General features: G+C 36.8%; 2 protein-coding genes across 2 annotated transcripts; both read right to left on the bottom strand.

Moving 5' to 3' along the window:
* Positions 1–8,576: 8,576 nt before the first annotated feature.
* Positions 8,577–10,748, bottom strand: LOC100783386 (pentatricopeptide repeat-containing protein At5g13770, chloroplastic). The gene has a single exon (XM_003529195.5). It carries the CDS (start codon positions 10,746–10,748, stop codon positions 8,853–8,855), a length of 1,896 nt encoding a protein of 631 aa, XP_003529243.2. The 3' UTR covers positions 8,577–8,852.
* A 1,202-nt stretch (positions 10,749–11,950) lies between these two features.
* LOC100782852 (tobamovirus multiplication protein 3) lies at positions 11,951–20,766 on the bottom strand. Its single transcript, XM_003529194.4, has 11 exons — positions 20,346–20,766; positions 20,164–20,254; positions 19,999–20,051; positions 19,773–19,865; positions 19,568–19,639; positions 18,768–18,840; positions 18,631–18,676; positions 15,619–15,682; positions 13,479–13,532; positions 13,317–13,394; positions 11,951–12,295 (listed from the first exon to the last, which is right to left on the bottom strand). Exons 1-11 carry the CDS (start codon positions 20,517–20,519, stop codon positions 12,203–12,205), a joined length of 891 nt encoding a protein of 296 aa, XP_003529242.2. The 5' UTR covers positions 20,520–20,766; the 3' UTR covers positions 11,951–12,202.
* Between the last annotated feature and the right edge of the window lie 40,182 nt (positions 20,767–60,948).

Raw genomic sequence — 60,948 nt, 5'->3', positions numbered from 1 at the left:
AATAAATGGCTTAAGCACGTCAAAAGGAGGTATAAAAAGCAAATGAAAACGAGAATAAAAATACATGAAACAAAATGTGGACCACCACGGGTACATAGAATGAATTGAAAAGCTCGGTTTGAGGTACTTACCCGTTGAAGACTGAAGAAAACGAAGAACGAACGATGAATCTTGAAGAACGGTCGAGAATCTTCGCGTAATTACTCACGGAAACATTACGGAAGCACCTCGGCTTGGATTTTCTTCACGAAAACAATTTTCCTCAGCAATTTCGAGAGAGGGAGAAGTGCCAAGAAGGCTGACCCATTTTCTTCTTCACTCCACCCCCTATTTATAGCAAAATAGGGGAGGAGCTTGCCACCCAGCTCGCCCAGGCGAGCAAGGTTGCTTCCTCCAGCAGCAACAGCCTTCTGGAGAAAGGATCTGGAAGGCCCAAGTGGGCCAGATTGCTATTTGTACCCCCTTTTTTACTAAATGCACCCCCCTTCTATTTTTTTTGGTAATTCTTTTTTTGTAACGTTACGAAACTTTACGAATTTCGTAACGATACTTATTTTCCTTCCGCAAGGTTACGAGTCCTTACAGAATATATACTTACTCTTTTTTAGCTTTCGAAGAAGTTACGAAAACTCACGGATTACGCAAAAACACCTCTTTTCGATTTCCGCCACATCACGGAATTTCACGGATTGCGCTAGCCTGCTTCCTTTTGATTTCTGACACGTCTCGGGACTTCATTTATTGTGCAACAAAGGTGCCCAAGTATCTCAAAGCGGCTAACCAAAGGTTGCATGTCAACAAGTAATAATCCCCGGACGAAATTAGGGTATGACAACATATTACATCAAAAATCATGCATAATTATTTTAAAAATATATATTATCAAAATAATCAACATAACTTTTTAAATATAAAAAAAATCATAATAACTCTTAAACACAATCAATCATCAAACATTTCAAATTTAATTAAATTTAATTAATAATCAACTAACTATGCACAATACTTTTAAAAAAAATTCAAATTTTAAATTTCAAATTTCAACTCCCAGTAACTTCCTTTTTCAACTTCCAACTTCCAATAACTTCCACTTTCATTTTCAACTTTCAACTTCCAATAACTTCCAAATTTTAATTTTGAAACTTCCAATAACTTCCAAATTTTAATTTTCAAACTTCTAAAAAGTTAGACACAATTACCAAGGACAAAAAATCAATCATGTATATTGAAATTCTTTTAAACTAAATTTAGTTATTTAAACATTGTAAACACAATCAACCAATTTCAACAATTATTTTCTATTAGCTACAAAAGTAACTTATTTGAAAATACAAATCATACCTTAATTCATAGAGATGGCTTAGATGTTACCTCTTTTGAGATTTTACTGATATTGTTGTCACTGTATGTACCATGTCCACTTATCTTAGGGGAAATGGTTGCGAATTTGGATACATCTCCCGTCATATGCTTGGAACATCCACTGTCAATGTACCATTTCTTCCTTACATAATCTTCTTTGTTATTCTCATCAGATTTTGTCATGAGACACAAGTTGACTTAGTCTTCATCATGATCTTGAAATAACATGTTCCTGAAAATACTTTTAAAAACAAAGAATCTAAAGAGGCCATTAATCTTGAAGTTGTTAGACTTTCTATAAGAAACCTGCTCTAATACCACTTGTTGGATCGAGTGGCCTCAGAATAATTAAGAAGGGGGGGTTGAATTAATTATTCCTAAACCTTTACTAATTAAAAAATTACTCTTTTAAGGCTTTTACTAAATTGTTAAGAGAATGAGGAGTAGAAGAGAAAACTTAATAGAAAGTAAAAGCGGAAATTAAATGCACAGCGGAAAGTAAAAGAGTAGGGAAGAAGGAAACAAACACACAAGAGTTTTTATACTGGTTCGGCAACAACCCGTGCCTACATCCAGTCCCCAAGCGACCTGCGGTCCTTGAGATTTCTTTCAACCTTGTAAAAATCCATTTACAAGAAAAGATCCATAAGGGATGTACCCTCCCTTGTTCTCTTTGAACCTAGTGGATGTACCCTCCACTAGAACTGATCCACAAGAGATGTACCCTCTCTTGTTCTCAGTCAAACCCAAGTAGATGTACCCTCTACTTGTACCACAAAGGATGTACCCTCCAATGTGTTAAGGCAAAGATCTCAGGCTGTTAAACCTTTGATACTTTGTGAATGGGGATACAAAAGAATTCTCAGGCGGTTAGTCCTTTGAACACTTTTGTATAAGGGAATGGGAAGAATCAAAATAATTCTCAGACTTTGTCGTTTTGAATTCTTTGACAAGGGAGAAGGGAGACACAAAAGAATTCAGGCGGTTAGTCATTCGTTCTTTTGGAAAAGGGAGAAGAGAGACACAAAAAGAATTCAGGCGGTTAGTCCTTGGCGAATTCTTTTTGGCAAAGGGAGAAGGGAATGAAAAAGATGAATAGCACAAGTTTTTTAACAAAGAACTTTTCTTGGAAGAGAAAGTTTTGAACAAAAACTTTTAGAAAGATGAAGAGAAGATGAAACTGAACAACTGTTGAAAGAGATGAAAGAAAATATTGAAAGATGATTGAAAGAAATGATTGAGATGAATTGATAGAAAGATTGATTGAAAATACAAAACAAAGCCTTGCTTTTATAGACTCTTCATGTCTGGTCAAGAGAACCATTTTGAAGAGTTATAACTTTTAGAAAAACTTAAAACCAATTTGAAAAAGTCAAAAACCATTTGAAGAGTTACATCTTTTGATTTATTCAGAAACAACCACTGGTGATCGATTACCAAATCAGTGTAATCGATTACACAAAGCTTTTAGTGAAAGGATGTGACTCTTCACATTTGAATTTGAATTTCAACGTTCAAAGGCACTCGTAATCGATTACCAAAACATTGTAATCGATTACAGCTTTTTTGAAATCAATTGGAACGTTGTAAATTCATTTGAAAACTTTTTCAAATCCATTTTGCTACTGGTAATCGATTACAACAATCTGGTAATCGATTACTAGAGAGTAAAAACTCTTTGGTAAACATGTTTTGAGAAAAATCCATGTGCTACTCAGTTTTTGAAAAAACCTTTTCATACTTATCTTGATTAAGTCTTCTCTTGATTCTTGAATCTTGTTCTTGATTATTCTTGATTCTTGATTCTTGGAAACTTGAAACTTGAAACTTCTCTTGAATCTTTCTCTTGATTCTTGAATTCTTTGGCATCATCAAAATCACCTTTGAAGGCATTGCTTCGACAAATACTTTATGTCAACAAACTTTTACATTGAATCCTTAATAATACAGCTAAGATATTGTCCCAATAAACACCCGATGACTATTTAATGTTGGTGACAACAGGCAAGTCAGTTACAATAATGTAGCAATCATAAATTCTAGTATGATGTCTCATAGCAAAATATTAACTCCACCAACACGATTAAATGTGGATCCTTATGTGGAGTGATTACTATTAAGACATTCTGAAAAAATTGAAGTCAGAATACCCAATGATCTCTAAACTTTTAGACTTTCGATACGAAAACATATAGTTTCTTGTTCTCTTCAATTAACGCATAATGCGTTTTACTACTTTTTAGTGATGCATACCAAGATTACTCATGTATCACCTTAGGAATCCCACAAAAAATTATTTCAGGACAATAAAAAATATACTTAAGCATACATGATAAATTGTAATATAATTGTTTTGCAACAATAAGTCGTATGATAATAGTAGGATGTCATCAACATATAATACCAAAATAATAAATTTACTCCCACTGAACTTTTAGCACACACAATCATCAACCAAATTTACCTCAACACCATAAGAGATAATCTTGATGAATTTTGTAATACCATAGACGAGAGACTTGCTTAAAAACATAAATAGATTTATTTAGTTTGCATGCCATAGACTTTAGATCATCTTTAACAAGGTTTTTTGGTTGCACCGTATAAATTGTTTTATCAATGTTTCTATGTAAAAACGTAATCTTTACATGCATCTATGCAAAACAATTATCAAAATGATCTACAATGACATTGTAGTCCTAAGAAAGTCTTTTAAAGCAACATAAAAGTTATCATAGCTTCAACTATTATTTTATGTCATTGCCCACATAGAAGAATCTTTCATTATCACTTGGCAAATGACTCCATATGTAGCATCGTATAGACATGCTTTTGTGAGTAGTAGAACCAAAATCTACCCCCTAACATCTTTCGGTACAAAACTAAATTAACTTTACATCAAACAAAAATGAGAAGTTTACCATTTTCACACACTAAATAGTGTAAATGGAACTTTTTTTATATGTCTCATCCTACAAAAACAAAAATGAAATTCCTTATCTTGACCTCTTGTTTCTTCTCTAAAAAAAATAAATTATGCAATATTTTCAACTCTAAACTGACTCCCCTCAAACTCTAAATTTTATACATGCAACTTTAGGATTTAAATAATATGAGTAATTTAAACCATAGTAAGAACAACAACAACAATTAAAGAAGAGAACAATAAACATACAATACACAAATAATCTTTATGGTAAATTTCAAGATCCAAACAAGATACCTAGAGTACCATTAATCCTTAATCTTTGGATTAAAAAAGCTTAACTGCAAGTGGTACTCTCAACGCATTGATCAAACATTAGTGATAAGTCCTGTCAAACAAAGGTTGTCTTTAGACACTCCATTGCTCACATGGAAAACTTATATGATGATTATTCCAGTCAAATAATGAATATCTTTGAACATTTCATTATTCACATGGAAAATCACACTATTTATAATCGCCACATGTTTACCATCACAAACATGTAATTATTCTATCAAATTGTGTCTTCCTTTAGGTCGAGCACAATTTGCATGAATAATTTCATGCAACATCCATGTAAATTCAATCAAATCAACTTACGCAACAGATGTTACTTTGGCAACATGTTGTTTCAATCAATTTAACCAAAAAATACAAGAAAATTTAATATAATAAATGGGAGGTCTTAAAATTACACAACTTTCACATATAATTTAGTTATATAAAAATATATATAACAGAACATGCAAATATTTTGTAAAAAAGACCCATCACAAGATACCTAGTACAACATTAATTCCTAGAGAAATTAATTTGTATGGTACTTTCAACGCAATAATCAAATATTGACATTAGATTTTGTCAAATAATAGTCTTTATTTGGACATACCTTTATAATTGTCACACATTTATCATCATAGGTACAAAATATTATTTGGCCAAATTGTGTCTTCCTTTGGGTCAAACACAATTCACATAAATAACTTCATACAAAATCTATGCAATTTTAATTAAATCAATTTTCACAATAGGAATTACTTTTACAATATATCGTGTCAATCAATTTAATTGAAAAAAATACTAGACATACAAATAAATGGGAACGATCTATTACTGTTAAATTTACACACAATCATGATAACAAAAAAATATAAAACATTAATTATGGCAAGTAAATATCATATCCTTAAATTATATTTAATGCTATCATTGATTTATACTTAAAATACCTCAAGTAAATATTGCATCCGTAAATAAGGTTATTATAAATTTATGAAAGGAATTAAAAAAAACATGTATAAATTCCTAAAAGAAATCTTTAAAAGATTTTATATAAATAAAATAATAATAAGATTATTCATAAAAAAAAATATTTTCTTAGTACTCATCTATGTTTATGATGTTTGTGCAATGCACTTTGGAGATCGGAGAAACTTCACTTCACCTTCAACTTTAATTTGCTCCCATGTTAGAAAATCAGAGTTATATAAATAAAATATATAATAATGTTTCTCCTTTAATTTATTAGCATTACAAGAAACGTGAAACACAAATTTTATTCAAAAGAAAGTGAAACAAACCAATACACGATTAGATGACCTTAAAAGTCAATCGTCAGAAACCATGATCAGGAAAATAGCAAATCAACATATTTTTTTTTTTTTACGAAACAAAGAAACAACACAATTCCTACAAACCAGTCTATTGCAAAAAAAAAAACTTTAATTCCCAATAATTTAACACTAATGGTGGCTTTGATACCACTTGTTGGAATTTTAGAGGATCCTTATAAAATATCAATATAACCACTAGTAACACATTTTATGTTAGATTATCAAGAAGAGTTTTAGGAATATCTAGATCCATAATGATTGATCAAACAAACGCAACAGAATTTGAATCCGTAGGTGATTTCTAATCTATGTACTCTTCTTAGGATCTATTACGGCATAACTGGTGGCTTCATGGTTCTTCCTCAACCGAAATCTCTTTATTTCACCTTCGTATATTGAGGAGAAGAGAAACTATATGTGAGGGCTCAGTATATCGGGGACCATAGCTTTCTTATAGCGTATTAACCCAATAGGATTCTCATTATCCCCTAATGGATCAACACTGACATCTGTTCATCTAAGTTCATATCCTCTTACTTAGTTGTCTAAAGACTCACATAAAATAAAACCCACTAATGATAAATAATTAATATAATTGTCTTATAATATTAGCCCACATTAATTATTGGAATAGAAAATTCCAACATCCTCTTCATACTTTAATTGAAATATAATTCAACATATTTTTATACTTCTCCAAACATCTAGGTTGTGTTTCGGATAATTAGTTTAAAAGTTTTGTTTTGGTGAATGAATTAGAAAAAGTTAATTAATAGTTGAAAACTTTTATGAAATTAAAAAGATTTAAAATTGAAAAATAAGAAATGGAAAGTTGAAAATAAATAAGCTAATTCATTAAATTAATAAAATCATCTCATCAAAGTTCAAAGACCAATTTAAAGATTTTGTTTTTTAAAAATTGACAGACTACTCAGCATGATTTATGACTACTTTAGTTTTTTTTTTTCACTTAAGAGAGAGAGAGCAATACAAGTGGTTTACTCATTCAAACGATCCTTGGATATTAGGACTTGGTAGGTGAAAAAAAGAAAGAAAAAAATCCAATATAATAGGGAACGAAACAGAGAAAAAATCCATAAAATATATAAGATATTAAAAGTTCGGCATTGGATACCACTGCACGCGTTCATACACCAATATACTTATAAATGTATATAGACTAGTAAGCTTTCACTTTTTCAGCTCCTAAGTTATAGTTTATATATAAGCTTTCATGTAGCTATAAGCAGTTTTACAAAACATATTAGTCAAACTAGCTTATAAGAGTTAAATTAGAACTTGTAAGCTCTCCAAGTGCTTTACCAAACACTTGAATCTGTATTATAATGTTGATGCAAAGAATATTAAGAAGTTATCAAAGGCCTTTGTAGGAAAGATGAACTACGTTGAAGGCGTGTTCTCTATCAAAGAAAAAATCCCACATGGAGGGATATTTTTCTATTAAGACATCTAGTTTTTTTGGAGGATGAGGATAATCAGGAGGATTTTTTTATCCATGGTATCAAATAGCATGGATAAAGTGTTTACGGAGTATGCATGGAAAGAAAGCTTCCTTCGGAGACTGGTTCTCTCCTCTAGTCCTATGGAGCGTTCATCAATTCTGATAATGATACCATGGAAAGGAGGTTAGATGTTGCCAAAATTTTAATTAAAACATCTCTTAAGGATTCTATTAAGAAAAAACTAATAGTTATTGAAGGGGTATTTAATAGAGTTTAATGGATATGCTCTTATTTAGCGTGAAAAATTCTACACTATCAACAAATCAAAGACAACTGCCAGTATGACTTGTAAGGTTATTATTGTAAAAGTGATCAAACTTATAATACATGATAGTTGTGATTGGATAACCGCGTAAAATTTTATACTTGCATGACCTATTTTTTTCTTTGGTATAATCATCTTGAGGAAGAATGTTCGGATAGCTACCACAATTGATTCTAGCCCCCAAAATAATAGTGGAAAATCAAAAAGGTGAAAGCAACTATTAGTTGCTTTGTCTTTCAACGTGAAATTTGAATTAATTCTGAAAAAATTGAATCTAATCCAAACACACTATACTTCTTCCACAAGACAACAGTGATTTTTACCTTCTGGGAAAGGCCTGCAGTGCAAGTGCAACAAGGTCTGAGACCCTATTATTATTCTGATTCTGTTTCAATTTCCATCTTGCATTTCCTGTTTTCTTTCTGCAAATTCTTAGTATGATCGTGAGTTTCTGAGGAGCTAGTCCCCATTATCCATTACTACTATAATATATCTCAGTTCTTAACATTGTTTTGCTACATTTCGCTTCTCTAAATGCTATTTTGTTATGTCATTGTGTATTCATGAGTTTGAACTACGTTTTATATCCTGCAAGTCTGCATTCTGCAACGTTATAGATTGGGCCACAAAATTACTATTGTGACGGTCACTAGAATCCTATTTTGCCACAATTTAAGTTTGTCAGAATTTGTTAGAAATTATTGCAATGAAGTCCAACAGAAAACAGAACCCCTGCATTGATGGATGCTATGCTATTATGCTGCACTGAAAATGAAATTCTAGGACTAAATGCTATGTGCATGTTTGTTTCAGAAAGACTCTACACTCTATGCAGTTCCATCTTGTGCTGCTACTAATGGCCTTTTACTTTGATTATGGAAGTCATAATTGAAAGACGTTTCTTGAGTACAATTTGGTTTTGGAAGCATACAATAGAAACGGCATAAAGCTAAAATGTACAAGCCAGAGCCTTTCATTTCAAAAACCTATACATGATATATATTATGATAGATCTTTTTGTACACCTCAAGTGCCTGAAAAAGCAACAAGCATCAAATTACTCACCGGTTTCGAATATTTCAGCTTCAGATTTTGCCACAATTTGTAAAATTGAAAGAACACTATGTCACAAGGAAGCTCTCTTTCATCCACCTTGCCTGAAGTTGCAACCCAGCATCTTTGAAAGCATTCCAAGCAGATTGGTACAGCCTCTGATCTAGTCTTGTTCCTTCTGTTTTCATGTCCTGTAAGAGTTTCACCAATTCATCAACCTGACCGACTTTAGAGAACACACCAACCATTATGCCTGCCAGGGCCCTATCAATAAGCCCCCCATTCATCCTATACTCATTGAAAAGCTTCACACAGGTTTCAAACTCTCCTGCTTTACTATAAGCACCAATAATGCTAGTGTAACTCACCTTATCCGGTGCTACCCTTCGTCTCTTCATTTCTTTCCACAGCTTCTCAAGTTGCTTCAAATTCTTGTCCCTCCCATGCATGTCTATCAAGGAGTTGTAGATCCACACATTTGGTTTGCACCCTCTTTCTTTCATCTTGGCCACCAACTTCATCGCGCTTCTCACCCTCCCCGTTCTTCCATACATCACAATCATGGTTGAATAAGCATAAACACATTTATCAAACCCCTTTTGCTCCATCTCTAAAAACACCTCTTCTGCTTTGCTATATTGCCCAAGACGCCAATATGCATTTATAACTGAAGCATAGGTGACTTGACCCGGTTCATTGCCCTTGGAAATCAGCTCCTCAAAAACCTTAACTGCGGCTGAAAACCCTCTTTTCTTGCTGAAGCCATTGACAACAGTACATAGTATACAATCAGAAACCTTGACATCTGCATCCTCCATTTCCTTGACAACTTCTAAAGTCTTCTCCAACAAACCCTCTTCAATATACATATGCACAAGCTTTAAATAGACCTCAGGGTCCTTTATCGTCGTTTTTCCTTTAGCTTCTCTTACAAGTTCCTCAGCCACATCAACCTCGCCCAAACTCGCAAAAGAGTATATCAATTTAGAGTAAATTGAGTATTCAGAAATCCCTTTCTTAGTCATCTCTCTAAAGTAATCAAGTGCTTCAGAAGCTCTTCCACACCTCGCTAATGACTCACACAGAATCTCATATATCTGAGCTAAACATGTTGGACCTCTTAACTTCCTACTCTCAAATTCACGAAACAACTGAACCACTTTCTCACACTCATTAAGTTTAGAGTAAGCTTCCATAATGTGTAAATAACCTCTCGAATCCAGAACAACATTACTCGACCTAATTCTTTCAAAGACCAAAACAGTGTTCCTAAACATATGCAGCTTGTTGTAACTTCTCATGGCAGAACTAAAAGCCATGAAAGCAACCTTACTATCAGACTTAAAAACATCAAGCAGGGCCTCAGCAACCCTGAATTTCCTATGCTCAATGCAAAACTTAACCAACCTAGAGCAAGTAGCCCTATCAGGCAACACATGGTAAACCTTAAAGTCATCTGAAACCGACAAAATGGAATCCCAACTCTTCAAACTCACCAAGTACCTGATCACATGCTTCAGTGTTGGCTTCTCGGGTCTAAACTCTGGCCTCTCTTTCAACCTTTGGTAGTAGTCAAAAGCAAGCTCCTTGGTCTTTGGATCCTCGAACAACCCACATAAAAACTCGTTCAAGTTCTCAGGTTCTGGCTTGGAATATTGCTGCTGAACATCAAAGTTAACATCCACAACATGGATGATGGGGGTGTTGGAAGAAGGTTCTTCTTCCAAGATGGGAGTGGGAGAAGCTGAGAAATTGGCATGAAAGAAGAAACGTGGGTGGGAGGGTGAGACAGTGTACAAGGAAGGGAAGTGGGAAGTGGGGATGATGGGTGCATGCACGTGATGGGGTGGTGTTCTGCAAAATTGAGTATTCATTCTGCAGGATAGGAAATGGCCATCACAGTGTTTGTTTGGAAGAGAAAAAACTTTAGATTGAGCATTGTTGTGGTTTAACTGGGTTCTCATAGATAGATGTTGTGGTATTATCTATCTTAGAAAGATGTGGATCTAGTTAGCCACTCAAAAAATGACGTGTGGTGTGGGACAATCGAAAACATGTTATTTTCAGATTCCCACCAATGCCACGTTAATCCTTTCTAGCCATAACCATTTTCTTCCATTTTATCTGTTCACAGTCAAATGAAATTTTATTTTGTGAGACATCAGTGTATTTATTAATGGTGGTGGCTTGTTTATCGATAGCCAAGTTATAATTAATAAATTCTAAACATTTAGAAAATAGTTAATATTTTTAAAAGTGCAAGTAGTCGTTGGAGAAAAAAATTAATTTGTCATTTTAAAATTACAAAAGATATTAATTTTTAAAAATGTCATCATTGTTTCTTAATGGTTCTTAACTAAAATAAAGTAATGAATAATTGCTCTTTGGCAAACTGATGTTATTTTCATAATATTAATTCAATCACTTTTTCATCTCGTTAAAAGAATTCAATTTTTCAACGAAAATTTTGTGTAAGGAATTAAATTAAACAATGTTGCATCACAAGCATCTTATTTTACTTTATTTCTTATTCGGCATTGGAAAGATTTTATGTCGTAAAAGACTCAGGGAACAAAAAACTAGGAGTGATATGATATGCATAACAATTATTTGATCTCATTGTATTCAACTAAAAATATTCTTGATGTTTGCATGTCGTGTATATCAATTCAAAACTACCATTCCACCAGGAAGTCAAACCAAACATTCAAATACTAAGTGGCTGATAGTTCACACTAACACCAATTGACGATTGAATAACTGTTTATGAAGATGTTCCCATTATCTCTTAGGATCCCACAACCAAGCAGAGCATCAGGGTTTCAATTAATCACTTCATCAAATCTAAGCAAATCAGACCCAGGTATGCATTATTTGTTCTTCAAAATGTCATTATATAGAAAACACGTACTGAAAATGCTTGTTTTTCTTTTTTCCTTTAACTTTCTTTTGGTTGTATCTTAGTAATCATGACAGTACTTAGTATTCAGACATGGTACTTTCAAGGGGAAACATTTCATCTAGTAAGACTCCGATTCCCAATGAATTTAAAGATCAAACAACTTAAGAATCAAATCTGCAAAAACAAAAACTAAAGCTCCACTAAACGATTGAAATTAGGGATATAGAGCAGAAATTAATGTAGTAAGTTAATACGAGTGAGAAATTAGGGACAATACATTTTTTGCACTCGTAGCAGTTCAAAACACTATTTATACAAGATATCACTATATCCCCTTTTACCAATTATCATCGTGTCAGAAATGCTGGGTCACAAAACTTACCATACTGTCCAAGAGACAAAGCATACAAGCTTTGCCACCGAACATAGAAGACTGACTTGTGTCTACTCTAGAAAATTACCCATGGAGAATGATAATCATTCAAGAAAATAGAGAACGATTGAGAAATCCCCTTTTCAGCGAATTGGGTGATATTGTGTGATACCACGCTTAGGTGGAAGCTTCCTCAAAATGAAAAGGACCAAAGAAGAAGGCAATATTTCCACCACCTGCAGCAAGAATGGGAAAACCAGTAAGAGGATTAGTGGGAGAGACACTTTCTACAAAGTAGAAGACATACAAACACCTTTCTTAAGTGCTTATCCTTGAGATGGAGGTTTTATCATTTTAAAGTTGAGATGGAAGTTCATAGAACAATTTATACGACATCCTTTCTTAGTGTCTATCTCTCGCCTCCCCATTATTTATTACATTTCAGACTTCTCTCTTTTCTCTCTTTCTATCTCTTGGTTGTACAACTTGAATAATTTGTTGTACAAGTGTTATTCCTCTTTAAAGTATTATAGAGTAAAGCATTTCAAAAAGCATGGTAAAATAAAGACAATTATTGATACCTCACAATAGCAATCCAATACCCTTCCAAATGGAAATCAGAATATCAATATCAGGGTATCAATTTCCATATTTTGAGAAACAACATTTCTGTGGTTGAAAATTTGTTCAAGAGATATCCTCACTATGAATTGGTGGATTTTGAAACGGATGATTTGTTATCCGATGTAGCTCAATTGCCATTTAGGTTGCAGGTAAAAAAAATCTTATCGGAACTAAAGGTTAACAGTAATGTCAAACACCAGAAAGAAAAGTTGAATTTAAGTAAAAAAAGGTTCTAACAGTTCAGGTTAGAAAAAAAAATATATAGGCAGAGGATATGTCAGAGCTTTCCTCACCTCACTCAGCTTAAAGAAAAAGTAACCAGACGAGTATAAAACAGACCCAAATATAGAAATGATTACTAGTATAGCATTGGCATAATAATTAGAAACAGTGAGGAGCCAATGGCCTCAGAGCCTAGTGGCATCTCTGTTAGTCAAGGGGGGCTTTGGTATTCAAAGTTGGCGTTTCAATCACCCCACACACCATTTACCCAATTTCCCACCTAGATTTCCCTAATTTCCCTCCTATATGCAAATGGAGGTCTTCTGCCTTACCAATAATTAAAAAGAAACAGTAAGTAGTATGGTAGTATAAGTACCAAAATAAAGGAAGTAAGGAACACAAACACCTTACCAGGTAATATATGAAGTTTAGAATAGGATGATCCAAGACATCAAGGTCCGCATTTTTATCAAATGCATTAAAACACATCTGATACAACAACATACAATCAAACTCAATTTTGAAATCAAGCAAACAGGAATCACTAAGAATTAAAAATAAAAAGGGGCTCACCATAATGCATCTGACAAGAAAACATAAAAAACATATGGTTGTCACATAGCCAACCTACAATAGAAACATGTAGATTGTAAGAATATATTTAAAATATTTTTAGATTATCTACAAAATATCCATCTAGCTATCATGTTATATTATTATTCAGAGGCTCTAATATCTCTTTAACCTTTTTTCTCTCCTTATTAACTATAAAAGCCCTATAATTTTAACATGATATCTAAGTAGTACCATCCAGCATGATATGGTTATGACACTAGTTGCCTGCTGAGTTTCCTAACATCTGAAACTCCAAATGTCTTTATTCCTACAAAGTATGATTCTCTTAGTCATGTTTATCCTTCCACCCACTATTGTTTCACCTCTTTCTGGCAACCAATTTTATTTTCCCAAAGTGTCTTTGCCCTGTTTGACAAACCCTAACTACAGCCGTAGCTGGGAGCAAAGTTTTGTCATGTCTCAATTCTGGCATTCTCTTTCCTCTCAATACCTCAGATTTGGCGACATCTCTTCCTACCAACAATCTTTCCAGTGGTGGCTTTTCTACTTACCGACACTCTGGTGACTTTTCTTATTATTGTGGGATGTGGATCACACAGATGGTGATTTTCCTATGCAACTGATGAACCATAGTTATTCTACAGAGTTATCTTTCCAGCGATGCTTATGTCTCGAGCATGAGTTACCTTTTCAACAAAGTTTTTTGGAGCCCACTTTATATTTATGTCATTTTCTTTTTGAAATTTTCATTTTTAATAAGCTTAAAGCTTGGTAAACTATATCTTGAGGGAGTGTTAGACTATACAAACAATATCTTTGAAATTTTCTGTGGAATCAGTGAGTCATCTCATCGAGGAAGCAATCTTAAAAGTTGTTTCTTGAGTTGTTAGATTTGTTAATAGTTTTCTTATTTTATCAGTAGTTATACTATTGACACTCCGAATTGCATATTCTCACTCCCCACCCCACTAACAACTCAATTATTAATTATAATTTTCTAAATTACATTCTCCTAATTAATATATTATTCAAGTGAATTTTAGTAATATAAATATATATGTATATATATGCACACACACTCACATATTAATATTTGTCTATCAATACTTATACTCCACAATGAGCTATTTATATTTACTTTTCGTTCATATGATTTAAATTTCCTTTCATCTTTTTCTTTTCTAGTTAGCTTGCTAGTCACACATTTATGTTTTAATAAGTTACTCAGTACTTTCTCTATACAGGAACATGACATAGCTAGAATTATTTGATGACCTTGTATTTCTAAACTTAGGTAATTTAATTATATTAAGACATTTTGTATATAAGCTATGAGCTTTTGTATTGTATTTGGATTCATTTTTTCAGAGAAAAGTGTTTTGGTGTATAAGAAAAATTAAGATTAACTAGGATGTGAAAAAGATAAAAGTAATAATTAATTAAGATAAAATGGAACAAAATTTTTTTAGATGCGTTGACAGAGAGGACTTCAGCTAAGGCAATAGGTGAACTCATTAGCCTCAACCCAAAATAGAGCTACAATTTTTATTATATTAGTGGGCTTCAACATGTATTAGTAATGCTACATTAGGCATTTGACCAGATTATTAGCAGAGATAGGATCTTTGTGGAAGTATCATGTATGATATTATCACACAACATATCAATATAAGCTTGTATTGAGCATTCCTTTTCTGTATCTTCCTTTTTGCTTAGTCAAGCCCTGTAATTCTAAAATAGATTAAGAGAGCATTTAGCTTGAGTTTTTTTAACTTTAAAGCTACTTTAAAGATAAATTTTGAAATTAAAGTTAAATCCATTTAGTAATTCCACAATTTTAGTTAAAATTTCTTGAGAGTGTCTTTGGATCTTGGGATTTGGAAGGAGAAGTAGAAGCCAAAAGCTCTTAAAACTAGCTTCATTGAAGAATCCTGTTTTTTCAGTTTTCTTCATTTAAAAAAAAAGCTACATTTCTAAAAGCTCCTTTTTAAAAATTTGTTTGATGCAGCTTCTCCTTTTAAAAAGAGAAGCCCAGAATAAGCTAAGCCACCACTACCTAATTCTGGGTCAAAGTGAAGGAGGGAAGAAGAGGAATAGCTGATGGAATTTAGAAATATTCCATCATCAAATTGCATACCTCTTGCAGCTTCTTACGTCGCCCTTTGGATTCAACAGGAAAGCGCTGTAGCATTAAGAATAGTCTGTAAAAAACAGCCAAAAACGCGACACGGAATCAGAAAAGTCAGAAGGTAATACAGATGAGTACACAAAGCATAAGTACATTGACAAAATTCAATTTTCAATTTAAAAATTCAAGTTGAAAGTATCTATCTGCCTTAAAATTCTCTAATTTTATAAAAGAGGAAATTTCATTTGGGAACAAGACAGAAAAGAAAAAAGGATACGTTACACTAGTAAACAGAGAAGAAAATTGACATAGAAAGGCACAAGCTTAAAAATATAAAATCAGGTATGCTCACTAAGTAGTTTGTAAAGGTAACTGTAATAATCTATTACCATTCAGTACAGAAATTCCATGACAACCCAAAATCCCTCTGTAGGCTTGTGATGCATCAACATAGCTCCCAAGTAAAATTATGATATATGATAACTTTACTGCTATCACATCTAAAACCAAATATAGTTCGCAATTTTAAAAATCTTTGAAGCCACTCACAGCAGTATCCAAATCAGGGTAATGAATAAGATCATGACTAACTAAAGACAATAAAAAAAACATCCTTTGACCTGTTAAGCTGGTTTGGTGTTTATTTTTGAAAGATTTACCAGTCCCAGTTTCAGTTTCAATAAATTTCTAGTTTGGATAAAATTTGTCCACATTGGTTGCCACATTTTCAATTTCAGATAATATTTGTTTCTCTATCTTCACATACAACTGAAAATATATTCTGAGTTCTTTCATTGGGGTTAGGAATAAAAAATTTGAAGGCCCAAAAAAAAAAAAACAAAAATTGTTTCTAACTTGATTCTGCTTAGTACATTTGATAAGTCTGAAAGGAAAGTGGATTCTTGACTCTTCCGGCATGGTTTCTTGTAAATTCCTTTCTCATTTGCCCAAAAGTCAATTCTTCCTCATCAACAAACCCATTTGGCAATCTAAAGCTCACCAAATATTTACTTTCAACTGTGGTGCTTAATAAGATGTCAACAAAAATGTTTTGCTACAAATTTGTTGGCCTCAAGGCATCTACTGTCCCTTGGAACAATCCTTTTGGGGTTCAATGAGCTATGGATAAGCCAGAATGCCACTAATTCCTGCCATTTTATTTTAAAGGTTTTGATAAAAGTAAAGAGGCCAATATTTAGTGGTAAAGCACATACAATTCTTTAGTGAACTTCATCAGTTCATTGGTCAGGAATGCATGCATTTTCATAGGTGTGTCATTGCCATTAAATCAGCTCTAGGACAATTAATTTTTTACCTTCTCTTTGGTTGCAGAATACATGTTTGTTGCACAGATGTTATAGCACTAGTATGAGAGTCAGCCAAGAGAGTAAATGGTAAAATAGAGTCATGGAGAGAAACTTTAGAATTTTTTAAACAAAAGTAAAATGGGTCCATGAAACGTCCATGTTTAACAATATATGTACTAAAACTGGCTTGGTGGGTAAAATTGAAGATCATAAGATATCACACAAGCCATAATTTAGGTATCTTGGATCTATCATACAAAGTGAAGGAGAAACAGAGAAGAATTATATCATAGGATTCAAGTTGGGTGGATAAAATGGAAGAATTCTTCAGGCATTGTTATGATCAAAAGGTGCTTCTCATGCTAGAAGAAAAATTCTTCCACACAACCACAAAACACCAATGTTATATCATACTGAATGTTGGGCTGTAAAGTTCCACCTAGATCATAATCCAAGTTTTGCAAAGATGAGATTGTTGAAAGCTCATAGAGAGAGGATCAAGAAGGAATGTAGTAGAAAGGAAGTAGAAAAGATCAAAGAATCACAACTAAGTTGGTTTTTTAGCAATATGAGAAAACCATTGGAAGCCCAAATAGTCAAATCTGATCAGATGGAGGATGGTCCAATAATTAGATAGAGTAACACAAGTAAAAATCTTGGTGAAACCATTAAAAAGGACAGATCTAAACAGTCTTTCGAAAGACTTGGTTTTTGATTGACCACAATGGCATCATTTAATGAATAAACCACACCTAGAGGAGAAAATGCTTAGTTGTTGTTGTTGTTAATTTGGGTTTTCTGGACATGAGTGTTTCAAGGGAATAGTCACATTTAATAAGATATTACACATTGCACTGCAAAATCAGAACACAGTAGTATATCATAGTGTTGATAAGACACTGTCTTTGATAAGACATCTGCTTAGCAGGGACTACATCAGATAGAAAAAATAATTCACAACTAGAAGTTATTATCCTAATATTCTAAGCACCATGTCAACCAAAATAACACATCATATGACAAACATTATGCCATTTCACAATTAAGACTCTCAAAGGCTACAATTGTTATCCCTTTTATGCTTCTTGATGGATATCCTGGTTACAATCATATATCCTACCACCTCACAAAACCAGGACTCTGCAACTAGTGTAAGAAATTTCAGAGAAGACCAGATCCCAAATATTGAAAGCAGTAATCAAGACACAAAGGAACTATCTTGGAAATGAAAATAATTCATTTCTAAAGAAGATTTCAAACATGGTAAAGATCAGTCTATACATCTGAGTTTGACTTAAAAGATCCAACAATACAACGAACTATTTAAATGGGATGAAGAGTCCTACCCACACCAATAGCCTATGAAGTTAAATTATAGCAGCTATTGAGGATTACAACAGAAACTTCAATACAAGATTGGACCCCGATCTCAATACAGATGGATACCAATCTACAAAGTATGCACCCCCCCGGTTCATGTTTTAGCACCATTTTATTTCATCAGTCCAGAAAGGAAGCACTGATCAACCAGTAGCAAAAACCAAGGCAAATAATTTTCATTTCTGCTAATTCAAGGAGTTGTTATTCTAGATTCTACTCCATTTTTCTCTACACAACCAAAATCCGCAACTCAATGGGTGGCATCTTGTAACTTAATGCAATAGTTTATGCCAAATTACATCAAAGGGAGTTGGATATGATTACAGACAATTACCTTCCACCATAGAGAAGAAAGCCAATGGCTGCAAACAAAGAGACCCCTATTGCAACATATCATTATATGCATTAGCAAAAACTGATAAAAGTCACAATCAATAAAAATAAGAAACCAAATCTCCAGCATAGACAAACCTGCAAAGAATATCTTAGACAAAATGAGCAGTCCACTGATAGGTTTCCACCACAATATTAACCATAAAGTAATCTGATATACATTAAACAAAAAACAAGATGGGTCATATTCAACAAACTCAAAACTAGTCAACGTGAAAGTAAAAGCCATCTAAAACTTGCAATGCATATTAAAATAAGAACTAATGACACAAGATAAATACATTGAATATTAAATGTTAATTGCCATCAAACTGATAGAACCCCTAATAAAATAACTAAGGTATTTGTAAGGAGAGAGAAAAGGTGCAATGCAACTGATCAGACTATGAGGTACGATGCACCTGATCAGAATTAGGAGAGAGATAACTAACTGCCTAGTTGGGCTATGCTTCAGCTAGGCCTAGCTTGACTCACTTCTACATAGAGAAGACAGAGGAATCAGAGGAAGCTATGAGAGTGGGAGTCACTTATCAATGGAAGGAGGCATGTTAACAAATCTAGGATGCCAGCATAGAGGAAGCAAAAGAATTCAGTTTGATGTTTCAAGGTAAAATAGAAAAATTTTGAATCTAGCTCGTTATTATTAAATGCTTGTACATTGCTCACTTAGAATTTAGAAACAAATATTATTCTCTTTTCCTTCATATCTCTACAACCATAACCTAGTTGCAATCAACTATAATACTATATCCTATTATTAGATATCACACAAAATTTTCCTTCCAGCCACCATGTAGTGAATCGCAACCAAAGTCAGACATCATTCAATAGTTGATCACATTCATATATACAAACTTTGTAAACAATAGAATTTCCACCTGAACAACGTAAACCACAATATTAATAGTATAGAAACTTGGTTTCAGCCCATCAGTTGATACAGCACGTGCCTGAAAAAGCATTTAACACCGAGGCAGTAATCAGCCCATCAAAACCAATCAGCAAAACACACTACCTGGAAGAAGAAAATCACAGGAGGCAAACCAACCATGTAGAAGCAAATGCACCACAAATCAAACTTGCCTGATAATAAATCTCAGCCCAGAACAGGACCAAAAGTGCATATGTTGTAAAGAAAGCAAGACTCGGCACGTCAAGCAAGATGTGTTGAACAATCTACAAACACAAGCAAATGCAGAGTGAGCATTAAGTGAGTCTAATCACATTCTAATTAGAAAATAACAAATTATTAATATTAGGTTCAAAAAATAACTCAAAAATAAATGCCACATTCCCTATACTCCAATACCTCTGGCTTCAACCTCTGCACATTCCGAAAGAAGATGAAAACTACACACCGAACTGCAAAACCAAAAAGAGTGCATAATCTCTTAACAAAACGTCACATTAATAAGCAATTACAAAATAAATAATTTTAAAAAGTGAAATAGCAAAAGGTTTGAACGATACAAACCCCCATTCACCAAAAAATTGAGAAAGTGAAAGACCTTCTGCGTGGTCCAACCGTACTCCGGCACTCTCAATTGTATCCGAGCCAGTTGAACCTAAAATTCAATCAAATAAAAAATTTATAAATAAAATCGAATAAACAAAAATAAAACCCTAATTTGGAATTAAAAGAGTGCGCGACGATACCAAAGCTACGGTGGCCACGATACCGTAGAGTACGGCGAGAGTGTAGAAGATACGATCCTGCCACGCCGGAGAGTCGTCGATGTCGTGCCACCAGCTGGAGGCGTCAGTGAGCTCAACGGCCACCACCGCCATGACCTCCGCCGCCGCCGTCGACGGCACACAGTCGTTGCCCATTCTCGAATCGATGGTTCCTAGCACGTGCGCGCGCCCAGAGTGAATGAATGAACGAACGATGGAGAGGGAAGATAAATCAGTGGTATGATATGAGGAGCTAGGCTTGTGTGGTGATAGCAATGAATTATGAATGTGTATGTGTCTACGTGTGTAAAAACGTGAGAGGGCGAGGGGTGAGAAGGAAGATGGTACAGAGTTTTAATTGCGAAACTTAAAGTTTGTTTAATTTTAAAATTAAGCAAATGGCAAGTAGAAACTCATTGATTAATAAATTTAAAGTTACAAAGATTTAAATATATTCTTTATATCTAAAAAATAGGTTATCTTTATTTTATTATATAAAATTCATTTTTTTATTTATGTATTCAATAATTTTTTATTTTTTATGTTTGACCTTAATACTTAGTGTTAGTCTCATTTTGTGAAGTGATGGTATAATAGACGGAGTGTTACCTCATCAACACCTATCCCTAACATGTATCCAAATTTTTTAATCATCAATGCTTAATCACTCCCTCTTCCCCTTCTCCTTCAACAAATGAGAGAGTGTGTTACTCGCAATTTTTATTGGGTAAAATATGATTTTCTTTCCCATAAATATGGAAATATTTGGAATTCGTTCCTATGAAATTTAGTGTTTTTTTACATTGGTTCCTACAATGATAATTTTTTGCATTAATTATGTATATAACATATCTAAATGTATTTTTTTATATTGGTTATATGCATAACCAATGTAAAATAGCAATACATATAGGTTTAGATATATGAACCTTGCTCTAGGCCCAAAAAATAACACATTTTAATTTTATGATAACGAGAAACATATTTTATTCTTAATTACTTTATCGTGAACATACGTGTGAATACAGGAAAACGGATGGACTGCATGACTTTTGGATGTGGTGACTTTCTCTTATTTTGGACCATTAGATTAGTCAAATGGGTCCAAATTTTCTCACTTCTTTTAAAAAATATTTTAATTTAATTATTTATTTACTTTTTATATTTTAAAATTATAAAATATCAATGAGTTTGTAGATTAATGGGTACAAATTAAGTTATTTTACTTTAACGTATTCAGTCTCAAGTATTGTTCATATTGTCATTTATTTTGGAAAAAAATAGGCACTCTAAAATTGTCTAAAAGTTTTTTTTTATAGATATTGAACTAATAGAAATTCTTTACTGTAAAACAAATTTTTAGTAGTTTAAGAACTACTACCGGTTAAAATGAAATGATATTTGGTACCAATTAATCTATATGTTCAATAATATTTCGTGTTATTTTAAAGAATAAAAAATATAAAAACTAAATAATTAAATTAAAAATATCTTTAAAAATAGGTGTAAAATTTTGGAGCACTAGATTAATCTAATGATTCAAAATGAAGAAAAGTCACCAAAGTCACCAAATCTCAAAGTCATAAATTTGTTCCGTGAATGTGTGGGATGTGCCAATTGCATCACACAATAACGATAGATGGGGGAAATGGTGAAGTGAGTGTATTTGGTTGAGGGGATATGAGAGACAAGAGAAAGTGCCAAGCTCGGGACAAAAATCCAAGCAGTTGTGGAAAAAAGGTTTTTATAGCTTAGAGCTTATTTTAAAAGATGTTTAGTTGAAAAGACTTTGATAAAAAAAAAAGTTCAATTTTAAGAGTATTTATCAAAGGAGTTTTTTGCCTTAGTGATAAACAAAAACCAATAAACAATGTACATATTAAAATCAATGCAAGGAAAGAGAGGGAGAGAGAGAGAGAGAGGAAGAAGATGATGCACAATGATTTTATATCAACTCATCCCAATCTTGGGATACATCCAATCCTCACCCTTCAAGATGAGATTTCACTACTGCACCAGCAAACCATTGGATTTTAACAACTTACCAATAACCACATTGGACTTAACACCTAGCCACATCTAGACCAGCTACACCACTGGTTACAACCTTTGCCAGCCACTTGTTGGACTTTCAACAACAAAAGGTCTTTGTGTGTTTGGTTGCATATATATAAATTTTTTCTTACAAGAGGGTTTCCACTTAGAAAATTAGAATATATCACTTCTATCTTAGATCCATATCCATTTACAAGTTTATACAGAAGTGGGTCAATCTCTATTGAGAGGGTTAAAGCAACAATGGAACATTTCTCACACAGAGAACTTAGCTTGAGTTTCTCTCACTTGGAAGGCTTCAACTTGAATTCATGATACTCCTTGATGACCTCTTAAAGCTCCAGAAAAGTTCATTGAAGTGGAGCCTACTCAACTGATAGACTTTTGGAGGATGTAGAAAAAGGTGATAGTTGTTGTCGCAACCTAACCTTCGGCGGGAGGGCGACGCGTGACTCGCGGGATGCGTGTCCCACGAAAGGAATACGCGCGGAGTCGCCACCAACGTTTATTTGAGGAAAACGTCGGAAAAACCGGAAAAGACGTGATCTACGAACTTTTAAGTGAAAGGTTCGGGAGTTGTATTTACGCACGGGGAAGGTATTAACACCCCACACGTCCGTCCCAAGGGACGGCAGCCTTTAATCGAATGTGCAAACATGACCTTGATTTTTATGTTCCCTTTTTATGTCTTTATATTCTTTATACCTTTTTTATATTTTTTCTCTTTTTGTGGTCGACAAGGGTGTTTCCCTTTGCTCCTACGTATTCCTCAATTGCGATGAGGAAATCAGACCTACGCAGTTCTTTCTTATCAAGTGATTCTTTTTTACTTAAAAGGTGATCATTTTAAGGCGTTGGACCTTGAAAATGATCCATTTTACTTAGTAAGAAATTGAAATGATAAACTTCAAAAACCCTTTTTTATGGACGAGCTTGACTAGGCGAGTTGATTTTAGCCTTAGTTTCACTTTAGTTATTAGTCAATTCAATTAAGAATGAGAAATCCCAAAGAGAAAACGTCCGATTGATTTTCCGCTTTATTTTACTAAAAGACGTTTTTTGATTATTATATTATTATTTTACCTCTTTTTTTATTTCCAACGTGGTTACGGCACAACCGAACGGTCGAAATTCATTTTAACCGAAGTTAACGGATAATACAATTCAAACGATCGGTGGAAATTTATTTTATTTTTAGGTTAAGCGAGAAATGACTTAAATAAAATGGCTTAAGCACGTCAAAAGGGGGTATAAAAAGTAAATGAAACGAGAATAAAAATACACGAAACACAATGTGGACCACCACGGGTATATAGAATGAATCGAAAAGCTAGGTTCGAGGTACTTACCCGTTGAAGATCGAAGAACGATGAAGAACGAATGAAGAACGTCGAAGAACGGTCGAAACCTTCGCGAAATTCCTCATGGAAACGTTACGGAAACGTTTCGGAAGCACCTCGGCTTGGATTTTCTTCACGGAAACAATTTTTCCAAGCAAATTCGAAAGAGAGAGAAGTGCCTAAGGTGGTGAACCCTTTTTCACTTCACTTCTCCCCCTATTTATAGAAAATTGGGGGATAAGCTTGCCACCCAGCTCGCCCAGGCAAGCTCAGCTCGCCCAGGCGAGCAGGGTTGCTTCCTCCAGAAGCAACAGCCTTCTGGAGGAATCTTCTGGAGGGCCCAAGTGGGCCTGGTTGCTATTTGCACCCCCATTTTTACTAAGTACACCCCCTGCCTTTTTTTGGTAATTCTTTTTTCGTAAAGTTACGGAAACTCACGAATTTCGTAACGATACTTGTTTTCTTTCCGTAATGTTACGGAACCTTGTGGATTACATAATCATCCCCTTTTTTACTTACGGAATGTTACGAAACCTCACTAATTGTGCAACGATGCTTCCATTTGATTTCCGGTGTGTCATGGAACCTTACGGATTGTGCATCAATATTTTCTTTTGTTTTCCGGCATGTCCCGGAATTTCATAAATTTCCTAATGATGGGTGCCAAGCACCTCACAAGGACCAAACAAAAGTTGCATGTCATCAAGCAAAGGTCCCCGGACGAAATTAGGGTATGACAGTTGCCCCTCTTTACTTGTCTTTTATTGGAGATAAAAGGAAAGTAAAGATAAGACACTAATTTCGTTCCTCTCGGTTGACGAGAGTCGCGGGTGACCATAAAATCTCCGCATGCAAATGACTTGTTGTTCCCGGGGGAACAAAAGGTGCAGAAGACGATGTCAGTCTCTGCATGCTATCAAGCGTTCTGTCTTACAGATAGCAAAAGAATGTTTATACGGATAACCACTCGGGTATTTCCGCCTGTCAGCGTGACTCAAAAGTCAGTATGACAGATCTTGTGAGCGCGGAAGATGATGTAAATCTCCGCGTGTCAACGGGTTTGTCGGCCGCGATTGACGAAGGGCGCAGAATGACCATAATTTGTCTCTGCGTGCCATCGGACACAACTGTGCCTGAATGGCAAAAAGGTGTGCGGAATGACTATAATTTGTCTCCGCATGTCACATGACCTCAGGGTCAGTGTGACAGAGATTGTGGGGCGGCCGACAAAAGCAAGGCTCTTGCTCCTACGTATCCTCAATGAGGAACTCAGACCTACGTAGTTCTAGATAACTTGTGAGACTTGAAAAAGTCTCCACCGGAAAAAGCTGACACCTCCGGAAAGGGCGCAGATGACCACATTGGTCTCCGCTCGTCAATCACACTTGGGGTCACTGAATGACGAGGTGCGGATAACCGTAAGGTGTCTCCGCGGGCTACCAGCTTTTGGGTCATGGTAACGAAAAGCGGTGCGGTCGACAAAAGTGAGGCTCCTGCTCCTACGTATCCTCCAATGAGGAACTCAGACCTAAGTAGTTCTGAATAACTTGTGAGACTTGAAAAAGTCTCCACCGGATCTCCACTAAAATGCAAACATGCTTTAGTAAAGAGACAAATATTCCAACTGATTAGAGCAGCATATGCTTTTTTGAGTGAAAAACAATGCGTCTACCGGGGAAGGAGAGTCTGCTGATGAAACCCCCCATAACCATAAATGAGATTTTGGATGTTAGCATTTCGTTTATAAATGACCATTTAGAGGAAACACTGGGTTTGACAAAAATAGAAGAAATCCACTCAAAGTGTATCAATCTCGCACAGGTAAGTGTTTCATCCTAATTCCGAACCATAGATATGTCACGACTTGACTTTGCGAATTATTTCCTATCAAATCAAAGATTACATGGGTGATCATGGATCAATAGGGCTCCCCTTGGAAATGGGTTCTTTTGGTGGGTTTTTTTTTTCGGCTTTTGATTTTTTTTGGCTTTTTACTTTTCTGTTTTTGTTTAGTGCGGGGCGAAGAAGTCGCTAGCACACAAGATTTTGGTCGGCAATTTAAAGGGAGAAGACCACTTTAGGTCGTGGTTTCCTTTCCTTCTTTTTGTTCATTTGGTGACAATTCTGTATGGTTCAGATATTGTCCGGTCCAAAGACCTTTCTGCACATTTCTTCTGTTTTCTTTCAATCCTTGATCAGGAGCTTTCTTTCCTTCTTCTTCTTCCTTTTCTTTTTTTTTTCTTTCTCCCATTCTTTGATTGGGAATTTTCTTTCTTTTCTTTTTGCTTTCTCCCACTCTTTGATTGGGAATCTCCTTTCTTTTCTTTTTTGCTTTCTCTTTGATTGGAAATTTTCCTTCTTTCCTTTTTTTGCTTTCTCTTTGATTGGAAATTTTCCTTCTTTCCTTTTTTTTGCTTCCGAGGGTAAGGATTGACATTCTCACCCTAGGTCAAGGTTTATGGTGAGTCAGGATTTTGGCTCAAGGCTTGTAGAATGGCTAGACATGATACATGTCAGGGTTTGGTTTGGCTCAAGGATAAAAGGGATGCCCCACATTATTTCCATGACACAAATGCAAAAATGATGATTTGGAAATTTTATGCAAAACTGGTCATGCATGCACCTATGCGGACACTCAAGTGTCAAATTTTTATGGTCATGTGATGCCAGGGCTCAGGATTCATTTCCTCTATTTTAAATCAACCCAATGTTTCCAAAATATGTTCTTTTATCAATTTGTGCATTCATCCGAGTCCATTTTGGGTACTCGGGAAAATTTCACAGCATTCACCCTTCAGGTGTACACACATTTTTTTTTCCAACAACTAGCTATGATCAGCGAATTTTTTTTCAAAGAAGAGTTAAAAGTCATCTCTTTTCGAAAGCATGTTGGTTTTTCAACTAGACAACTTTTTTTCTTTTTTTTCTTCCTTTTTTTATCATTATCATTTGTTTATTTCTTTTTCTTGTTTGTTTTTTTTTGTTTTTTTTTTCATGAGGTATTTTGCTACTTAAACATGTGTATATTTTTGTGAGGTATTTTTGCTATATACATGCATATCCAAGGTATCTTGCTACCTAAACATACATATATATGTTTTGTAAGGTATATTTGCTATATACATGCATATCCAAGGTATCTTTCTACCTAAACATACATATATATATTTTGTGAAGTATTTTTTGTTTACATACATGCATATCTAAGGTATCTTTCTACCTAAACATACATATATATATATATATATATATATATATTTTGTGAAGTGTTTTTTTTTGTTTACATACATGCATATCTAAGGTATTTTCACTACCTAAACATACATATATATATTTTGTGAGGTATGACTACCTTCCGAGCTTGCGCTTGTTTTATTTAAATTCCCATGATCATGAGCAACTAGGTGTGTCCTACTATAAAAAGTGATCAAATAACAAGCATAGATTCAAAAGGTACTAGGTTGCCTCCTAGTAGCGCTTCTTTAACGTCTTGAGCTGGATGCCTTATGACTTGTCGGTCACTGACCTAGTACTTTGCTTACCTTTGGCTTTGGACTTGGTCGTCTATTGGTCGGCCATGTGGTGTAGGCAATACTCAAACCTTTTTGTGGATGAGCAGAGGTGAACTCTAGAGGTGATGGCGGTGCGTCTGTTGCCCACTGCCGGCCATCCCCAGGCTGCTGTGGTGTTTCGCCCTGCGCCTGCCTGGAGACGCAGTACTTCTTGATGAAAGCTCGATTAGTAGGGGGCCTGATGCCCTTGCTGGAGGTGACAGGTACTCCGTAGAACTGACAGAGACCCGTAATTAGAGCTTGACAACTCCAAGACCCTGTTGGACTTCTTCGGGTCCACTGGGTGTCTTGCAGGCGCGATCCCTGCAAACAATAGATGAAATCAAAAATCAGTTGAGTGATGTGCATACTTACCTATGATGACGTGACCTTGCCGGGGGGGTACGGGTACCCTGTAGGACTGATAGAGGCCCGTAACCAGAGCTGGAAACCCCAGGGCCCTGTTGGACTTTTCCGGGTCCACTGGGTGTCTTGTGGGCGCGATCCCTGCAAATAGTAGATGGCATTAGAAATTAGTTGGAAATAATGCATACATACCTATGTCGGGACGGCACAGACCAACTGATACTTCCGCAGGGGGAGATCGACATTACGGTCGCTGGGCAGAATGTTGCAAAGTAACAACGTCATTTATATCTGTGTATGAGTGGTCATGTTGGTACGCATGATCCACACTCGTCTCTTTGCAGCGGCCCGGGTGAAATCTTGCCCCGGTATGCATAGTAGCTGCGTGATAGCCTCCCTCTCTGGTTGTGCTTACACAGTTGGTCGCCCTCCAATATTAGGGGGTGGCCCAGGAACTGTTAAAAGGAAACTACTGGTCCCTTAACCGGGAGTGCAAGTCTCGGTTAAGCATTTAAGGATAGAGGACCTTAAATTCTCTTAAGGTGCGGATGTGGAGCACACTGAAAATGAGGACACGTAGCCCTCTAAAGGTGAGGGCATGCAGCCCTCTCAAGGCGAGGATGTGTAGTCCTCTGGAGGTGAGGGTGTGTAGTCCTCTCAAGGTGAGGGCGTACAGCCCTCTGTTGGCGAGGACGTGTAGTCCTCTCAAGGTGAGAGCGTGCAGCCCTCTGTTGGCGAGGACGTGTAGTCCTCTAAAGGTGAGGGCGTGTAGCCCTACGAAGGTGAGGACATGCAGTCCTCTGATGGCGAGGGCGTGTAGCCCTCTGAAGGTGAGGACGTGTGGTCCTCTAAAGGTGAAGGCGTACAACCCTCTGTTGGCGAGGACGTGTAGTCCTCCAAAGGTGAGGGCGTGTAGCCCTACGAAGGTGAGGACATGCAGTCCTCTGATGGCGAGGGCGTGTAGCCCTCTGAAGGTGAGGACATGCAGTCCTCTAATGGCGAGGGCGTGTAGCCCTCTGAAGGTGAGGACGTGTGGTCCTCTAAAGGTGAGGGCGTGTAGCCCTACGAAGGTGAGGACATGCAGTCCTCTGATGGCGAGGGCGTGTAGCCCTCTGAAGGTGAGGACGTGTAGCCCTACGAAGGTAAGGACATGCAGTCCTCTGATGGCGAGGGCGTGTAGCCCTCTGAAGGTGAGGACGTGTGGTCCTCTAAAGGTGAGGGCGTGTAGCCCTACGAAGGTGAGGACATGCAGTCCTCTGATGGCGAGGACATGTAGTCCTCTGGAGGTGAGGGTACTAGTACCCAAGGGTTCACCCTTATGAGAAAGCAAGAGATCGACTCATCGAGAGGGTCGGTCATCCCAAATCCACACGACTGGACATTAGATGTAGGAAATCTATGCAGTTAACATGATTTTTTAGGGATGCAGATGCATGCAACTTTTGTCTTGAAATGCGGTAAATGCAGACTTCATATGAAACAATGCAATGTAATGGAAAGTTGTACAACGTTCATGACATTCTTTCCCTATTTTGTGATTTTGATTTAATTTTTTGGAAAACACAGATTGACTGTCCTTTTGAAAGAGGTGATAGTCCATGCAACCTTATCCTATCTTTTGCAAATCTCTCCAAGAACTCCCTCAGAGTGTGTGTTCTGTTTGATTTAGTCATTTGACCATTTTGGAGTGACGGCAATGGAGTCGTTTGATGTTTAATCAATCCATTGAAATTCCAGGGTTTGTCCCCTTTTTTATTATTATTTTTTTATTTTTTATTTTTTATTTTTAAAAAACATCGATGGGTGTGAACTTTTGATCGGCCCTTATATTCACTTGAGGCTCATGCACGGTGCCCCTCATTGCCCCAGTGTAAGGCTTTGAGGTACCAATCGTTGTCTTTCGTCATGACCTTGTAGGAGGGAACCTATTGGGTGAGAACTTCTAATCTGCCCTTAGGTTCACTTGAGGTTTATGCATGGTGCCTTTCATTGCCCCAGTGTAGGGCTATGAGGTAACCATCGTTGTCTTGTTTTCATAGCCTCGTAGTGAGGAAGAATGAAAGAAGCAGTTGATTCTTGCAAAAAGAATTTTTCCAAGGACGAGAAATAGTTGAAGGATTTTTTGATGGATTAAGTCAAATGACTCCTATGTAGAAGCAAGATGTTTTGATGTTTTGATGATGCCAAAGGATCAAGTGCTTCTAAGTTTTATTCGAGACAAGAAATCAAGATATATGATCAAGTTGATCTCTAGAATCTTAGGAAGAAGTCTCCAAATTGAAAAATGAGAGGTTTGACCAAAGAATTCTATAATTTCAAATTGAGATTTGCTCTCTGGTAATTGATTACCAGCAGCTGAAAATGTTTATAACAGTCACTCATCGTCTCTCTTTCAAGCTCTGCCTTTAGGGCTTGTACCTCATCACTTTCTTCCGAAGCTTTAACCTCATCGTCTCTCACAGTCTTTAGATTTGGGAGCCAATCCAATCCTTGTGTTCGGACTCTCAGCCACTTATGTTAGCCGCCGATGATCCCATTACTGCTTCCCCTAAGCTCTCTGTCCTTTCTTCACGCCGCATCCCATGCCTTGCGAACTCCTTGGAGTACCCTTGTGTTGTGGTCACTGAAACCCCGTGCGATGAAAGGCATGATGCTTTCGTCTGATGGCACTCCTCTCATGGGGTAGCCAAGCTGTCTTATGGCGAGGACGGGATTATAATTAATACAACCCCTTGTTCCCATCAAGAGAACATTTGGACATCCTTCGCATGAAGATAGAATCCTGATTCTTCCTTCCTTCTAGCGAGGGAACCAATTAACAGACGCCCCTCCATGCTAGCCAAGAGTTGGTCCCAATTCGCCTTTCCTTTTTCGACACACGAGCGGTGACCTTGTAGCGGATAGACGGGCCTACCTTCTTGGAGAAAAGGGTGTGAAACGAACCACACATAGAGAGCCAGTGCACAACAAAAAATTCTTGCGTCGCTCTTTTCACATCCCCGGTCGAACGTGTCATACATGGCCAAAATGGCGACGACCGGGCTTTCCTTCCCATGATGAAAGGCGAGGAAAGCGTCAATCACTGCTAGGTCCACTAACCCTTCCATATTCGGAAAGAGGACTGAAATTCTGATACCAGGGGACAGATGTCGTACCGGATGTCACGACATCACGCTTCAGAACATGCAGATTATATGTGTCCGTATGAACAGATTAAACAAGTAAATAACACAAGAGAATTGTTAACCCAGTTCGGTGCAACCTCACCTACATCTGGGGGCTACCAAGCCAGGGAGGAAATCCACTCTCAATAGTGTTAGTTCAAGGTCTAACAGCCCCTGTTTACAACCTTCTCACCTAACCACTACCCGTGCGATCTCTACCTAAGAGCCACTCTTAGATATGAGAACCTCTGCTCACTCCCTCTCACTCACACTCCCGTGTTTACAATTAAGTCAAAGACACACCAGAGATCAACTCTGAACAAAAGAGATCAACTCTACACACTAGAGATCAACTCTAGACACAAGAGATCAACTCTACACACATAGGTCCAACACTTGATGCTAGGGTACCATCAAGGTGGCTCACAAAAGACTCAAGTCCCAAAAACTCACAAACTAACTCTTCAATCCCGGACTTGGTGCAGAACTCGTGCAGCCTCCATGATTATATAGCAATTTGCGTTTCTGGGCTGCAACGGCTTGTGCTGGAGGAGATCTATCTTCTTCTGCAAAAAATCTGCAGTTAGAGAACTAAAAGATAACTTTTGATCTTTTAGTTTGAATCTTTAATCTTTAATCTTTAATCCCTGAACGAACTCTTCTACTTTGAAATTCGAACTTTAATGATCTTTTAATTCGTTCCTAAAGATAGATCTTCTAATCTCTTGCTAACTGCACAATAATCTGTTAAAGATATAACAGATTTATATGTCCAGTATTTTCGGGCCGGATGTCAGGACATCGTGTCCGACATCGTGGATCCTGCAGCTTCACTTCTGCACTTGACTTTTATCTTGCATTGTACAGCAATTCCAGTATTCTCGGGCAGGATGTCAGGACATTGTATCCGACATCGTGGATCCTGCAGCTTCACTTCTGCACTTGTCTTTTATCTTGCATTGTACAGCAACTCCAGTATTTTCGGGCAGGATGTCAGGACATTGTATCCGACATCGTGGATCCTGCAACTTCAATTCTTCATTTGACATTTTATCTTGCCTTGTGCATTGTGCAGCCCGATCTTATTCCTTGACATACCGTTGGACATCATGTGCAGCAACTCCAGCTTTCCTTCATTGTCTAAGTGCTTATGTTTTAACAAAATCTTAGCCAATCTTTTAAAGCTCAGTAGAGCCAAACACTAACAATCTCCCCCTTTGGCAAATTTTGTCTAAAACATACTTAGACACTTCCTGAGCAGGTACGAGCAGTTATGCAAGTGGGATCAGCAACTTCCATTATCAGAGTAATCAAGCACAGCGGAAATTCTTCAAGTTGCAAATCTACAAGTCTTCTCCAGGATGTCAAGACATCTCTCGTGACATCAGCTTTCTGCTTCTGCTCCCCCTGTCTTCATGCTTACTTCAGCATCTTCTATCAGCTACTAGTCTTTTCCAGGATGTCGAGACATCTCATGTGACATCCACTATCTGCTCCCCCTGTCTTCATGCTCTTACTGCAGCATCTTCTAGCAGCTTCTAGTAGCTTACATCAGTCGTCATCAGCAGCAGTCTCCCCCTCAAAATCGTGTACATACAACTCCCCCTCAAAATCATGAATCATGCATACATCGTTTCCTACTGCCATACATCGTATCATACATATTATCCTACTGCTTAAAATCATGCATAATAGCAAGCATAATACTATTACTCCCCCTTTTTAGACATAAATTTGGCAAAAGTAGGATGCATGAAATTAATGTGCGAATATTACAGAACAATAACAATCAATTGTTCAAAGGGACATGCCCCTTTAGCTAATAAAAGTGAAAAGCAAACATAAGGGTCTGATGATCATGGGGTGGCTTCAGAATCATCATCTGATTCTGTCTCTTCTGCTGCATCTTCCTCTTCCTCAGCAGCTTCTTCTTCTTCTTCAGCTGCTTCTTTGTCTTCCTCAGCTGCCTCTTCCTCTTCTTCAGCTGCTTCTTCATCATCAATGCCACTTTCTGAGAGCCTTGTGATCAGCCGTTCTAGCTCCATCTTCTTCTCTGTGTTGGCTTTGATGGTTGCTTCCAGCACCTTGCATGTGTCCTTGAGTTCAGCAATCAGAGCATCCTTGGACACAGCACCTGAAGCAGCAGCTTTCCCTGATGTCGAGACAATGTCTGGGACATGTGTCCCCTCAAACAGTTTGTAATGCAGGGATAGAGGAGATTCTCTCTTTATCACAGAGTCAGTGTAGTTTAACATATTGGGATGCTGACTCAACATAATGCCACACAATACAGTAGGGAAGGCAATGGGTAATTTGACAGCAAATGATTCTGAATGCTTAACAGTTTGATCAAAAATATAGTTTCCAAAATTAAATTTGGACTTGGTTCCAACAGCATACAGAAATTTACCCAAACCTGTGGCAACAGTGGAAGTATGATTGGTGGGAACCCAGTTTGCAGCTCCAATCCTGTGCAGAATTGCATACTTCACACTTAGCTTCCCTGCTGAAAGCTTCCCTTTCTTCGGCCAATGCTGGACTTGTTTGGCAGTGATTTCCTTGGCAATCTGATGCTCAGAAACATCAATATCTATTACTCCATCAGTAGGTCTGCCCAGATATTTGTTGATCACAGCAGGGGAGAATCTAACACACTTTCCTCTGACAAACACTCTTTGATAATCATCACTTTTTCTGTTTGATATGTCAGAGGGAATGTTGACAATGAATTCCCTGACTAACCCTTCATAGCAATCTCCCAACTTGCTGACAGTCTTCAGCAGTCCAGCAGCCTTGATGAGGTCCATGATCTCCTTGCAATCCATGGCAGTTCTTCCCAGTTCTCTTTCCAAGGCAAGTCTGCGTTGATACACGAATTTCCACCTTTCTGCATTGCCAATGGTGTGGAATGAGATGTTGTCCAATGGGGCATCAGGGACATTTTCAGGCACCTTCTTCCCTGATGTCTTGGCCCTCTTTGATGTCGAGACATCTAGTTCGACATCCTCATCAGAGTCAGATGAGGAAATTTCTTTCCTCTTCTTGGAAGGAATCGCGACTTTGCTTCGTCTGGATGAGGTAGGAGTGATTGGAGTGCTCTTCTTCTGGGCCATAGTTTTGATTCGTCCAGACCTCTTGATGGGAGTTTTCCCTTTTCGGCTTTGTAATCGTTCTGCAACGCCAGGTGCCAACCTGTTGGCAATGGGTTCCTCATCAGATTCTACTTCTTCCAGGTCAATGAGGTCACCTGGAGCAGGTTCTGGTGCCCTTGGTGCAGGGGTCTCCTTTGTCGCTTGATCATCTTCCTCTGTTGATCTCTCTTTGCTGGGGGAAGAGAGTACTTCAGCATTTGGCCCGGAAGATGTTGGAACATCTTTCTCAACATCCGGCACAGAAACATTCGGGGTGGAAGATGTTGGAACATCTTCACCAGCATCAGGAACAGAGGCGTCTTTCAAAATGCTACTCACGATACTGCGGATTTTCTTGTCCATCTCCTTGTCTACTTCCCTAGAACTTGTTGCAAGGCTAGGGTTTTCAGCAATCTTCACTCCCTGTTGTCTTCTGGGAACCAGTTTCTCAGGGACAGAAGCTTGACCAGGAATTATTTGTATAGGTTGAATGTTGAATTCTGGTTGTTCCTGGTGCGGAGATGATGGTACAGCGGGTGAACCAGAAGCTGCAGTTTCTTTTGGTGAGGTAGCCATGGAAAAGCAGAGCGTTTGGAATGATTTCGTAAATCTCAGAAGGCTATTGGGAAATGCTGGTAAAAACACGAATGCCAAGCAGATATAAATTTGAATGAAGAATGTAGAGGGGCGTGTGAAGCAACGGTCGAATTTGCTTTGTGGTGAACGTGCTATTAATGTTAAGTGATTCGTTTGGGCACGTTCAGATTGCAGTAGCTGCTATAATTCCTCTAGCAGACAAATGCCCAGCTTGCCCCTCAGTTTTTCAAACTGATTTGCATCCAAAGCCTTTGTGAAAATATCTGCTATTTGTTCCTCAGTGTCAACATGCTTCAGTGTGATCACTTTATCATCAACAAGATCTCTGATATAGTGATGTCTAATGTCAATGTGCTTGGTTCTGCTGTGTTGAACAGGATTTTTAGAAATATTAATAGCACTCATGTTGTCACAGTACAATGTCATGACATCTTGTTCGACATTGTACTCCTTCAGCATCTGCTTCATCCAAACTAGCTGTGAACAGCTGCTTCCTGCTGCAATATACTCGGCTTCTGCAGTAGATAGGGACACACAGTTCTGCTTCTTGCTGAACCATGAAATAAGGTTGTTGCCCAGATAGAAGCATCCACCAGAAGTGCTTTTTCTGTCATCTGCACTTCCAGCCCAATCAGCATCACAATACCCAACCAGCATTGAATCTGAACAATGACAGTACATAATCCCATAGTCACTGGTGCCATTTACATATTTCAGAATTCTCTTTACTTGAGTCAAGTGACTTATCTTGGGATTGGCTTGATATCTTGCACAAACACCTACTGCATAGGTGATGTCGGGTCTGCTAGCTGTTAAATATAGTAAGCTCCCAATCATGCTTCTGTAAAGACTTTGATCAACACTGGAGCCTGCTTCATCCTTTGACAGCTTCAAGTGAGTAGGTGCAGGTGTCCTTTTATGACTGGCATTCTCCATTCCAAACTTCTTGACAATGTTCTTTGCATACTTGCTTTGAGAGAGGAATATAGAGTCTTCCATCTGCTTCACTTGAAGTCCCAGAAAATAAGTCAGCTCTCCAACAAGACTCATCTCAAATTCAGATTGCATCTGTTGAACAAAATGTCGAAGCATCTCATTCGACATCCCTCCAAACACAATGTCATCAACATATATCTGTGCAATCATCAAGTTTTCAGCATCTTGTTTGACAAAGAGAGTCTTGTCAATTCCTCCCTTCCTATACCCTTGCTGAGTAAGGAATTCTGTTAGCCTTTCATACCAAGCTCTTGGAGCTTGCTTCAATCCATAGAGAGCCTTCTTGAGCCTGTATACATGATCTGGATGAGTTGGGTCTACAAATCCCTTTGGCTGCTCCACATAGACTTCTTCATTCAGGTATCCATTCAGAAATGCGCTCTTCACATCCATCTGGTACAGCTTGAATTTGAGGATGCAAGCTACACCAAGTAATAATCTGATGGACTCAAGTCTAGCAACTGGGGCAAAAGTCTCATCAAAGTCTACACCTTCAATCTGAGTGTAGCCTTGAGCAACCAGTCTGGCCTTGTTTCTGGTTATGACACCTTCTTCATTGGTTTTGTTCTTGAAGATCCACTTGGTGCCAATCACATTAGTTCCCTCGGGCCTAGGAACTAGCTCCCAAACTTCATTCCTTTTGAATTGCTCCAATTCTTCTTGCATAGCATTGATCCAGAACTCATCTGTCAGTGCCTCTTTCACATTCTTGGGCTCAATTTTGGAGACAAAGCACGAATTGGAGACGATCTCAATCTCCCTTGATCTTGTAGTGACTCCTCTGTTTGGATCTCCTATAATCAGCTCCTTGGGATGCATTTTCTGGATTCTAATGGAGGGTCTCTTGTCAGGTTGGTTGATGTTTGATTCATCTGTAGCAGAATCAGAGTTTTCTGCATTTTCTCCACTTTTAGCTGCATCTGCTACATTGTCTCCAGATGTTCTGACATCTTCTTCGACATCCTTCTTTCTTGCTGGAGATAGATCATCAACAACCACATTGATGGATTCCATCACAGTTCGGGTTCTGGAATTGAATACTCTATATGCTCTGCTGTTTGTAGAGTATCCCAGGAATATTCCTGCATCACTCTTGGGATCCATCTTTCTCCTTTGCTCTCTATCTGCCAAGATGTAACATGGACTTCCAAAGATGTGGAAGTGCTTGACAGTTGGCTTCCTCCCTTTCCAGATTTCATACAGTGTGGTTGGAGTGCCTCTTCTAAGTGTGACTCTGTTGTGGATGTAGCATGCTGTGTTCATGGCTTCAGCCCAGAGATTATAGGGAAGTTCTTTGGCATGAAGCATGACCCTAGCAGCCTCTTGCAAAGTCCTGTTTTTCCTCTCAACTATCCCATTCTGTTGTGGTGTAATGGCTGCAGAGAACTCATGAGTGATGCCTTCAGATGTGCAGAATTCAGTGAACCTGCTGTTTTCAAATTCTCTGCCATGGTCACTCCTGATTCTCTTGATGACACAGTCCGTTTCTCTTTGAAGTCTTAGACTCAATTCTTTGAATACTTCAAAGGTTTCTGATTTCTCTCTGATAAAGTTAACCCAGGTAAATCTGGAGAAATCATCCACAACAACATAGGCATACCTCTTTCCTCCAAGGCTTTCAACCTGCATAGGCCCCATCAAATCCATGTGAAGTAGTTCCAGCACCCTGGAAGTGGTCTGATGTTGAAGCTTCTGGTGGGACATCTTGACTTGCTTTCCAATCTGACATTCACCACAGATTCTGCCTTCTTCTATTTTCAGATTGGGAATGCCTCTCACAGCACCTTTGTCAATGATTTTCTTCATGCCTCTTAAGTGCAGATGTCCGAACCTTTGATGCCATAATTTGACTTCATCTTCTTTGGAGGATAGACATGTGGAGGAGTAGCTGGTTTCTTGGGGTGTCCATAGGTAACAATTGTCCTTTGATCTGCTGCCCTTCATTAGAACTTCACTCTTCTCATTTGTCACCAAGCATTCTGACTTAGTGAAGTTTACATTGAATCCTTCATCACACAGCTGACTGATGCTGATCAAGTTTGCAGTCAGTCCCTTCACCAGCAGTACTTTGTTCAGACTAGGAAGTCCATCATGAACTAGCTTTCCCATTCCAATGATCTTTCCTTTAGAGCCATCTCCAAATATCACATAACTAGTGGAGCAGGGCTCAATGTTCAGCAGGAATTCTTTGACTCCTGTCATGTGTCGGGAACAGCCGCTATCTAGGTACCAATCTTCCTTAGCTGATGCTCTAAGTGAAGTATGAACAACAAGACTGACAGCCTTGTGTTTTGGAACCCACATCATCTTCTTTCTGCTGTTGCTACTTTGAGTTCCATGATGTGGATGGCCATGTAGATGATAGCAAAAGGGCTTTATGTGACCATACTTGCCACAGTAGTGACACCTCCACTTCTTTCTTTTGCTTTTTTTCTGCTGCATTCCATGATGTCGAGACCGATGTTGTGACATCGTGGCTCCAGTCCTGTTTTTGGCAGGAACAAATTCTGTCATGGTCGTTCTGCCAGCAGACTTAGGATTAAATCCAAGTCCTTTCTGGTTTCCAGCATTCTTTCCAAGCAGCAGCACCTCATCAAGCGTATCTGAGCCTTTATTCAGCATCTTTATTGATTTGGTCATGTTTTCCAATTTAGAGTTCAGAAAACCGACTTCTCCTTTAAGCTCAGAGATCTCCTCTTTATGTGCCTCCTTATCAGCCTCCAGATCTGCAATGACCTTCTTCAGTTGTGCTTCTTGCTGAAGAATCTTCTCACTTTTGATGCATAGTTCTCTATAGGATGTAGCAAGCTCATCAAAAGTGATTTCACTGTCTGTATCACTTGAATCTTCAGCAGATTCAAATCTCCCAGTGAGTGCATTCACATCTCTGTCAGAGTCACTTTCTTGTTCACTCTCTGTATCAGATCGACATACAGAAAGTCCTTTCCTCTGCTTCTTGAGATGAGTGGGGCATTCAGCTATGATGTGTCCATAGCCTTCACACCCATGGCATTGAATTCCTTTGCTGTGACTGGGCTTTACATCTGATCTTTTCTGGTTTTTACTGCCTTTCCTGATGTCGAAAGGGATGTTCTGGACATGTGGTTTCTGCCTCTTGTCCATTCTGTTCAGCACTTTGTTGAACTGCTTTCCAAGGAGCACAACTGCCTTAGTCAGACCTTCATCAGTATCCGGGTCATACTCATCTTCATCTCCTTCATCATTGGACACGAAAGCCAGATTCTTGCTCTTCTTTTCAGCCCTATCCGAGAGTCCTAACTCAAAGGTTTGAAGGGAACCAATGAGTTCATCTACTCTCATGTTGCAAATGTCTTGGGCCTCCTCTATTGCAGTGACTTTCATGTCAAATCTCTTAGGCAAGGATCTGAGAATCTTTCTCACCAGCTTTTCATCTGTCATCTTCTCTCCCAAGGCAGTGCAAGCATTGGCAATTTCAAGAATGTTCATGTGGAAGTCATGAATGCATTCTTCCTCCTTCATCTTCAGATTTTCGAATTTTGTGGCCAATAGTTGCAATCTGGACATCTTCACTTTGGAGGTTCCTTCATGAGTGGTTTTTAGGATCTCCCAAGCATCCTTGGCCACTGTACATGTGTTGATCAGTCTGAAGATATTCTTGTCAACTCCATTGAATAGAGCATTCAAGGCTTTGGAGTTTCCAAGTGCCAATTCGTCTTCTTCTTTAGTCCAGTCTTCTTCTGGCTTCAATTCATCAGTGGGCTTTCCTTCTGTGTCCAGCATCTTGGGATGTTCCCAGCCTTTGATGACAGCTTTCCAGGTCCTGCTATCCAGTGATTTGAGGAAGGCCACCATCCTTGCTTTCCAGTATTCATAGTTGGTTCCATCTAGGATTGGTGGTCTGTTCACTGGTCCTCCTTCTTTCTCCATGTTCATCAGAATTTATCTCCCTAGATCTCACTCTGTGATTTCGAGTGTTGGCTCTGATACCAATTGAAATTCTGATACCAGGGGACAGATGTCGTACCGGATGTCACGACATCACGCTTCAGAACATGCAGATTATATGTGTCCGTATGAACAGATTAAACAAGTAAATAACACAAGAGAATTGTTAACCCAGTTCGGTGCAACCTCACCTACATCTGGGGGCTACCAAGCCAGGGAGGAAATCCACTCTCAATAGTGTTAGTTCAAGGTCTAACAGCCCCTGTTTACAACCTTCTCACCTAACCACTACCCGTGCGATCTCTACCTAAGAGCCACTCTTAGATATGAGAACCTCTGCTCACTCCCTCTCACTCACACTCCCGTGTTTACAATTAAGTCAAAGACACACCAGAGATCAACTCTGAACAAAAGAGATCAACTCTACACACAAGAGATCAACTCTACACACATAGGTCCAACACTTGATGCTAGGGTACCATCAAGGTGGCTCACAAAAGACTCAAGTCCCAAAAACTCACAAACTAACTCTTCAATCCCGGACTTGGTGCAGAACTCGTGCAGCCTCCATGATTATATAGCAATTTGCGTTTCTGGGCTGCAACGGCTTGTGCTGGAGGAGATCTATCTTCTTCTGCAAAAAATCTGCAGTTAGAGAACTAAAAGATAACTTTTGATCTTTTAGTTTGAATCTTTAATCTTTAATCTTTAATCCCTGAACGAACTCTTCTACTTTGAAATTCGAACTTTAATGATCTTTTAATTCGTTCCTAAAGATAGATCTTCTAATCTCTTGCTAACTGCACAATAATCTGTTAAAGATATAACAGATTTATATGTCCAGTATTTTCGGGCCGGATGTCAGGACATCGTGTCCGACATCGTGGATCCTGCAGCTTCACTTCTGCACTTGACTTTTATCTTGCATTGTACAGCAATTCCAGTATTCTCGGGCAGGATGTCAGGACATTGTATCCGACATCGTGGATCCTGCAGCTTCACTTCTGCACTTGTCTTTTATCTTGCATTGTACAGCAACTCCAGTATTTTCGGGCAGGATGTCAGGACATTGTATCCGACATCGTGGATCCTGCAACTTCAATTCTTCATTTGACATTTTATCTTGCCTTGTGCATTGTGCAGCCCGATCTTATTCCTTGACATACCGTTGGACATCATGTGCAGCAACTCCAGCTTTCCTTCATTGTCTAAGTGCTTATGTTTTAACAAAATCTTAGCCAATCTTTTAAAGCTTAGTAGAGCCAAACACTAACAAGGACAACTCCAAAGATCAAAATCGCCAAGATGTCAATAAAAGAAAGCCCATTTGCCTTGATTTTCCAAGGCCTTTGCCCTTTCCTCCAAACACTTCCTTGGTACTCCGACTACTCCATTTCTGTTTTGCTTTACACGGTCCAACTCTTGTGCTGAGATTTTCACTACCTTGGCAACTCTTGTCGTGGAGGGATAGAACCCAAAGAAAAGATATGGCTTCCTTCCTCCCAGTGGGCATCCCAGGATTTCTTCAAACTCTTCCACAGTCGGCACTAGCTGGAAGTCCTCAAATGTGAAGCACCTTAGGGGCTGGTCATAATACTGGGCAAGGGATGCAATTGGTTCCATGGAGACTTCTACCCTAGCTAGGTCCCAAATGCTTACCATAGGCTTTGCGGAAGGCTTGCCGTTGAAGTTGACCCATTAATTGCCCCAACTCTCGTAAACTAGTGACCTCTAAGCTCTTGATTTTGACTTGATAAAACCTCTTTTTAAGCGAAGGCTTTTGACTTGATCCCATGTTTTACTAAAGTGAAACAAGATCTAGTGCGAATCAAAACTCCGACATCTATCATGGGTGGAATGGATGAATGCACGAAGGAATGCATATGACACAGATGCAATTTATGAATACGGGAGCCCGGGAAATTGTCTCCTTCTTAGATACAACGTCTTGGGGTAGCAAAGTGCCCAACGTATGTATTTAAGAAGGTGACACGGACCCTCCGTTGGTTTGCCCAAGAGAGGGGATTAAGACGGAACCCGCACATGATGCATATGCGAAAGGTACAATACGGGGATGTACATAGTACGACAATATTCATAAACAAATATAAGCAAAAGGGTATATGATACTTATGCATGGCAGTGTGAAAAATGGCACGCAGTGTGTTTGCTCTGTGCCCCTATTTAAGGGACCTATAAGGGAGAGAGCTAACTAGGCTTTTAGTGATAACCCCCAAGGTAGTCATATCTCTCTTGATGGTTTCTAGAGGTATCATCGCCTTCGAAGAACATACTGCAGCAGTAGGGACTACTAGCAACAATATGTTTTCAAAGAAAAAAACTCTAGATGAGGGTTCACTGTAATCAAGCAAGTTGGAGACCTAGCATGATCACAAATTCACCTCCACTCCTTATGTTCCCACGAACCCGGGTATAGGGCCCTTTTTCAACTCACCGTGTGTGCAAATAGTGTTAGTGTTTGTGTGCATTAAATGAATAAATATTTACCTCATGCATACAAGAATGCACTAAAAGCATCAAAGAGTTATATATACAAGAACATAATAAAGGGAAACCAACAAAGGAGTAAGTCATGGCAAAACTTTGCACAAGATTAAATGGCCTAACTCTCTAAAAACAGTCCCCAGTGGAGTCGCCAACTGTCGCAACCTACCCTTCGGCGGGAGGGCGACGCGTGACTCGCGGGATGCGTGTCCCACGAAAGGAATACGCGCGGAGTCGCCACCAACGTTTATTTGAGGAAAACGTCGGAAAAACCGGAAAAGACGTGATCTACGAACTTTTAAGTGAAAGGTTCGGGAGTTGTATTTACGCACGGGGAAGGTATTAGCACCCCACACGTCCGTCCCAAGGGACGGCAGCCTTTAATCGAATGTGCAAACATGACCTTGATTTTTATGTTCCCTTTTTATGTCTTTATATCCTTTATACCTTTTTTATATTTTTTTCTCTTTTTGTGGTCGACAAGGGTGTTTCCCTTTGCTCCTACGTATTCCTCAATTGCGATGAGGAAATCAGACCTACGTAGTTCTTTCTTATCAAGTGATTCTTTTTTACTTAAAAGGTGATCATTTGAAGGCGTTGGACCTTGAAAATGATCCATTTTACTTAGTAAGAAATTGAAATGATAAACTTCAGAAACCTTTTTTTATGGACGAGCTTGACTAGGCGAGTTGATTTTAGCCTTAGTTTCACTTTAGTTATTAGTCAATTCAATTAAGAATGAGAAATCCCAAAGAGAAAACGTTCGATTGATTTTCCGCTTTATTTTACTAAAAGACGTTTTTTGATTATTATATTATTATTTTACTTCTTTTTTTATTTCCAACGTGAGAATAAAGTAGGTGTAGCGGAGATGAGGATGTTGCGGTGGATGTGTGGTAAGACTCGACAGGATAAAATTAGAAACGAAGCTATTAGAGAGAGGGTTGGAGTAGCGCCTATTGTAGAGAAGATGGTGGAAAATAGACTTAGGTGGTTTGGGCATGTAGAGAGAAGACCGGTAGACTCTGTAGTGAGGAGAGTAGACCAGATGGAGAGAAGACAAACAATTCGAGGCAGAGGAAGACCCAAAAAGACTATAAGAGAGGTTATAAAAAAGGATCTCGAAATTAATGGTTTGGATAGAAGTATGGTACTTGATAGAACATTATGGCGGAAGTTGATCCATGTAGCCGACCCCACCTAGTGGGATAAGGCGTTGTTGTTGTTGTTGTTGTTGTTGTTTGATTTCCAACGTGGTTACGGCACGACCGAACGGTCGGAATTCATTTTAACCGAAGTTAACGGATAATACAATTCAAACGATCGGTGGAAATTTATTTTATTTTTAGGTTAAGCGAGAAATGACTTAAATAAAATGGCTTAAGCACGTCAAAAGGGGGTATAAAAAGTAAATGAAACGAGAATAAAAATACACGAAACACAATGTGGACCACCACGGGTACATAGAATGAATCGAAAAGCTTGGTTCGAGGTACTTACCCGTTGAAGATCGAAGAACGATGAAGAACGAATGAAGAACGTCGAAGAACGGTCGAAACCTTCGCGAAATTCCTCACGGAAACGTTACGGAAACGTTTCGGAAGCGCCTCGGCTTGGATTTTCTTCACGGAAACAATTTTTCCAAGCAAATTCGAAAGAGAGAGAAGTGCCTAAGGGGGTGAACCCTTTTTCACTTCACTTCTCCCCCTATTTATAGAAAATTGGGGGAGAAGCTTGCCACCCAGCTCGCCCAGGCGAGCAGGGTTGCTTCCTCCAGAAGCAACAACCTTCTGGAGGAATCTTCTGGAGGGCCCAAGTGGGCCTGGTTGCTATTTGCACCCCCATTTTTACTAAATACACCCCCTGCCTTTTTTTGGTGATTCTTTTTTCGTAAAGTTACGGAAACTCACGAATTTTGTAACGATACTTGTTTTCTTTCCGTAATGTTACGGAACCTTGTGGATTACATAATCATCCCCTTTTTGACTTACGGAATGTTACGGAAACTCACTAATTGTGCAACGATGCTTCCATTTGATTTCCGGTGTGTCACGGAACCTTACGGATTGTGCATCAATATTTTCTTTTGTTTTCCGGCATGTCCCGGAATTTCACAAATTGCCTAATGATGGGTGCCAAGCACCTCACAAGGACCAAACAAAAGTTGCATGTCATCAAGCAAAGGTCCCCGGACGAAATTAGGGTATGATAGTTGTCAACTCACGACAACTTGCAAAGTCATTCTGAGGTTCCCATTTTGAGGAACCTTTCTTATGAGCATTTTGAAGGTACATCAAAATGGAGATTCTAATGTTAGTTGAGAAAGGATCCAAACTTGTGATGAAGTTCAATTGATATATATCTTTCTGAAGTAGCACAACTTCATCAATCTTAACACATCTTCACAACACAAAGCATTCTTAAGTAGATTGCTACATAAAAACATAGTGAAGGAACAATTGTTAATGTGTTAGTGTTCTGTCCAAGGTTAGATTGCTATCTTCATTCTTCCATTTTGATGTTTCTTGTCAAATCTTCTCATAGGCAGTTTCAGCTTTCAACTTGGTTACATCTGCCAATACAACTATCATTCACTTTTTGATGTGCCCTTAGTGTGTGTGGCAACATATGGAAAGTGAGATGTAGTCAAATTTAATCTTCTTATGTGTCCTTTATATGTGTGGCATCATATGGAAGGCATGATATTGTCTTTGAGGTGCATTCTGAACCCTTATGAACTTTATTTTGAAGTTCACTCTTTAGAGTCAAGGTCTTCATCATTTTGATGTGGACTCTAATGCAACTTTGCTGATGTTGGACGTGTAGTCCTTGATGTATCTTCTATGTAAGGCCTTGTTGCCTTGTACTTTGCCAAAATCAAGTACTCAAAGGGAAGCATTCTTCATCATGTAGATGGGCTTCAAAGGATCTTATGAGTTCTTTATTCTTAACAGTCAGTCTGAGATAACCTTTTTAAGCATCATTCTAAGCACCTCAGAATGCATGCACACATCTGCTTCTTAATAAGTTTGAAACTGAAACACTTAAGCAAAATGTTAGTCATCACATAAAACCATCATCCTTATAATTTGCATTACTAGTTGTTTGTCATAATTAATACTAGAGATGTGGATTCAACAGGGTGTACCTACGAGGACATTCTGACGTTCAAGTTAGAGGTGCAAAGGTATATCAGTTATTAGAAAGTAGGTTGGATTAAGAGTTGGTTTACCTGAACCTTGATGATCCCTTTTTAACGAGGTGAAATTGAATGATAAGATCTCAATTTCCCTTGCAAGATAATGTAAATAAGGAAATATATGATTTTATCTTATCTTTTCTCTGATAGTAAATAACTTCCAATTTAGAGGATATCTATATCTTTCTAGAAAAAGATAGAGTTTCCATCTTTCTTTAATTACATCTACTAGATTCTCTGGATTCTGAATAGACTCCTTGGCCAGCCACCGAATATGGAGGCTTGACGAGTTCGAGTAGTACAAATGCCCTCAAGCTCTGAAGCTGACTGTAGGAGTTTTGTGTAAAATAATCTCAAGTCCTCAACCCAGACATTGCTATCTACCAACCGAGTTTGAGTAATACTCATCAATCTTGTTGTAGTCAAGTCCTAAAGGGAATTTGATTTCCTCTTTAGCCAAGTATTTATCTTGGTCTTAAAATGGGAATGAAGGAATAGTTGTCTTTTGTCAAATCTGAGTGATTAAGTATTCGAAGAGTCATCTTGTCAACTATTGTATTGTCCGTATGCATTTAATGTCATCATATGTTTTCAAAAAAGGCGTAATGATTACGACCTTTACATTTCAAAACGCTCTCGAGATAGCCAAAAGTCAAACATTTCCCCAACCAATGATTTGTGTGTGTGTGTGTGTGTATGAGAGAAAGAGAGAGAGAGAGAGAGAAGATCTAACGAACTAATAGGTGCATCCTTTCAGCCCTTATAAGCTTCCAAAAGCCTATAAAAAGTGGAGAAAAACTCTTATTCTCCCACTTTCATTTTCACTTCTGAGTTTTCTCCTCCGTCCAAACACCCTTCGTTCTTTTTCTTTTCCGTTCGCCTTTTGTTTTCTTTGGTCACATTTTCTTTTTCCAAGTACGCTCCAGGGGGGGTATAATGCTTTCGCTGAAAGTTCACCCAATTAGGGAGAGTTCAAACGATGACCCCCCACTGTCACAGTGGCTTTGATGCTGCCAATGACCAAGAGTTAGCATCCCTATTAGAGGCGTCATCACTGGTGGTGGCATGGTCTGCCTTGATGTTGGCATTGCCACCACTATTTGCCAAAACATTAAGGGGGGAGAGGCCAAGTTTCCTTTGCCAAATCCTCCTAAAAATGTCATTGATTTGGACTTGGAGGCTACATGTAGGTTATAGCCCCATTGTCCAATCATTTGTCCTTATACTCTTCTCCCAAAAAACCTAAAAATACTAAAAAAGAGTACCTTCCCACAACCCTTCTGTTGTACTTTCTTATTTTGGCAAAGATTTCTCCTAAATCTTTATTAAAGGAAATAATATAACCATTGTCACAAAATTGACTTATGCTCAGTAGGTTATACTTCAGACCTTCAACATAAAAGACATTATCTAAGGAGGCTATAGATGGCATATTGATTTTACCTATACAATTGATTTGTCCTTTTCCTTTGCCTCCATAAGCAATTGCTCCTCCTTCAACTGGTCTTTAGTCAAGGAACATAAACCATTCCCCTGTCATGTGATCTGAGTAGCCGTTGTACAAGTACCAACTTAAACCTTGACCTTTTTCCTACTAAGGATATTTGCAATAGGAATAATACGAGATTTTGGTACCCAAATCTTTTTGGATCCAACAACATTAGTACCCATAGACATTTTTTTCTTCTTATGGATGCATCAAAACATGGAAAATAGGCTTTTCACATCAGTCACATTTGTCTGGATCAAATAGTGATTGAGAACATGATGCTTCTTTTTTCTAAACCTAAGCCATACTTGTCATGGGATGTTGATGATATTTTAAAAGCATAGTCAACGTCTTAGAACTTTCTAAGAACTTTCCAAAGTTTTTGGTAAGATAAACTACTTCCTCTTTTAGTTTATCAATTATAGAGGGTTCGTCTATTATACAAGAAGTGCTAGCTTGACTCAGACTCTTTTCCAGTGTCTTGATCTTTTCTTCCAAAGCCTCATTTGATTTCTTTAGTTCAGTGTTTTCACAAACATACAGTTTCTGTGTTTCTTTATACTTTTTTCGCTAAGGAGAAATCATATGACAATTTTGAAAGAGAACATCGTATGACATTACTTCTTCTTTGTCTGATGAAGAGTTAGACAAAGTATAAGATTCAAAATAACTTTTTACCTCAACATTTTTTGTCTATATCTGTTATCAAACAAATATTGGCTTGTTCTTCATCTGAGTTGTTACTCTTCTTATTGTCTGAGTCATCCCAAGTGACCATCCAACTTTTCTTTGTCCCTAAAGTATATTCTTTTTTTTTATATAGTTTGGGACATTCAACTTTCATGCGTCCAAGTTTTCTGCATTCGAAGTAGATGATCTCATATCTTTCCTCCTTGCACTTCTTTTTAAATTTGCTATCTTTCTTTTTGGAGGAATGTTGAGACTTTACTTTCTTTTCCATCATCTATTTAAACTTGTTGAACATAAGAGCTACTTCATCATATGTGGATCCATCATATATGTTGTTAGATGCTACAAATTCAACCATTTGCACTTTAAGAGCTTTAGAGGAGTTCTTTTCTTTTCTTTTTTTATTTTGGAGCTTGTCTCTCCATTCTTAAGGGCAGGGAAATATTTTCTTGAAAGTTGATCTCTATTCTAAAGGTAAACTTCTTGAACACAGATGATCCCCAACAACTCACCTTAAGTAAGATTTTTCATGTTTTTGGCCTCTTGGATGGTTGTTGTCTTTGGTTTCTACACCTTGGGAAAGTTGTTTAGCACCTCCACGTTTATCGAGGCCTTAACGAAGGTGTGTCCCAATGCTTTGAGACCATTAATGATACTTGTAGTCTCCCAAACATGTCATCGGTAGATTCTCCTTCACCATGTTGAAGCCTTTTTTGTCTCATCAGAGTGGTAACTTTTCCTCAATTTAATGTCCTTTGTCCCCTCATAATTGACACTCAACAAAATCTCTTTGGCAGTTTTTGAAGTGACAAAACTACCACAAGAATGGGGGGTTCAATTGGGGTTTTAAAAATTTTTAATGTTTCCTTTGAAAACAAAAAGTTTTTTATGATAGTTTAGAATGAACCAATTCAAAGGAAGAACTATTTTGAACTCAGAATAGAAATTTAAGTTACTCATAATGAAAATGCAAACAGTTATGGAAATATGTTCTTTTACAATTCAAAGCTTTTGTTCTAAAGATAGTTATTTACTTAAAACCTTTTTCATCAAAACAAGTTTAACGTAGGTGTTGGTTAGAAAAGGTTATCTGGTTTAATGATTGAACAAAAACAAAAATCAGATCTGTGCAAAGCAAAGTAAAGAGAGACGGAAAAAGAATGCATAAAGATTTTTATACTGGTTCACTTTAACCTTGGGCTACGTCCAATCCTTACCCTTCAAGATGAGATTTCACTAACAAAACCAATCCTAATTGGACCAAAAACCATTGGATTTCAGCAACCTACCAGTTCCCCAATTGGACTTCAATCCTAGCCTCAACTAGACCAACAATACCATTGGATTTCAGCTTTGCCATCTACTACTGAACTTACAATAGAAAAGAGGATTTATGCTTTACTGCACAGAATACAAATCTTCACCTTGAAAGAGGAATTCCACTCTGGTATTAAATCTCTCACTTCTATCTAAAGAATATTACAGATTTGTAAGCACAATACAGAAGTGGGTTGCTCTCACAGAGAGGGTTGAAGCAAAAATATTGATTTCTCACTTAGAGATTTTGCTCTAGATGTTACTATTTTGGAATGCTTCAACTTGTTCATCATGCACTTTGAAAATGCCACATAAACCTCCTAAGGAGACAGCTGAGGTGGGCTATACTCAACTGACAAGCTTCTAGAGCAAGTAGGTACACATTATAGCTATCATGAAGTGACAACATGTAGAGTCATTCTGAGGAATCTTTCTGACGGGCCTTCTAAAGAACCATTAGAATAGTCATTCTGATGTATACAGAGAAAGAATCCATACTTGATGAATTTAGTTGATGAAGTTTAGACTAATTTCCCAATCTGAAGTAGCATAACTTCATTACTCTTAACACTTCTTCACAGCTTCAAGCATTTTGAAGTTGATTACTTTAAAAAAACTAAGTAGAAGTTTAGGTGTTGGTGTGTTAGTGTTCTATCCAAGGTCAAATTGAGTGGCATTCTTCAATCTTTCATTTTGATGTTTCTCATCAATACTTCTCATGGACAGCTTCAATTTTCAACAAACTTGCATTTTCCTTAAGCAATTAGCTCTCACTTTCTGATGAGCCCTCTATGTATGTGGCAACATATGGAAAGTGAAGTGCTCTATCAACTTTATTCTTCTGATGTTCCCTCTATATGTGTGACATCATATAGAAGAACTGATGTTGTCTATGTGATGCTTTCTGAGTCATTATGAACCATTCATATGATCAAATATTCAAAGTCAAGGTCTTCATCATTCTTATGTTGACTCTGCCAAAGCTTCATTTTGACTTTGGATGCTCTTTATGTAGCCTTTGATAAGTCTTCTATGTAAGGCCTTTATTGTTCAATATCTTGCTGATGTGTCATTATTTTCTCCTATTTCTTAACCCTTTTTGTTACCATTTTAATTACTGATTAGCCTTAATTGTCAAATTAATTATGCAGTTTTATCATTTGGGCCTACTTGACTAATTTTGTATTTTTAATTTAATTTCAGGAGAATTATAAGCAATTAGGCTTGAATCCAGAATTGGACTTGGACTAGAAGAGAGCAGACAATTTTATTTTATCAAATCTTATCTTATCCAGATTTTATTCCATCTAGATTTTATTTCGTCCATATTTTATTTCATCCAATCTTATCTTATCTTGTCCAGATTTTATTTTATTTCGTTTATAAGCTTGGACTTAAAATAGATTTGTAAGCTTTGGGGTTGAGAACATATATAATAGCACCAGGGTTTTAGTTTAGGATTTTTTGGAGAGAAGAATAATTTTAGGGTTTTGCAATTCTAGTTTTTATTATAGTTCATGCACACTTATCAGTTTTTCCTCTTCACCAATTACTCTGTATTTGTTGCTATTAATCCATGTATGCTTAGTGCTTGATTAATTGTCTCTGCATTTAATTTACGTTCATGCTTAATGATCAGTTTCGTTCATGATTAATTGGTGTATGTGTTGCTTAATCACATAATGACAACCTTATGTTAATTTTCGCTTAGTAATTTAATTTAGGGTTGGATTAAGTGGTTGAAATGGTTAGGGATAAATCCTCGTAACCTAGGATAAGAGACTTGCTTGTGAATCAAGGGGAAACAACATGTTTTAATTCTGTTATTTTCTAATTAAAATTTGCTTGTTGTTTAAATTACAAAAACAAATAATACCCCCCCCCCCCAATTCGTTATTGTTTTATCACTATTTATTATGAACGTTGGTTGACCATTGCTCGTTGGGAGATGACCTAGGATCACTTCCTAGATACTGCATTTTTAATGTTTATTTGATTCGGGTACGGCCTCGATCACTTGCCAAGAACCAAGTACTAAGAGGGAAGTAGTCTTCATGGTGGGCTTCAAGAAATCTTTCGAGTTCTTAACTTGGACAACTATTCTGAACCTTTTTTAGCATCATTTTGAGCACTTCAAAATGAATGAACATGTCTACTTCTTAAAGTAATAAAAACTAAAACACTTAAGTAGAATGTTAGTCATCACCGAAACCCATCATCCTATCAATTTGCATTGATAATGGTTTGTCATAATTACAACTAGGGATGTGGATTCAATAGTTTTTAGCATATATATTTTGTTGTACTCATTTCTAGATAAGGCACATGTTAGAGTGAATCTAGCTTTTGTGTTAAACTCCATAATAGCAAGGCCGGCGTCAATCCATTTTACTTAAGGTTTGGCAATAGGTATATCTCTATTCATGATGATTAGCTAGAGCATGTATCATGTGAACTTGATGTAGATTTCCATATAATACTTCCAATATGAACAATCTTCTTCTATGAAGCATGGAGGACTAGTAAGGGATGCTCCCTTTGGAATAAAATGATTCTCGTTGTTATTTGCCATCAAGATCTTTTCCTGTAGACACTATTAGATGCTCAACCCTTAGAGATTGAACTCTAATACCAAACTATAAAGGCAAATATCACAAGAAGGGAGGTTGGATTGTGATTTTAAAAATTTTGTAAGCATTTTTAAAGCCTATTGTATGTTAATGTTTTATCAAACAAAAAAAGAAGTTTTCACAAATAGATAAGATTAGACGATAATAGTAGATATTGTAACAAACTCTTTTCAAATATCAAAATCAAATTCGAACCCTTATCAGTTAAAATAGAAAATAATAAATATATAAAATGCAGAGAATTTTATACTAGTTCGCCTTTACCACTGAGACTATATCCAGTTCTTGGTAATCCACCAAGTTCCACTAACTTTCACAAAAGTTATAAGTATTTTTCCTTGCCACTTCTGGCTCTTGCAACTTATACCTAAGCTTTACACCACAAGTATTCTTTCTCTACCAAGCCACTTCTAGCTCTTAAACAAATCAGTAGATTTGTTGGCGTTTGTTTGCACATATACTAGCTTAAGCATCTTACAAATGGATATACAAGTTCAACACTCAGTCTTGTTCTCTCAAGATTTACAAGGCACTTTGAGAGCTTTACAACTTAAGAATTTATAGAGAAAAAGCTTAGAGAAGAGGGAACAAAAATTTTAAATATTAGAGTGTTGCTTTATAACTTCAACTCTTCAAAGTTTCTCGTATTTATAGGCAACCTTTAGCAAGTGTCTGTTGTCTTTAAACAACTTCATTTTCTTCATTGAGGGCTTAGTGTCTCAAGAAGCATTTAATGCAAGCATTAAATGCACACTCTTCTTGCTAAAACGTCACTCTCTTTAGTTATCTTGAGTCATAATTCAGCAAAAGTCAAAGTGCATTTTCTTAAAGCATTCTGTCACAATAGGTCTAACTTTTTAGAGAAGAGAGATGTTGTTCTTCTAAAGCTTTTGATTATTATCCTTACTTCATTGGTCCTCGGTAGATCCTAGAAAGAATGTTTCTAAGACATTTCCTACAAAACAAATCTCATACACAATATTAAATGAAGTCTTAAGTGCTTTATTAGAACTTAACATTTGTTTACTTTTGTCTTATCTATCAAAAGCAAATACAATGTCTTCTCCTAATTGCATATAAGACTCAATTTAGAAACTTTGTAATTATTTACATCTAATCAAAATTATTAAGGGTTCTGATTTGTCTTATGACTCAACAAATCTTCTAAATCTTTCAATACTATTAACCAAAAGCTGCACAAGGATGAGAATCAATGCACCTATGCTATAGAAGATTGATAAAAAGCTAAGAATTTGACTCCATAGTGAACTGCTTGAATCGTCTTCGCTGAGCAATGAGAATACCAATATATAGAGCTCATAATTCTATATTAAAAACTGGACAAATACCAATATTAGCTACATATGAAACCACAAACAGATCCATAATGATCACACAGAACACCTCCCACAAAAGCTAAACCAGATTATGCCTAACTAACATATTAGAGTTCAACTTATAACAATCTACCATAGGGGGACTACAACGAATAAGCTTGTCATGATCAACCAAATTATGAGAGCCATTAAGGCTATGTTGCAACCATATGCTATCCGAGATAGCAACAAATTGGTTTAAAATCTTTGAATAGAAATTTAACAAAGACAAGGTCTTATTCTTGAAGACAAATTAATTTATATATCTCCATTAATTATCCAGATAACACCAAAAATCAAGGGGCATTGGTACCTCTCCACACTAGCAATCGAAATCAAATTTCTCAAAAGCCATGATCTAAAATCCAAATTAAGAGCATTCCAATTAACACCTAAGGGAAATAAATGAGACCATACATTTTTTGCATGCTCACAAAAGCGGACAACATGATAAGTATTTTCAAGACTACCTAAACATAAAGAGCAACTCACATTATCAAACACCTCCCCTTCTCATTCTCATAGCATTTGTAACAAGACAATCTTTTGCCACTTTAAAATGAAAAAAATCTAACTCTTTTTGGACCATTCCACCTCCATATAACTTTGAATAAAGGTTCCACCTGAGAGATACACTTAAAAATCAAATTGTTATAAGTTGTTGCAATAGAAAACTAACCATATGAAGTATCAACCAAGCAATTTTGTCACAAGTGAGGCTAGGGAGATACCTATACATTAGTTGGAGATTCTAGGCACAAAAATTAGTAAAAAAAATAACTAACTGATTAAGCTTCAAGGTCACTAGGAACACCAAATAGTGACTTGTGCACCATGGGACCTTGAGAATGAACCCAGGCTTGGTTCCAAAAATTGACAGAATTCCCATCACCAATTTGCCACTCTAGGTTTGCAGTAACATACTAACATTTTCCTATTTGTGACAAATTCCCCTCCTAGTATTTGACCCAGGCATAAGGAAATCAACATTAGGCACAATAGAATCACCATACCTATATTTTTTTTCCTAAGGATATGCACCCACAAAGAGCCTCTATTAACACACAAAAACAAACCTAATTTCACCATAAATGCAACATTGAAATTGATGGAACCCTAATTTGCGGAACCAAATTTTAGCATAAACAAACTGGGGAAGCTATTTGGGACTCTCTAAAATTGGTGAATATAAAAAGGAAAAAGCGGAATTAGAAAAGGAGATGAAATGAACAATGTCACAATCTTGAAAGATTGATAAGTTGAGGGTGATTTGCCACAAAGAATAGAATTCTTTGACAAGAACCTAAGGTTTCACACAAGAACCAATGGTGAAATTTAAGGAGTCTATTTATAACTCCTACTAATAACTCTAAATTAGGCCCAAGGCCCAATAACTAATCTAATAATTAAAATACTTAAAAATAACAATAAAAAAGGTAGCAACCCCTTACAAGTCCAAAAATAGACCCAAAATACAATTAAAAACGAAAATAAATCTTATTTTAAAAGTTGGCTAAAATTTATGAGCTTCACTTCTTCTTCTCTTTCCTTCATGAGAGAATTTAGTCTCTCTTCAAGCTCTTTTTAAAATCTCTTACTCCTTATTCAAGTGATTGGTCCATCCATGATGAGCCCACCCAAGCCAAACTCTTCCTCCTTGGATAGTCCTCTATCAGAAATCTCTACGAGCTCTAAGACCTAACCCTCCATGATCCTTTGGTTCACAAAGTTTCTTCAAGCAATGGAATGCACATGGAAGACCTACACTTTCTTTGTCCACTTTATCACAAAAAAAGTTTTGGTAAGTGAATTGTGTTCATAGCATAAGAAGACATAGCATGTAGAATTGATTTCACTAACGTAACATGCCTAACAAAAGAGAGTTGCCTAGCCTTCCAATATGATAATATCTAGTTAACCTTGGATAAATAGATTGGAAAGTATTAATAGACACTCTGTTATGCAAAATTGGAATGCCTAGATACTTACCCATATCATCAACACTCTAAAGTCCAAACAGAGAGCTCAAATGACTTTTCTATTGCCAACCAACATTCTTAGCAAAGAAGATACGATCCTTATCTTTATTAATCTTTTGACCAGAGCTCTTGCAAAAAAAGATTAAGAACCTGATTAATTACATTAACCTGATCAGTGGTAGCCTCCACAAAAAAGGAGATCATGAGTGAAATCCAAATGAGACAACAAGGGAACACTTTTAGCAATTATGATGGAATTCTAGAATTTTTTATCCAATGACATCTAAATAAGTTGAAATAGTCTTTCAATATACAAGAGAAAAGGGTAAGGGGAGATAGCCCCCTCCCCCCCCCCCCCCCCCCCGCTCTAGCCAAAATTGATCAAAGGCTCTCCATTCCACAACATGCGCATACTTGGGGAAGAAATAAAATACAAGGTCAATTGAACAAACTTGTTCGGACAATCTATATCAATCAAAATATTTATAATAAAATCCCATCTTAATTGATCATATGCCTTCTCAAGGTCAATTTTAATGACCATCCAACCTTTAGAATGTAGACTTAGTTTATCTTATTTTGTCTACAATTTGTTGTACAATATCCAAAATATATATAAGGGATATGCTATTTGATTCTTTTGAAATTTGTGCAACATTCCTACTCTAGTTGAAATGGCAAGATCCAAGAGGTGAATTGGATCTTAAAAAAATTTCAAGTCCATCCAATAATTTTTTTTTTACAATTTGATTGGATTTTTATAGATTTATTGATTAATTAATTTCATATTGAGATGTAAAAGAAAGATTAGACAAATGTGATTTTATAATGCAAAACTTATATGATCAAAGCATGAACAACTTCAATTATATTAAATTTAAATGATCAGAAATAATCAAGATTAAGAGAGAATAGTAGAGATAATATGACAAAATGATTTTTCTATCGGTTCAATCATCCTATGTGATATACATCTAGTCCACAATCAACCTTGATTGAGAGCATGAGTTGTAGCTACTTGTTACCCGTTCATAGGATAGAAATCCACCCTTTACTCATTTAGAAACCATATGCATGTATCTACCAATATTTGTGGATAGTTCTTAAAATATTAAAAAAAATAATTATTAAAATTATTTTTGTGAGCTTTCGACAAATATGTAGTGACACGTAGGCATGGCAACGGTGCGGGTCGGGGTTGGGTTTTGTTTACCCCACCCCCGCCCTCGACTCCCCATTTCCCTCCTCGCCCCCGCCCCCGAAATCGACGGGGGTGTATATTTACACCCCATCCCCGTCCCCGACGAGGGTCGTGTTTTTCCCGCCCACCCCACCCCCGACATTTTTATAAAATTTTATTAAAAAAAATATAATTTTTCATAAAATAAAAAATATAATTTTAAATAAAACATAAAATTCAATTCAACACTAACATAAAATTCAATCTAATAGTTTTATATTTTAATGTGTTATATATATTAATTATTAGCGGGGCGGGTTCGGGGACGGATTCGGGGCGGGTATTGAGAATCCCATCCCCGACCCCGAACCCGAATTTGGTTATCGGGAAAAACCCGACCCTGATCCCGGTCAACTCAGATTTTCCCTGTCAAAATCGGGGCGGGTCTGGGGCGGGCCCCACGGGTTCGGGTCCCGTTGCCATTAGATAATGTATAACACATTCAAGCCAATTGTTGAAGACCTTACTGTCTGCTTACACACTACTACTATTAAAGCATTCAATGAAGGTTCTTTAGGGCCTTATATGGTGGTTTTTAACCGTCATGGAATCCACCATTATAAAATGTGGACATCTTTCCACGATGGTTTTAAAACCATCATAGAATATGTTGTGTTCTTACAATAAAATCCTTTTTACATGTAGTTTTACTATGGTTTTTTTGAAAAAACCATCATAAAAAATAAAATTTTTATGATGGTTCCCAGAAAATCATCATAGAAAGATCAACATGAATGACGGTTTTTCTCAAAACCGTCATAGAAGATGAATTTTTTATGATAATTTTCTTGAAAATCATCATTAATGTTAAGCTTTTTATGATGGTTTTCTTAGAACTCTCATAGTTTTTAATTTTTGTTAATATTTATTCTTTTAATAGTCAACCCAACCGGTAATTTAATAAAAAATAAATCCATGCAGTCTAGACCAAAACAAATATAGGAAACAAACTCAAGTCGTCCAGACTAAGTTATAAATTAATTAATATCAATAATTATGTTGTGAATGATATGTGCAATATGAAGCATTGTCAAACATTGGTCAATGCATTATTTTTACATTTTAACAAATATCTTGCCTATTCCTTGCAAATTATTGCAATCTTCTTCAATTCCAATGGTGTTCCATCAGTAAACCACCACAATATATAATAAACACAAGTTAATCACATTAAATAATGAAAAGTATAATGAGTAAAAGGGCAATATAAACCGATGTAGATACTATTTTTTTTTAAAAAAATATATGGTCATTTTTATTAATACACTATGTAGTGTACTAATAAAAACGGTCATATATATATATATATATATATATATATATATATATATTATTAACTGATAAAAAATCGTATATTAGAATGTAAGGCACTAGAGAGGCCAATGTGCAGATCACAAAAAAAATTCAACCTAGAACATTGCAAAGTATTTAAGACACTATCAGAAAATAAATATTCAACAATCCCCCATCATATATCCAATGCTATGCCACCTTTACCCCTCCGCGCCACCTCACCAATAAAAACGTGATAGACTTTCTACCACTCTCAAACCAATCCCAACAATACAATATTAAAAATTATGCATACACTACATTTCAATCAATAACCAATATTGATTCTCTTGCACTACATTCGAGTCAGTGTAAATATTCCACTTTTTATCTCAGTACAAATTAGTAGCTACAAGTACAATGAAAAGGATGATACCTATAATCCAAAATTTCAACTTATACACTGGTAGTGCAGGCCAACAATTCATTATCACTGATAAAAAGAAGTGAAGGAAATCAAATATCACTTAAATTTTATAATATGAAATTCAAATGGAGTAATCAATAGACCTGAATATAAAACTAACAAGTTAAATAAGAAAAAAATGGTAAAAGATATAGCTTACCATCATCTTCATTCTCAATTTCAGTGTATATTGTGACACCCTCTACCCCTCACATATATGTACTAATAATAAAAGGAAATAAGAATTTATTAAAAGTTTTTAAAACACATCTATATAAAAGCCTTTCAAAAGGGTAAAAGGCTCACATTTACTTTTCTAACATCCTAAAATGAATTGTCCAATAAATACTAAAATCATCTCGGCTTAAAATAACATTGTTCAAGACTTCATGCAATTAATATAGAAACTTATGTCCCAATGTCACATCCTATCAGAGCATTGTGTCCCAACGTCCTTCAGCATAAGGTTCCTTAAAGCAATTCACCTAGTCATCTGCTCCCCTGAACACAAAGTTCAAGATCATCACAAGATTCAAACACAAACAACACACGAGGAGTGAGTTATCACATTCCTAACTAATAGAGAAACAAGACAACTAAATATACATATCATATAAATGAGATACAAATTACTTAAACATTTCTCATATAATTCTACCACTTTGTCATTTAAAATTCACTTTTCAATCATCAATCACATTACACATGAATCACACAATCCGATCAAGACATAATAACACATCAATTTCATAATAAACAATTAGCAAGCGTTATGCAACAGTTATGCTAAGACTCAAGCCTATATGCAATGTGGTACCATGTTAGTGAAAAACCACCCTGGAGCGCTTAGGAGTACATAACCAAACACACCACACAATGGGTATGTCAGGTCATTCTCACTAAGTAAAATCATAAGGTGACCAGTCAAGGTCACTCCGTTTTGTGAGAATGCTCCAACCATATGGGATCAACATAGGCTTAAAAGAGCACTCAAACCGAGTGTCTTTACCCCCAAGGCCTAGACTCTGAAGAATCCGTTAGGGTCTCACCTTCCTAATTCAGGTCCAACCCCTAAAACAATTTTTGCAAACAGACACTGCTCATGAATTATACAATACCCATGACCTCACACTCGTGTTTCAAACACGTTTAATACATTGCACTAAAATTTAACACTGGTTCCTAACTAGGAACCTACACTTTTTCTTTAACACTGTGCATAAACATTTTTCAATATAAACACTGGTTGGTTTATTGTATAATTCACAGCTCACAACACAATTATTGTCACATCAAGTGTTAAACACACACACTTTTCACAACCAAATATCATGCCCATAATTCAACTTCTCATAATGTCACAATCCACCACATATTTACATGTATCTCACAAATTAACACATGTTCAACTTTGTACTTATACTCGATTTCAACACTAATATTATAAGTAGACATTGCTCATGAATTATACAATACTAATGACCTTACACTCATGTTTCAAACACATTGAACTACAATTTAACACTAGTTCCTAACTAGGAACCTACACTTTCTATTTAACATTGGTCGGGTTATTGTATAATTCACAGCTCACAACACAATTATTGTCACATCAAGTGTTAAACACACACACATTTTACAACCAAATATCATGCCCATAATTCAACGTCTCATAATGTCATAATCCACCATCTCATGTTTACATGTATCTCACAAATTGACATATTCAACTTTGCATTACTCAATCAACAATATTATAATCTCATTATAATAATTTATCATGCCTCATAACTCATATACACATTACCCAGTAATAATATTTGCATGACACAATATATATATATATATATATATATATATATATATATATATATATATATATATATATATATATATAGTAAATCAACTACATTATTTTTAATCAAAAAGAGTTTCTACAACAATTAACTTAAGATTACATCAAAAGAAATTACTACTAGGCATTAACCTTACAACTTTCTTTAATTTATTATTTTAGTATTACAATACACACACACACACACACACACACACACACACACACACACACACACACACACACACACACACACACACACACACACACATAACATGTTGATCATCACCATGGAAAAATATAGAACAAAATAATAATTTGTATAAAATAAGTCATTAAAAAAATATCATTTAGAATATAATTCACGTTAATAAAAATAACTCAATTTTTTTAGGATTCACACTCAGCACAAGAACACATCAATTTCGCAACAATTTGTCATTGGGACATCAATTGGTTCGTCAAACATATATAATTCATAGTTATAATTGTAAGGATATAATCAAAATTTGCAGAAACACCCCAAAAACTCAGTCCAATTAATACTCTAAGGATCCTTACACATGTTCTCACTACTCCCCAATTGTGAATAAGTCATCCCTTATGATCGAGGCCGTACCCGAATCAAATAAACATGAAAATGCAGTAACTAGGAAGTGATCCTAGGTCGTTTCCCAACGAGTAATGACAAACCAAATGTTCATAATATACTTGCGCAGTAACAGTAACGATTGGGGGGGGGGTTTGTTTGTTTCGTGATTAAAGAGCAGAACAAGTAAACTGGAATTTGAAACTACTAATATTAAAAACGAGTTGTTTCCTCTGATTCAGAAGCCATTCTCTTATCCTGGGTTATGGAGAATTCGTCCCTAACAGTCAACCACTTAATCCAACCCTATTTCAATTTACTAAGCGAAAATCAACTTAGGATTATCAATACGTGATTAGGCACCACATACACCAGTTACCCCTTCGTCCATTAAGCATGAACGCAAGTTAGGCTCAGAGGCAATTAATCGAACACGAAGCGTGCACTGATTAGTGTTCACGAATTTGGGATAACTGGTGAAGGGAAAACTGCCAGGAAACCACATTACAAACGAAACCTCAAAGAGAGTTAGGCTTCGTCCTCAAAAGGAAACAACACCAGAAAAACTAGCCTTCCATAGATTCAAACAGAAAACGCAAATGAAACATGAAGCAGAAATGTAAATAAATAGAAATGTAAATGAAACAGAAACGTAAATGAGAGTAGAAGAAGAAGCAAGAACGAAATTGTAATTAGAAGCAGAAAACGTAAAATTGCATTACGTGAACAGTAGCATCAAAGCAGAAAACGTAAAACCCTAAAACAAAAGCTCTGAATAATGAATAGCATAACAGAATAGCCTTGCACGAATCCCAAGGCTGCTATTTAAAAAGATTCACTCAAAGTCACTGGGCCCTATTACAATACTCTGG

The sequence above is a fragment of the Glycine max genome, chromosome 7 (genome assembly GCF_000004515.6).
Source record: "Glycine max cultivar Williams 82 chromosome 7, Glycine_max_v4.0, whole genome shotgun sequence".
Taxonomy (NCBI): domain Eukaryota; kingdom Viridiplantae; phylum Streptophyta; class Magnoliopsida; order Fabales; family Fabaceae; genus Glycine; species Glycine max.
This window is presented reverse-complemented; position numbering and strand designations above follow the sequence as displayed.

What these genes read in the sequence shown, in the direction of transcription:
- LOC100783386 (XM_003529195.5), bottom strand. Translation starts at nt 10,748, where the DNA reads ATGAGAACCCAGTTAAACCACAACAATGCTCAATCTAAAGTTTTTTCT.
- LOC100782852 (XM_003529194.4), bottom strand. Translation starts at nt 20,519, where the DNA reads ATGGGCAACGACTGTGTGCCGTCGACGGCGGCGGCGGAGGTCATGGCG. An exon ending in GGGCTGAGATTTATTATCAG is followed by an intron (nt 19,640 to 19,772) that starts GCAAGTTTGATT and finishes ATGCTTTTTCAG; the next exon opens with GCACGTGCTGTATCAACTGA. An exon ending in TTGTGGTTTACGTTGTTCAG is followed by an intron (nt 18,841 to 19,567) that starts GTGGAAATTCTA and finishes AATGTATATCAG; the next exon opens with ATTACTTTATGGTTAATATT.